The sequence below is a fragment of the Asparagus officinalis genome, chromosome 10 (assembly GCF_001876935.1).
Source record: "Asparagus officinalis chromosome 10, Aspof.V1, whole genome shotgun sequence".
Lineage (NCBI taxonomy): Eukaryota > Viridiplantae > Streptophyta > Magnoliopsida > Asparagales > Asparagaceae > Asparagus > Asparagus officinalis.
In genome coordinates, this window is record NC_033803.1 from 46,192,699 (window position 1) to 46,264,787 (window position 72,089).

Below are 72,089 nucleotides of genomic sequence, written 5' to 3' on the forward strand. Positions count from 1 at the left end.
TCTAATCTATAAGCATGAAATAAATCTAAGGCAAGAGGGTTCTAGCCTCTTGGCTATTTAACAAGAAAATAAAATCTAACTACAAGCATAGAAATAAATCTAAACTAATAAGCAATAAAAAAGAAATAAAAGAGAAATAAAAGAGAAAATAAGAAAAACAAACATTCAAATTAATCTTTATCTTCGTCTTCATCATTCAGCAAAGAGAAGAAAAATTTAAAATGGTGAAAAATTTATTTTATTAATTGTAACAAAAGTTACAAGTTTGGAAGGCCTTCTCAATTAAGAGTAGCTCCCCTTTCCAAATTAAGTTACAAAAATTTTTACCCCTCTAACGCCTCACTCTCAACCCCTATTTATAGTAAACATCAGTGAATGAGAGCCCTTGGATCAAACTTGAGCCCCAAGAATGCAATTTCGGCCTTTGATGAATTCTGGATGACTTCGCATCGATACAAGCGTCGATGCTCCAATAAAAATTCTGACTTCACGGTTGGCTTCGTCTCGTCAAGATAGGCGATTTTTATATATTATATGTTAAATTTCGCCTTCCGGATTGGGAGATATCGTCGTTTCTTTACGGCCAACTATATTGAATATTTTTTTTTCATATTAAATTTTTTTTATTTTCTCCGACTTCTACAGGCTACTCGGCTTGATTCTGGGCTTGGGATTTTTGGCTCTTGCTTATGTTCTTCATTTAATTCATGAGTTTTTGTTGAGATAAGAGATCTTGGGCTTTATTCTTCATTAACCTGTAATTAAAGATAAAAATAATTATTAATGGCATATTTATTCATATAAAATAGATAATGTGGGTATAAAATTATAATAAAATATGATTATCAAATACCCCCACACCTAAACTTTTGCTAGTCCTCTAGCAAAGAAAGAAAAAAAGAAAACCTAACTCACTTTCGCAGGAATCGTGGTTGTATTTAGCGCATACAACAAGCCTTTAAACCCCTATGTTACCCTAGTGGACGAGTTGTAGTCTCGTGAGGTTTGCAGTGAATATACCCACAAAATTCGATATACTTGTCAAATTAAAGAAGTCAGTAAATAACTAAATTTACTTGATAACTTTAGACAATCTAATTGAAGCTAGTTATCACTCAAGAAAATGTTTTTATAAATAACTTTAAGGTAAATTTCCTAGAAAATCTTCTCATTATAGCAATACAAAACCAAGCCAAACTTAGAAATTTAATTTAAAAGTTTTAAAAAGAACATGCTAACTCTTTGTTTAAAATAATATTCAAGTTGCTTAATCAAAAATATTTTCCAAGACCATATATACAAATATAACTGTATATAAAATATTTATTAGTATTTTATTTTTATTTTTTTAACTCTATCTTCCTTGGTGATTTTTTTTTACTTTAACGGGCTTTCTAAGCAACCATTTAATGAGTTTTGGGCCAATGGATCCCAACCTAATTGGGCTTAGGTTATTAAGTATGAAAATACTCCTTAGGCTTAATTACTCGGTCAGCTTAGGCTTTATAAGATAGAATCACCTTGAATTTAAGAGTTTTCTTTTCTTTTCTTTTGGTGCCCATTTTTCGCACTCTTCTTTTGTAATTTTTTTTTATATGTATATGTATATATATTCTGAAAAATATGTAAGTCAAGACACTTGAAAATTTATTTTTAACTCTAAGCTAAGCATGCATACATTCCATTATTTTAAATAAAAATCTAAGTTAAGACTTAAGTGAAGTATACTACTTTGAAAATCATTTCTTAAGAACTTTATTTAGAGTTATCATAAAAGGTGAACTTGAGTAAATAACAGATTAAAAAATTTAAAATTCATCAAATAAATCAATTATTACATAACTCTATCAATTTGGCAAGTGATGATATTTTTATAAATTTTTTTTAAGGAGAAGGAAAAAAAGACAAAAATGCAACTAAAAATGTAAAATAAAGAGAAAAAAAACTAATTCTCACCCCACATCTAAATTTTGCATTGTCCTCAATGAAACTCTATGATGCACAAAGTAAAGCAGATAAGAAGTGAAGTACTTACATTTGATCAGCTGATAAAAATCTGCAATTACCTTTGGTCTGAGGAGGGTAGAATTAAAAATTTATTATTCTCTTCTTTTTTTCTGTTTTTTTCTCTCTTTTTTTTTACAACTGAACAAGTAACTCACAAATGAGAGAAGAATAAATTCTTTTTATTATTCTGAAATAAACAAAACAAATAATGCAGAATGAAGTATTCAACACGAAGAGCTCGTATTCTACATTGAATCCTACCTTATTGTTGAAAATTCTTCCCCGGATTTTAAATAAATTCAGAATGATATAATTAATAATGTGAAATTCCAAGAATTTCGGGGTGTTCAATAATTCTTGCAACAAAGTAAGGTAGGTATTATTGGTGTCATGCATTTTACATTTCTTAATGAACTTAGACTCTTGTACTGTGAAGTTTTGTTTTCTAACAACCAATTCTTCTGTAGAGTTCGAAAAATTTGGTTGTTGATTATTCTCCAAGAATTTAAGTTCATCAAGAAAGAGTTCTTCAAAATTTAATTCAAAGAAGCAAATGTTTAACATAGTTTTATTATTCTCAAGGACCTGATCTGCTTCTTCTAAAAACTCAAACTCTTCATCAAAAATTTTTCAAAACTCAAATCAGACTCTTCTTCTTCTTCTTCTTCTGATCTTTCCTGAATGTAATTTATTTCTAGAGGCTAATTATTTGGCTGGTCCCCTGGATTAAAAATGTTGAGATCAGCAGTCAAATTTTCAAAGGACAACTTCATTTGACCAGTTCTACAGTTGATGAGAGTATTAGAAGTGGCTATGAAAGGTCATCCTAAGATGACAGGTGTCTGTCCTTTGGGATTGGAAACAGACTGTGTTTCCAAGACTACAAAATCTACTGAAAAAATAAAATCTCCAACCTTAATCAGAACATCCTCTAACTCACCCATAGGGACCTTAACAGATCTATCAGCCAACTGTAAGGTGCATCTGGTTGGGTTCAGTACACCAAGACCCAATTGCTGGTAGACTGAATATGGAAGTAAATTGACACTGGCCCATAAATCTAAAAGCGTCTTATCAATGTGAGTATTACCAATGATACATGAAATGATGGGGGAACCTGGATCTTTACGTTTCAAAGGTATGCAATTTGATAGCATTTCACTGATATTGGCGGCTAAAAAGACTTTCTTCGGAATATTTATTCTCCTCTTCTTAGTACATAATTCTTTTAAAATTTTAGCATAAGATGGAATTTGTTTAATTACATCTAAGAGAGGAATGTTGACCTTAACCTGCTTGAATATTTCTAGGATCTTCTCCTCCTGAGGAGACTGTTTCCTAGGTCTGAGTCTATCTGGAAAGGGAGCAACTGGTCTAAATCTATCAAAAGCAGGCTCAGGTTCGGGTTCAGGTTCTTGGTCATCTGAGGGAGGTGATTGTTGAATAGATTCATCAGAAGGAGAAGGAGAAGGAATTTGTATTGGATCAAAAGTTTGACTTGGAGGAGTTCTCACTTGATTATCGACCTGTCTACCTGACCGAAGTGAATGGATTGCATTCACTTGAACTTCATAGGATGAACTGCATCCTGTGTCTTTAGGGTTGACCACGGGTTGACTCAAAAATTTTTCTTTCTCTCTTTCACTCACGGCACTAGCTAGTTGACCAAGTTGGGATTCTAATCTAGCTATAGCTAGAGTGTTGGAGTTGAGCATTTGTCCAGTTGATTGCATGAAGGAACTCAGAGTGCTAGACGTTTGAGTCAACATATTCGTGGTTTGAGTGGATACCTTAATTATGGTTTCCAAACCTCTTTACAAGACATTGAGACGTTTATCCTGATCTGAATTGTAAGGAGTCTGAATTACAGCTTGATGAAGAGGAGACTGATTTTGATACGGCAGATTGGGTTGTTGAAATTATGGATGAGAATTGAAAGGAACTGTATTTCCCCTAGGAAAATGTTGGGTCGAAGCGGGAGTAAAGTTTTGAGTTCCGGGAGAATTTTCTTGATTCCATGCAAAGTTGGGATGATTTCTCCAACCTGGATTGTAGATTAGAGAAAATGGATCATTTCTAGGATGCTGAAATGCAGCGTTCATCTGTTCTAATGCATTGTTGTTTCCTAGGAGAGGGCATTCCTCTGAAACATGGGTAGGAGACTGATAATTATGACATCCTGGGGTAGAAACATGATTGATTTGAGCTGGAGCTCGTTCCTTAATTTCTAAGGCTTCTAACCTCCGCAGAATTGTCGCCATCTTCGCTTCAGAAGCAATGTTTGACTCCAATGAAAGACTACTAGACTTAGAATGGGGAACTGATGAAACCCTATCATCATAGTGTTCCCATTGCATTGTTTTCTCGAATAGACTCTCTAGAAATTCCCAAGCTTCGTCGGCATTTTTCCTCATGAAATCCCCGTGGCACATTGATTCTAAGGAAGTTTTTGCAGAATAATCTAATCCCTCATAAATTATTTGACACAATCGCTATTTTTCTAAACCGTGATGAGGACATTGGATGAGAAGATCTTTAAATCTGTCAAAATACTTCCAAAAAGGTTCTTCCGAGACAATTTTAAAATTCATGATGTTGTTTCTTAGCTTCACCGTTTTATGGATAGGAAAAAATTTCTTAAGAATAACAGTGATAAATTCCTCCTAAGTAGTGATGGAATTTACGGGTAAGCTATACAGCCATTTTTTTGCTTTGTCTTTGAGAGCAAATGGAATAAATCTGAGTTTGATCGCATCTTCTATTAATTCTCTCATTTTAATCATAATACACACTTCCTCAAATTCCGAGATAAAAATGTATGCATCTTCTGTTTTATTTCTAAGGAATTTGGGAAGCATGTTTATGTAATACGGTCTAAGCTCAAAATTTACTCCATTTGTTTCGGGGAGCCTAATGCAAGAGGGGATTGCATTCCTAATGGGATAGCACATATCTTGAAGAACGGGTGGGTTAGGATACGCCATTTCTATGATTGGTTCAAACCAAATTAAACGATGAGAATTAACCAAGTTTGCATGCACCAAGACAATTTTTTTTAAGGAAAGAAAGAAAATTAGTTTTTTTTATGATAAAGAAAAATTCTAACTAAAACAAATCAAATCAATCACTTTTCAATCACTCTAACTCTAGGGTTAAGCCTAACTCAACTAGACTAGCTCCTAACCAAAAACTCCTAAAGTGAAAAGATTAAAATTTTACCCGGGTAGTTAGCCAGGTAATGATAGTACTAGAGGGTGATCAGAGATTAATTAAGTACATCGTTCCTTGCGGAGTGCTTTACACAATCCCTAAACATTGCCTTAGACACCAACTAATCCAAGAAAACTTAAACCGGTTCCCTTAGGGCTTGTTTGGATTGAGGGGAATGAGGGTGAAGGGAAGTTAGGGGAACCATTCACCTTGTTTGGGAACACTTAGGAGGTGAAGTTAATTCACCCTAGTTCCCCTTGATTCACCCCCTAATAGTATAAAATTTGTTACCCCCCAAATTGGGGTGTAACCAAGGGGAAGGGAACTCCCACCCCCCAAATTGGGGTGTAACCAAGGGGAAGGGAACTCCCTTCCCTTCCCTTCCCTTCCCTTCCCTTCTCTCAGTTTTCCTTAACTTCCCTTCACCCCTACAAATCCAAACATGCCCTTAAGGATTTTTTTGTCCCTTATTGAGCTCGAATCCTTAGGGAAAACGTCTAATGAGTTTTATTAGGCTTGGGTGGTGTAGTGAGGAATTAGTGATTTTTGGGCTAAGCGAAGGGTGATGAAATCCCTAACCTTATCTTGAATATGGGGTTTTGCCCTTAAAAATATTTTTAAGTGTGTGTCAAATCAAGATGCTCAAATCACTTGGTGAATTCCTACTAACAATATGAAATGCAACCCTATGAATTAAAAGCAACTAAAAAGGATGAAAAAGAAAAAATCTTTTTTTTATTAGGGAGAAATTATTTGAATTTATTATCTTGTTAGTAAATATCAAAGTAGAAGGTGAATTTTATTATGGTCAACAAAAATAAAATCTTTTTTTTAAGTCCTAATTGTCTGTAATTGTGAAGAAGTAGCTAAAGGGTGGAATTAAAAATTCTAGAAAGAAGAATTACCTATAAGCAAATCTTCAAATCCTAGTTCTCCAATCCGTGATCTTCAAGCTCTAAGCGTTTCCTTCACAATAAACACACAAGTTAAAGAACCAAAATAATTAAAACCTACTTAAGCACCTTCCCCGGCAACGGCGCTAAAAACTTGATGCGGCATAAACATGTACCAAAAATGTTGCAAGTGCACAACCGTATCAAGTTATAGTATAAATATATTGATCCCACGAGGAAGGTGTTTTGTAGGAGAAAATATAAAATCGGTTCTTATGTTGTGTGCGTGACAAATAGGAGTGATGAGTGAATGTGATTGTGGAGAGATGGAGAGAAAGAAAATGATTGCGTAAATGAATATAGAAAATGATTGTGTAAATGAATATATTTGAGAGTGGAAGTGATAATATAAATGTGATCAACAAGGCAAGAAGGAAAAATCAAGAACAAATAAAAATCAAGAATGAAAAATAAAATTCAAGAAAGTAAAGATGGTGGATTCAATTAAAGATATGAGTAATCTAAAATTGAACCCACTTCTTAGAAAAGAGTGATTCCCTAGAGGGTTCTAACCTAAAGGCGAATCAAAAAAAATAAAAATAAATAAAAAGAAAAACTAAACCCAAGAGGGTTCTAGCCTCAAGGTGAATAGTGTAAGAAATTAAAATCTAACTACAAAATAAATTTCAAAATCTAAACTACAAAATAAATTGTAAGAATTAAATGCAAGAAAATAAATCTACTCTATAAGCATAAATATAAGCATAAAATAAATCTAATCTATAAGCATGAAATAAATCTAAGGCAAGAGGGTTCTAGCCTCTTGTCTATTTAACAAGAAAATAAAATCTAACTACAAGCATAGAAATAAATCTAAACTAATAAGCAATAAAAGAGAAATAAATGAGAAAATAAGAAAAACAAACCTTCAAATTAATCTTCATCTTCATCATCCAACAAAGAGAAAAAAAATTTAAAGTGGTGAAAAAATTATTTTATTAATTGTAACAAAAGTTACAAATTTGGAAGGCCTTCTCAATTAAGAGTAGCCATCCTCTCCAAATAAAGTTACAAAAATTTCCACCCCTCTAACCCCTCACTCTCAACCCCTATTTATAGTAAAAATTAGTGAATGAGAGCCCTTGGATCAAACTTGAGCCCCAAGAATGCAATTTCGACCGTTGATGAATTCTGGATGACTTCGCATCGATACAGGCATCGATGCCCGCATCGATGCCAGCATCGATGCTCCAATAAAAATTCTGACTTCACGGTTAGCTTCGTCTCATCGAGATAGGCGATTTTCATATATTATATGTTAAATTCCGCCTTCCGGATTATGAGATATCGTCGTTTCTTTGCAGCCAACTATCTTGAATACATTTTTCATATTTAATTTTTTTTTATTTTCTCCGGCTTCTACAGGCTACTCGGTTTGATTCTGGGCTTGGGATTTTTGGCTCTTGCTTGTGTTCTTCATTTAATTCATGAGTTTTTGTTGAGATAAGAGATCTTGGGCTTTATTCTTTATTAACCTGCAATTAAAGATAAAAACAATTATTAATGGCATATTTATTCATATAAAATAGATAATGAGGGTATAAAATTGTAATAAAATGTGATTATCACTATAACTTGATATGGTTATGCACTTGTAATATTTTTGGTACATGTTTATGCCGCATCAAGTTTTTGGCGCCGTTGCCGGGGTGGGTGCTTAAGTAGGTTTTAATTATTTTGGTTCTTTAACGCATCAAGTTTTTGGCGCCGTTGCCGGGGTGGGTGCTTAAGTAGGTTTTAATTATTTTGGTTCTTTAAATTGTGTGTTTTTTTGTGAGGAACCGCTTGGAACTTGAAGATTAAGGATTAAGGATCGATGATTTGAAGATTTTCTTGAGGTCTAATTCACATTTTGGATTTGCTTAAAGTAACTCTTCTTTCTAGTATTTTCAATTCCACAACTTTAGTTAGTTTTTCACAATTAGAGACAATTAGGACTTTAAAAAAAATTATTTTGTTGACCATAATAAAATTCTCCCTCCACTTTGACATTTACTAACAAGATAATAAATCCAAACAATTTTCTCCCTTCTCATTTGTTTGATTGTTAACCCTAATTAAAAAAAGATTTTTTTTTACCATCTTTTTTAGTCGCTTTTAATTCCTAGTGTTGCATTTCATATAATTAGTAGGAATTCACCAAAGTGATTTGAGCATCTTGGTTTGGCACACACTTAAAACTATTTTTAAGGGCAAAACCACATAATCAAGATAAGGTGAGGTATTTCATCACCCTTACCTTAGCCCAAAAATCATAAATTCCTCACTACACAACCCAAGCCTAATAAAACTCATTAGATGTTGGCCCTAATGACTCGAGCTCAATAAGGAACAAAGAATCCTTAAGTGAACTGGTTTAAGTTTTCTTGGATTAGTTGGTGTCTAAGGTAAGGTTTAGAGGTTGCGTAAGCGCTCCGCAAGGAACGAGGTACTTAATCGATCTCTGATCAACCTCTGTTCTTATCCTTACCTGGCTAACTAACCGAGTAAAACTTTTATCTTTTCACTTAAGGAGTTTTTGGTTAGGAGCTGGTCTAGCTGAGTTAGGCTTAACCCTAGAGTTAGAGTGATTGAAAAGTGATTGATTTTTTTTTTTTGATTTGTTTTAGTTAGGTTTTCCCCTCTTCCTTTTTCTTCTAAAAAACAAAAAAAAAACTAATTTTTTTCTCTTTATAAAAAAAAGTATAAAAAGAAATTGTGTTAGGTGCATGCAAACGTGGATTAAGGATTATACACATCGACAAATTCGTTTTGAACAAATGACTAACCCATATGTTTTTCAAAATTTATGTTATCCTAATAGGAATGAAATCCCCAATGAAGCTTGGGAGTTTTTAGAGAGCCAATCTGAGAAAACCATGCATTGTGATGATAAGGTTAACGCTGCATTTCAGTACTCTGTGAATGATCCATTTTTTTCAACCTATAACCCAAGTTGGGAAAATTACCCAAACTTTGCATGGAATCAAAACTACACTCTCTCTTAAACCCAACATTTTTCTAGAGAAAACACAGTTCCTTTCAGTTCTCAACCTAATTTTCAACAACCAAATCTGTCTTATCAATCTCTTTATCAACAAGCTATAAATCACACTCCTCTTGATACAGATCATGATGAACGTCACAATATTTTGGAAAAATGTCTTGAAATCATAATTAAGGCCTCCACACTAGCCACGGATATGTTAACTCAAACATCCTACACGATGAACTGAAATCATAATTAAGGCCTCCACACTAGCCACGGATATGTTAACTCAAACATCCTACACGATGAACTCCATTATGCAATCAATCGAACTCATACTTAACTCTAACACTCAAGCCATAGCTAGATTAGAAACCCATATTGATCAACTAGCTAGTTCCATAAGTGAAGGAGAGGAATGAGAAATTCCGAGTCAACCCGTGGTCAATCCTAAGGACACTCAAATAAATGCACTACAGTTAGGAAAACAGGTCGATAATCAAGAAAGAACACCTTTAAGTCAAATTCTTGTTCCAATTCATTCTCCTTCTAATAACTCAATTCAGGAAAGACCAGAGGAAGAAGAAGAAGAGTCAGATCCAAGTTTTGAGGAAATTTTCGGTGAGGAGCTGAAAATATTAGGAGAAGCAGATCAGGTTTGTCAAAATAAAGAAACTGTGTTAAACAATTGCTACTTTGATAGGCGAAACTTGAGCAGTCAGCGAGTTTGTCCAACAGTCGGAGATCCAACTGCGGGCGAAACTCACGCAACGTGTCGGTCGACGGGCCCAAGTGCTTGCCAGCCAAGACTCTGCAGGCGCATTAATGCTTATTTATGGTGAAGCGACCGGTATTGGTTGTTAGAAAACAAACATTCATAAATCAAGAATCTAAGTTCAAAACGCATGACACCAATAATACATACCTTCCATTGCCACAAGAATTATTAAACACCCTGATATGCTTGGAATTTCAGCACAGTGTTGATTATATCATTTTAAATTTATTTAAAATCCGGGGAAGAATTTTTAGTAATAAGGTAGGATTCAATGTAGAACACGAGCTCTTCATGTTGAATATTTCATTCTACATTGTTTATTTTGTTTATTTCAGCATAATAAAATCTTCTCTCATTTTAGAGTTTCTTGTTTAGTTTTGTAAAAAAAAGGAAAAAAAATCAAAAAAAAGAAAGAAAAAAATTGAAAAAAAAAGAAAAAAAAACAAAAAGAAAAGAAAAAATATATAAATAAATAAATTGATGATTTCATCCTCCACAAGACCAAAGGTAATTGCAGATTTTCATCAGCCGACCAATAGTAAGTACTTCACTTCTTATCTGCTTTATTTTGTGCATCATAGAGTTTGCATTGAGGACAATGCAAAATTTAGTTGGGGGTGGGAATTAGTTATTTTTTTCCTCTTTATTTTACCTTTTTAGTTGCATTTTTTATTTCTTTTTCTTTCTTAAAAAATTATAAAAATATTATCACTTGTCAAATTGATAGAGTTAAGTAATAATTGATTTATTTGATAAATTTGAAATTTCCTAATCCCTAGTTGGTTATTTACTTAAATTCACCTTTTATGATAACTCTAAATAAATTTCTTAAGAAATGATTTTCAAAGTAGTATACTTTACTTAAGTGATAACTCTAAATAAATTTCTTAAGAAATGATTTTCAAAGTAGTATACTTTACTTAAGCCTTAACTTGAACTTTTATTTAAAATAATGATTTTCAAAGTAGTATACTTTACTTAAGCCTTAACTTGAACTTTTATTTAAAATAATAAAATTTTTACATGCTTAGCTTAGAGTTAAAAATAATTTTTCAAAGTGTCTTGATTTACATATTTTTCAGAATATATATACAGATACATAAAAAAAAATTGCAAAAGAAGAGTGCGAAAAATGGGCACCAAAAAAAACAAAAAAAAAGAAAAAGAAAACTCTTGAATTCAATGTGATTCTATCTTATAAAGCCCAAGCTGACCGAGTAATTAAGCCCAATGAGTATTTTCATACTTAATAACCTAAGCCCAATTGGGTTGGGATCCATTGGCCCAAAACTCGTTAAATGGTCACTTAGAAAGCCCGTAAAGTAGAAAAAAATCACCAAGGAAGAAAGATTTCTAAGTTTGGCTTAGTTTTGTATTGCTACAATGAGAAGATTTTCTAGAAAATTTACCTTAGAGTTATTTATAAAATCATTTTCCTGAGTAATAACTAGCTTTAATTAGATTGTCTAAAATTATCAAGTAAATTGAGTTATTCACTGACTTCTATAATTTGGCAAGTTGACCGAATTTTGTGGGTTTATTCACTGCAAACCCTCACGAGACTACAACTCGTCCACTAGGGTAACCAAGGGGTTTAAAGGCTTGTTGTATGCGCTAAATACAACCGCGATTCTTGCGAAAGTGAGTTAGGTTTTCTTTCTTTTTTCTTTCTTTGCTAGAGGACTAGCAAAAGTTTAGGTGTGGGGGTATTTAATAATCATATTTTATTACAATTTTATACCATCATTATATATTTTATATGAATAAATATACCATTAATAATTATTTTTATCTTTAATTGCAGGTTAATGAAGAATAAATCCCAAGATCTCTTCTCTCAACAAAAACCCATGAATTAAATGAAGATCACAAGCAAGACCCAAAAAGCCCAAGCCCAGAATCAAGCTGAGTAGTCTGTAGAAGCTGGAGAAAATAAAAAAATAAAATATGAAAAAATATGTATTCAAGATAGTTGGCCGCAAAGAAACGACGATATCTCTCAATCCGGAAGGCGGAATTTAACATATAATATATGAAAATTGCCTATCTCGACGAGACGAAGCCATCCGTGAAGGCAGAAATTTAATAGGACATCAATGCTAGCATCGATGCGGGCATCGATACTGACAATTCTGTTACGAATTAAGGGCTGATTTTTGATGGTTTTGGATAAGATTTCAATCTAATGGCTCATATTCATTGATGTTTACTATAAATAGGGGTAGAAAGTGAGGGGTTAAGGGTGTGAAAATTTTTGTAACTCCATTTGGAGAGGAGGGCCACTCTTAATTGAGAAGGCCTTCCAAAATTATAACTTTTGTTATAATTAATAAAATAATTTTTTCATCACTTTAAATATTTTTTCTCTTTGTTGGATGATGATGGAGATAAAGAATTATTTGGAGGTTTGCATTTCTTTTATTTTTCTCTTTTATTTCTTTTTTATTACTTATTAGTTTAGATTTATTTCTATGCTTGTAGTTAGATTTTATTTTCTTGTTAAATAGCCAAGAGGCTAGAACCCTCTTGCCTTACATTAATTTCATGCTTATAGATTAGATTTATTTTCTTGTATTTAATTCTTGCAATTTATTTTGTAATTTAGATTTTATAATTTATTTTGTAGTTAGATTTTAATTTCTTACACTATTCACATTGAGGCTAGAACCCTCTTGGGTTTAGTTTTTCTTTTTGTTTATTTTTATTTTCTTTGATTCGCCTTTAGGCTAGAACCCTCTAGGGAATCATCATTTTATTTTCTTGTACTATTCACCTTGAGGCTAGAACCCTCTCTTGGGTTTAGTTTTCCTTTTTATTCATTTTTATTTTCTTTGATTCGCCTTTAGGCTAGAACCCTCTAGGGATTCACCCTTTTCTAAGTAGTGGATTCAATTCTAGATTATCCATATCTTTAATTGAATCCGCCATCTTTACTTTCTTGGATTTTCTTTTTATTCTTGATTTTTCTTTTTGATTCTTGATTTTATTCATCTTTCTTTTTCTCCTTGTGAAAATCATTCATTCATTGTCACATCCACTCTCACTTATATTTTGTGCCTACTTACACACTATCACCTTCATTATCTCTCCACAATCACATTCACTCATCACTCCTATTTGTCACGCACACAACATAAGAACCGAATTCACAATCACATTCACTCATCACTCCTATTTGTCACGCACACAACATAAGAACCGAATTTATATTTTCTCCTACAAAACACCTTCCTCCATAAGAACCGAATTTATATTTTCTCCTACAAAACACCTTCCTCGTGGGATCGATAACTTTTTATACTACAACTTGACACGGTTGTGCACTTGTAATATTTTTAGTACATGTTTATGCCGCATCAATAGTGTTGGAATAACACATAAAATGCATATTATATCAGTTGTGGATGCTTAGTGGTTTAGTCGGTATACTGCAATGAGATCGCAGATGGACTACACTTAGAGTTGGTTAGTTTACCGCAAATGAGATCGCGGATGGACCACACTCTAGAACGATCATGGTATTTTCGGACCGGGCTGATATGTCTATACTTTGCTTGGCGATCATCTGTTATGCATCGTACGGAATATGGTGATTTACCTATCTCCGAAGAACGATTGAGTAAGGTGGTAGACACAGGATATTAAGATGGCCTTACAATAACATCGTTATTGCTCCCATGCTACATTACCTGAGAGTAGGGTATAATTTGGATATTTGGCATACATGGCATGTTCTATGGAGAGGATTATGTTGGATGATATTTTCGTTATGATTACGCCAACTACCCGAGGGTAGTCCGAGATTTTGACATTGGCTCATCATGGTTTAGGTTAGGAGTTGTAGTATACGTGTTGTTTTTTATTCATAGGATTGGAATTGGTATTTAGCGATTCACAATTTGAGACATGGTATATACTTGAGGGTTTCCTTGTTTGGATTATTTCGCTCGGCGTACTAATTCTCGTGTTGTGGGTTTCTAAATACCAATTTCCACTTAGTGTAGTATGGATGATTTTATATCTATATGTACTAACATGTATTTTTTATATACTCCTACCCCTTCCCCCTGGGCAATGAAGATGATCTCGCTAGCGCATTGACCCTCATTGTTTCCCCCTTTTTCAGACAGCGAGTCAGGCGCACGGTGAGTCGTAGGTTGATGAAGATGCATAGTAGCTTCCATCTATTATATTATATTTATAATTATTTTCAGAGCTCCATAGTAGATGTTTATCTTCAGACATTAGAGTTTGTATTTTTATTTTTTAAAGGTTGAGTGCCTTAGTAGAATTTCACTTGACTCTTTGTATTGAGACATATTACATTTGTTCCAGTTTCAGATATATTTTATTCTATTTCAGTTGAACCCTGATGATGATCATTGTACATCTCTTCTGTACTCATCTTGCTCATTGTACTACTTTAATATTCTTTTGCTTGTTTTGTACCTACACATGTTGTTTGTTTCCACTAGAGAGATAACTGTGATGGTGAAACGTGTTGTTGCACGATGTTGATGCATGGCAGGTTTGAAATTCTTGGATTCACCTTGGACTGCAGACTTATGTGAACCCAGGGCATCACACGTAGCATTTTTTCTACGTCTATTTTTTAGTCGAAAGTAATCGACAGATTCCTTGCATCAGTCGACCGATCAACAGTCAAATGTCCAGTAGCGGAGAGTTTTTGGCCTAATGCTTTGTTTTGTTTTGAGAGGCTATAAATAGCCCTTATGATTCATTTGCTCAACCATGGATGTTTAAAACAAAGTTTTGCAAGTTTGTTTAAGGGTTTTTAAAAGAAAAATCAAATGTGTTTGTTTATGCAAAAAGATTTTCACAAGAGTAGGATTGCAACATCATTCTTGAGGATTTCAATCTCAAATATCTACCTCTCTTATTTTTAGAGAAGTTTTCTAAACTCCTTTCTTCTAGAAAATTATTATTTTATTCTCATATATTTATGCTAGATTGATTTGAGTTTAAATTTTATTATACTCATTGTTTACACACACAACCATTTGAGCTTAAGTATTTCACATATAGTATAGTTGGGTTGTGAGAGTGTTGCATTGAGAGTTGGCTTACATTTCGTTCTCATTTGTATTAGAGAAAAAATCTTTTATTTTCCCTAGTTTGTTGAAACATGTTGTAATACACAAGGACACTTAGAGGAGTGGTTAGGAGAGACCGGGGTCAATTCTAAGAGGAGTGGCTTAGTTGTAAAAGCCTAGAGAGATGTAGTAATTCCAAGCACTTGAGAAAGGTGACACGGGTAGGCCAACACTTAGAGGAGTGTATTGTGGGATTGACAACGTGTGATTTATAAAAGTTTTCAGTTAGCTTTGAAAACCGATTGTGTAGTGATTTTGAGATAGTGGAGAATCTCCTCGAGGTGAGGAGCGGAGACGTAGGTCGAGTGTTAGACCAAACTCTGTGATCATATTGCTTGTTTTTGTTTGGCATTGGTATACTTATTCTTGTATATATTTTTATATCGCTTATTGTCTCATAATTTATTGTCCATTATTTCATTGCTTATCCTTGCATATTTATCTTGTATATCATATTGTTAGGATATTGCATTAGAAGTTTTTAATTTGGCATCAAAATCGAATTAGATTAGCAATTACCCTATTCACTCCTCCCCAGGGTACTTTCAATAGTACTTTCAATATCAACCTATTCCGAAAAACGATGATGCATAACAGTGTAGTCCACTGCGGTCTCATTGTAGTATACCAACTAACACTCTTAGTGTAATCAATCCGCATTCTCATTGAAGTGCACCAACAAACCCCACTCAAGCATCCAAAACCAACGTAAAATGAAACAAACGGCATTCCCTATCGTGACAAACTCAAAATGTTAGGTTACGCACCTCCAATAGCTCGTGCATGCTCAAACCAATGTGTGTACACTCTCATGGTCACGCACGTGTGTCGATGAACGGCTCGTACTTCGTATGTGCGACCAAACGCAAGTGAGAAAAAAACAACGTATATAGTACGGCCTAAATCAATCGACCGATTATCTCATTCGGTCGACCGGTCGGCAACATGCACAAACATACACACAAGATAACCTCAATCGGTCGACTGATAGCTTGTCTGTTGACCGACCAGTGGAAACTTCTAGATCCCTACAGACTAACCGGTCGACCGATTTCTTTGATCGGTCGACAGACCCAAGCAAAAATCTAGCTGCTGAGGACTAGTTTAGTCGACTAATTCTTTTGATCAGTCGACTTATGCTGGAGAACACTCTAAGTTACATGTTTTATTTGCAAATCATCAAAGCCAAAATCTTTTTGAAAGTAATCTCACGTGTTAAAACTTTGTTTAAGGTATTTAGGGTTTACTCTACTTACAAATATTTAAGGGAAAACTACTAACCCTAACATGAAATATTTGTAAATTCATCATGAAAAACAATTCAATTTAGTAAAATCTTGTGTTTAAATATAAAATCCAACTCAAGGACCCGTTTCCTAACTCTTTAAATTAAGAAGATCAATCCTTTATATCATATAGTTTAAGGTGTGATCTCTACACATGAAAATAGGTTTTAAAATTCAATAAAAACCAAATAAAACCAAGGAAAATGGGGATGGGATTGGAGGAGATGAAACTTACCTCAAAAATTATGCTCAACTCTCAAATACCAGATAGTCTCGATCCTCCTTCGTCAAAAGCCCACGATCTCGCCCTCCTTTAGGGTTTTTGCTTCTCAAACCTCTCCAAAATCACAAGAGAAATCTCTAGGGTTTTTGAGGGGGTGTGGCTACTGATCAACGTGGGAAATACAGAAAAAAAGATGAGAAAAGTCAGTTTTATATCATATATATATGTGTATGATCAAACAGGCCCAAAATCCGACTCGACCTGAAACCCATAATCCGTGCACCCATCGGTTGACTGATACTCATTGATCAGTCGACCGACCAACACCTATTGGTCGACTGATTTCAAGGGTCAGTCGACTGATTTCAAGGGTCAGTCGACCGGCCGGGGGTGTTTTTAGTCGACTGATACCCATAATCTGTTCAGATAAGTTTTGATGTATGTTATGTTTATCTTGCTTCATTCGAAAGCATAACCTAATATTGGATGGCCGAAATCACCTCCCATGATTTACACACAACACATTTAAGAATCAATAAATAGAGACTTTGAAAGTATAAGAATGCTGACCAATTCTATTTGCAAAGGGGAGGCCATACAAGCAGTATTGCACAAAAGTTGGGTAACACCGAAGGAATAACCTGCTACTACATGCAAAGTTCTGATAGGTCTCGTGACGAAAGTTCCAAATCCATAGGACAAATACTTTCCTAACCAGTGTTTTCTCATATTTGGCCACATAGAAGGCTGTCTTCTAACCTGGAGAAAAAGAATCTTACTATCATTAATAAAACAAAAATCGAAGTAAATAAGGCAGAAGTCTAAGAGATATAGCAGAAACTCTATTTTTTTCCTTTAAATAAAAGGCCAAACTTTTAATCCTTAAATGTGTAGGAAGATTCTAAAATAAAACATTCTTGATTTGACGTGTCGTACAACTTGTGCACGGCCTATGTTTGAGAACTCAGTTTTGGTTTGAACACTAAAGAAGACTTAAGTAAGGTTCAGGTTTTGGTAGTCAATATATACATATACATCTACTAAGCGCATTGGCCATAAATTATTCAGGAAAATTACTACTACTTGAAGCCACACTGCATTATAAATATAAAAAAACAAGCCATTTACAATGCCAAGAAAACATGCAGAATATGCAGAAAGATTGATTTGTTCAAAGTGAATCATAAACTACATAAACCTATTTATGCTGGTTATTAGAAGCAAACAGATAATTTTGATAATTACTGCTAGAACTAAGTTCTTTGTAGCCATCCATTGAACTGAGAACAAAAATGTATCCATCTTTCCCAACGTTTTCCATAGAATATTTCCAAATCTTTTTTTTAGGAGGTGATAACTTTTACAATGCTTATTATGAATGTAAGTAAAGAATGTTCACAGTCCAGCAAGCAACTAACCCCAAAATGGCTTTTAGATTTAATAATTAATCCTAGCAGTCAACGCCATTTACAAACAGGTGGCATTAGCTCAATAAAAGAAAAACTTCTTAATTAACTTCTATTTTTACTTTTTAAATTCCTAGCACCAATCCTCTTATCAGCACTTGTAAGCTGTCAGAACATGATAAACTATTTACCACCCAAATGGGGTCTTCACATATTTAAATTGTTCCCGGAGTTGTCAAAAAAGTACAACAGCTGTCAGACTAACATCACAATTTTCCGAAATGCCTTTACTACAAAACCATAGATGGGAGTGGGAATAAACATGTAGCATCCATTTTTGACAACAAACAAGCCCTAACAGATGGCATATTCAGCAACACCATGTCAGTCGCTAATAACACCTAAAAATAGGAAGCCTGCTTACTTGAGTATTTGCAATAAATTTAAATGTAAATGCATGAGATTGTTCGATTGTGTCTCCCTTACATATTGACATATTGATATCAACATAAAGTTGCAGCAAATTTGTTCCTTTTTCCAGAAAGCTAAACCAACAGATTGTTGGGAATATAAGCTGTTTAGAGTGTAATTAGCACAAAATGCAGTTTTAACAGAATTAGATAATGATTCAAAAATAGATATAAAATTAAGCTGAGTTTAGAATATAGCCTGATGGTCGAGGCGTGCAAGCACTGTCCCAAGAAACTAATTGCCCCCTCTCGTACAGGGCTACGCGGCAAAAGTCCCCGGAGATACAACGACCCTCGGTCAGACGACCTCCTTCTCGTCGGCACGAGCTTCAAGAAGGTTTTGCGAATTCTTCTAGACTTTCAGGGAACCAGCGTAAATAGAAAACTATTTTGAAAAGAGAAGGAGAGAAGAGATCTGTTAATTTTTCACTGTGTAAAACTCTTCGGAATTTAGATCCTTTTATAGGGAAAAACAGCCGTTACTCATAATCTCGTAATTAATACGTTTTAATCACGTTAATAAAACTTAGCCGTTATAAAATTAAAAAACGCTTCCGTTACATAATAAATTCACAAAATATTTATCACGTTTTTAATCACACTAATAAATTTTTACCGTTACAAAATATTTCTGTTACAAAATATTTATCACATGTTAATTGTTCAAAAATAAAAATTATATTTTAATTATTCAAAAATAAAAATGTAGCAGATTAAGGGCCCCTTTCTCTCAGCTACTCCATTAGATTGAGGTGTATATGGAGCTGTTATTTCATGAATAATTCCATTCTCTTCACAGAATTGTTTTAATTCATTAGAAGTGTACTCACCACCTCTATCTGATCTTAGTATTTTAATTTTCCTATCCAACTGATTCTCAACTTCTGCTTTGTATATTTTGAATTTGTTTATGACTTCATCTTTAGTCTTAATTAAGTAGAGGTAACAATATTTAGAGCAATCGTCTATAAAAGTTACAAAATATTTGTTACCCCCTCTAGTTGTTCTTCCTGAATCACAAACATCACTATGGATGAGTTCTAATATCTCAGAATCTCTATCAATAGTTTTAAATGGTTTCTTAGGAAGTTTGGCTTCTACACATATTTCACATTTTTCATCATCTTTTATATTAAGCTTTGGAATTATATTGAGATGCATCAATCTTTTAATTGAATTATAATTCACATGTCCTAATCTTTGATGCCAAGTGATGGAAGGTTCAATATTCAAAGCTATTGGAGATGCAAGAGTAGAATTCTTAACATTCAATTTAAAAAGACCATCACATAAGAAACCTTTTCCAATGAAGTTCAAACCCTTAGTTATTACAACTTTATTTGATTCAAAAACAAGCTTATAGCCTTGTTGCACTAACAAAGATCCACTAATTAAGTTTCTCCTAATGTCTGGTACATGATGGACATCCTGCAGGATCAAAGTCTTATCAGAAGTCAGCTTTAGGTTGATCCGACCTATTCCGGATACAGGAGCCACATTATTATTTCCCATTGTCACAGTTCCTCTACTTGAGACCTGATAGGTGGAAAACAAAGATTGATTAGAGCAAACGTGAATATTAGCTCCAGTGTCAATCCACCAATCATTTGCTTGAAAGGTCATGTTTACTTCAGGAGTGAAGAGAACAGACCTGAAAGCAGCCTCAGCTGGACTTGAAGTCACCATGTTTACTTGTGACTTATTAGGTGGAGGTCCTCCCTTCCTAGGCTTGGGTGGTTCAGTTTTCTTGAAAAAGCAGTCCTTAGCAAGATGGTTGGTTCTTCCACAAACAAAGCAGGCTCGACGTTCAGCTCCTTCCTTCTTTTGAAAGTGAACATGGTTCTTATTTTGATGATAGGGTTTCTTCTTAAATGTTTTATTTTGATTTTGGTGGAAGGGACGTTTCTTGTGTTGAGGAAAGGGTTTGGATTCAACATTGTTTACTTTGGGTTCTTTGGGTTCAGATTTTGTCACATTTTTCTCCCTGAGTCTATGTTGCTCTTCAATTCTAATAGAATTCAATACTTGCTCTAGGGTAAGATCTCCTTGGGTATGGTTAAGGTTTTTGGCAAAATCTGACCAGGACTCGGGAAGTTTGTCTATAAGACAGGCTATCTGAAACGTTTCATCTAAGATGGATCCATTCACTTTTAATTGGTGAACTATATGTTCAAATTCATGAATTTGCTCATTCATTGGTTTAGAATCTACCATTTTAAATTTGTTAAAATCAGAAGCTTTAAATCTTTTAATTCCCATATCATCTAAACCATACTTTTTCTCTAGGGTTTCCCACAGAACTTTAGCATTAGTGATAGTATAGTATATATCATATAATCTATCAGATAAAGCTCCTAAGATTCTATGTAGACAATGATACTCTATTTCTTGAGGTGTTCTTGGGATAGGAATGGAATCTGTGGAGGAAGATGAGGAAGATTGCCTAGTAACTGGTCTAGATGAAGATGGGTTATCTGGTTCTATGGCTGTTATTAGATGTAGGGTTGTTAACCAAAATCTCATTTGGTTTTGCCAACGACGAAAATTATTCCCATCAAACTTCTCTGGTTTAGCAGACATAACTTCACTTGTAGCCATAATCTGATGATGAATGAATATTTTTGTTATTATAATGCAGCAGAAATATATAAAGCATTCATTCAACAGAATAATCATGCATTGTAACATTTCGTTTTTAAGAATTGCAGACAACATTAACATAAAAACCAGAATGTTAATCATGTTACTATTCTAAACAGCACACAATTAGTTTCTTGGATTGTTGGGAATATTAGCTGTTTAGACAATAACGAAAATCAGTTTAAACAATTTGATAATTAACAGATAATTACTATTATAACGCAGATATAAGAAATATATCAAATGAAAAGTAAATAGAGGTTAGAAATACGGCCTGATGGTCGAGGCGTGCAAGCACTGTCCCAAGAAACTAATTGCCCCCTCTCGTACAGGGCTACGCGGCAAAAGCTCCCGGAGATACAACGACCCTCGGTCAGGCGACCTCCTTCTCGTCGGCACGAGCTTCAAGAAGGCTTTGCGAATTCTTCGTAAACTTTCAGGGAACCAGCAAATTGTAACAGTAAGTATTTTGAAAGAGAAGAACAGAGAAGGTGAAGAAGAGGTTGTTGCTTTTCGCTGTGTTAAACTCTGCGGATTTTAGATCCTTTTATAGGGAAAAACAGCCGTTACTTATAAACCCCGTAATTAACACGGTTTTAATCACGTTAATAAAACTTAGCCGTTATCAAAACATTTCCGTTACATAATTAATTCGCAAAATGTTTATCACGTTTTTAATCACACTAATAAATATTTTCCGTTACAAAATATTTCGGTTACAAAATATTTATCACATGTTAATTGTTCAAAAATAAAAATTATATTTTAATTATTTAAAAATAAAAATGTAGCAGATTAAGGGCCCATTAATCCGGAGCTGCATTCGTGTCCGCAGGTCGTGTGCGCGCGCCACCCGACCCGACCCGAACCCGAGCCCGAGCCCGGCCCGGCCGGCGCGCGCGTGTGTGGTGTGGAGCATAACCTTTGTTTTCTTCTAGGCATAGGAGAGAAAGGGAAGGCTTATAAGGACCCCTTTTTTCTATCCCATTTCCTATGTGGGACTAAACTTTCCCTCTTTTCCTCTACAAAGTCAAGTTTTAAGTTATCTTTTATTATATAATTCCAACAATCCCCCACATAACTTAAAACTTAAAATAGTTCAGAAATAACAATAAAAGAAATAAATACGATTGCTGGTTCCCTTATACTATGTAATAGGTGGAGGTACCTTTCGGTTTGAACCTTCACTTAGTGACAGTTGTATAGATCCGTGAGAGCTTGGTGGACTTCGCCTTGAACCAGTCTCATTTATCGGATTTCTACAGAAAGCACACATAGTACAGTTTTGAAGAATTCTAAACGGGTTGCGCTATTATCGGCCTTGCGCAGGTATCTTTCATGTGTGTTACTAGGGAGCAGCCCTGATCCCATAGTCGCGGCCTCACAACTACACACATATAGGTGAATCCTAATAAGGATGCGAGCAAGTAAGCATCCTGCCTCATGGGTCTTGGATTCATTAAGAGTTAGACTCAACCTTTCACTTGCTTTTTATGAGCACTGATCATCCTAGGGATGGGAGCAAATAAATTCAGTGCTCCTCACAATTAATCACTCATTCAGTTTGTTTCTACCCATTGAACCTCTGCGAGGTTGGGTTGCCACTGCAGTGATTTTTCTTATGGGCTTAACCCCATCCCCCTCGATGATTCTAGGACCACTGCCCTAGATAAGCCTTTAGTTAAGTGATCTGCAAGATTTTTCTCTGATCTTACAAAATCTAAGGCTATTATATGGTTTTTCATCTTATATCTCAAGGATTTATGTCGCACTTTCAAGTGTCGATTCATCTTCACATTTGCATTCTCTTGATGGCATTTGTCAATCGCTGACCTGCAATCACAATGAATAGAAATGGCTGGTAATGGTTTTTGCATTAGTGGAATTTCAGTTAGTAAATCTTTCAACCATTCAGCTTCTATACTAGTAGTATCAAGAGCTATCATTTCTGATTCCATTGTACTTCTAGCCATTACAGTTTGTTTAGTAGATTTCCAGGACACAGCTCCTCCTCCTAAAAGGAACACAAATCCTGTGGTGGATTTTACATCTACTGAGTCACTAATCCAATTTGCATCTGAATAACCTTCTAGTACAGATGGATAACCTTTATAGTGTAAACCATAATTCATAGTTCCTTTTAGGTATCTCAAAACTCTTTCTAGAGCATCCCAGTGACTCTTATCAGGATTTGATGTATATCTACTAAGTCTATTTACTGCATAAGCAATGTCAGGTCTGGTGTAGTTTGTTAGGAATCCTAGTGATCCAATTATTTGTGCATATTCTCTTTGTAATTGAGGATGACCTGTATTTTTCTTTAGATGTACATTAGGATCATATGGAGTGGAAACAGGTTGACAGTTTGGATCATAAAAATTCTTAAGGATTTTCTCTATGTAGTGTGATTGTGATAGCACATATCCATTCTCATTTTTCATGATTTTAGTATTAAGAATTAGGTCAGCTTGACCTAAATCTTTCATGTCAAAATTTTGTGATAAAAAGTGTTTGATATCATTTATGATTTGTATGTCAGAACCAAAAATAAGAATGTCATCAACATATAGGCATAATATCACAATTTTGTTGTTTTTATCTATTTTATGATATACACACTCATCTGTTTGATTAATTACAAATCCATAAGATAGTATAATTTCATCAAATTTCATATGCCATTGTTTTGGGGCTTGTTTGAGACCATATAGTGATCTAATAAGCTTGCATACTTTCTTTTCTTGTCCAGAAGCTATAAATCCCTCAGGTTGATCCATATAAATTTCTTCATCTAAGTCTCCATTTAAAAATGCAGTTTTAACATCCATTTGATGTATTATTAATTTGTGAATGGATGCTAGAGCTATGAGGACTCTAATGGTAGTAATCCTAGCTACTGGAGAATAGACATCAAAATAATCAATACCAGACTTTTGGGTATATCCTTTAGCTACTAATCTGGCTTTATATTTATCTATTGTTCCATCAGGTCTAAGTTTCTTCTTAAACACCCATTTACATCCTATGGTTTTACATCCTGAAGGAAGATCAGTTAGTTCCCAAGTATGATTTTGAACTATAGATTGTATCTCATTATTTATAGCTTCCTTCCAAAATGGAGCATCTACTGATTTCATTGCATCTTCAAATGTAACTGGAGAATCTTCTACAAGTAATGCATAGAAATCTTCATGGACCTTTTCTATTCTAGTTCTTTTACTTCTCCTAGGCTCCTCTGGACTTTCTAGTGGTCTAATTTGTTTAGAACTAGTTTCACCTTGATTAGAACTAGGATCTGAATTATTAGAGCTAGGGCCTGTGTTGTTTATTCTGGTCTTGTAAGGAAAAATATTTTCAAAGTAATGTGCATCCCTAGCTTCAATTATGGTGTTGTTGGCTATCTCATTAATGTCAGAGTTGATTATTAAAAATCTATTTGCATTACTATCAGAAGCATAGCCAATAAAAATTCCATCTACAGTTTTAGGGCCAATCTTCTTTCTTTTATTCTCAGGTATTTTGACTTTTGCTAAGCACCCCCACACTTTTAGGTGATCTAAATTAGGGTTTCTATTCTTCCAAATTGTGTAAGGGGTTTTATCAGATTTCTTGAATGGAATTCTATTTAGTATATGACATGCAGTCATGAGAGCTTCTCCCCATAAATTTTCTGGCACACCAGAATTAATTAACATTGAGTTTACCATGTCCATTAGTGTTCTATTCTTTCTCTCAGCTACTCCATTAGATTGAGGTGTATATGGAGCTGTTATTTCATGAATAATTCCATTCTCTTCACAGAATTGTTTTAATTCATTAGAAGTGTACTCACCACCTCTATCTGATCTTAGTATTTTAATTTTCCTATCCAACTGATTCTCAACTTCTGCTTTGTATATTTTGAATTTGTTTATGACTTCATCTTTAGTCTTAATTAAGTAGAGGTAACAATATTTAGAGCAATCGTCTATAAAAGTTACAAAATATTTGTTACCCCCTCTAGTTGTTCTTCCTGAATCACAAACATCACTATGGATGAGTTCTAATATCTCAGAATCTCTATCAATAGTTTTAAATGGTTTCTTAGGAAGTTTGGCTTCTACACATATTTCACATTTTTCATCATCTTTTATATTAAGCTTTGGAATTATATTGAGATGCATCAATCTTTTAATTGAATTATAATTCACATGTCCTAATCTTTGATGCCAAGTGATGGAAGGTTCAATATTCAAAGCTATTGGAGATGCAAGAGTAGAATTCTTAACATTCAATTTAAAAAGACCATCACATAAGAAACCTTTTCCAATGAAGTTCAAACCCTTAGTTATTACAACTTTATTTGATTCAAAAACAAGCTTATAGCCTTGTTGCACTAACAAAGATCCACTAATTAAGTTTCTCCTAATGTCTGGTACATGATGGACATCCTGCAGGATCAAAGTCTTATCAGAAGTCAGCTTTAGGTTGATCCGACCTATTCCGGATACAGGAGCCACATTATTATTTCCCATTGTCACAGTTCCTCTACTTGAGACCTGATAGGTGGAAAACAAAGATTGATTAGAGCAAACGTGAATATTAGCTCCAGTGTCAATCCACCAATCATTTGCTTGAAAGGTCATGTTTACTTCAGGAGTGAAGAGAACAGACCTGAAAGCAGCCTCAGCTGGACTGGAAGTCACCATGTTTACTTGTGACTTATTAGGTGGAGGTCCTCCCTTCCTAGGCTTGGGTGGTTCAGTTTTCTTGAAAAAGCAGTCCTTAGCAAGATGGTTGGTTCTTCCACAAACAAAGCAGGCTCGACGTTCAGCTCCTTCCTTCTTTTGAAAGTGAACATGGTTCTTATTTTGATGATAGGGTTTCTTCTTAAATGTTTTATTTTGATTTTGGTGGAAGGGACGTTTCTTGTGTTGGGGAAAGGGTTTGGATTCAACATTGTTTACTTTGGGTTCTTTGGGTTCAGATTTTGTCACATTTTTCTCCCTGAGTCTATGTTGCTCTTCAATTCTAATGGAATTCAACACTTGTTCTAGTGTAAGATCTCCTTGGGTATGGTTAAGGTTTTTGGCAAAATCTGACCAGGACTCGGGAAGTTTGTCTATAAGACATGCTATCTGAAATGTTTCATCTAGGATAGATCCATTCACTTTTAGTTGGTGAACTATATGTTCAAATTCATGAATTTGCTCATTCATTGGTTTAGAATCTACCATTTTAAATTTGTTAAAATCAGAAGCTTTAAATCTTTTAATTCCCATATCATCTAAACCATACTTTTTCTCTAGGGTTTCCCACAGAACTTTAGCATTAGTGATAGTATAGTATATATCATATAATCTATCAGATAAAGCTCCTAAGATTCTATGTAGACAATGATACTCTATTTCTTGAGGTGTTCTTGGGATAGGAATGGAATCTGTGGAGGAAGATGAGGAAGATTGCCTAGTAACTGGTCTAGATGAAGATGGGTTATCTGGTTCTATGGCTGTTATTAGATGTAGGGTTGTTAACCAAAATCTCATTTGGTTTTGCCAACGACGAAAATTATTCCCATCAAACTTCTCTGGTTTAGCAGACATAATTTCACTTGTAGCCATAATCTGATTATGAATGAATAGTTTTGTTATTATAATGCAACAGAAATATATAAAGCATTCATTCAACAGAATAATCATGCAGTGTAACATTTCGTTTTTAAGTATTGCAGACATCATTAACATGAAAATCAGAATGCTAATCATGATACTATTCTAAACAGCACCAATTAGTTTCTTGGATTGTTGGGAATATAAGCTGTTTAGAGTGTAATTAGCACAAAATGCAGTTTTAACAGAATTAGATAATGATTCAAAAATAGATATAAAATTAAGCTGAGTTTAGAATATAGCCTGATGGTCGAGGCGTGCAAGCACTGTCCCAAGAAACTAATTGCCCCCTCTCGTACAGGGCTACGCGGCAAAAGTCCCCGGAGATACAACGACCCTCGGTCAGACGACCTCCTTCTCGTCGGCACGAGCTTCAAGAAGGTTTTGCGAATTCTTCTAGACTTTCAGGGAACCAGCGTAAATAGAAAACTATTTTGAAAAGAGAAGGAGAGAAGAGATCTGTTAATTTTTCACTGTGTAAAACTCTTCGGAATTTAGATCCTTTTATAGGGAAAAACAGCCGTTACTCATAATCTCGTAATTAATACGTTTTAATCACGTTAATAAAACTTAGCCGTTATAAAATTAAAAAACGCTTCCGTTACATAATAAATTCACAAAATATTTATCACGTTTTTAATCACACTAATAAATTTTTACCGTTACAAAATATTTCTGTTACAAAATATTTATCACATGTTAATTGTTCAAAAATAAAAATATAGCAGATTAAGGGCCCCTCAGACCGGAGCTGCATTCGTGTCCGCAGGTCGTGTGCGCGCGCCACCCGACCCGACCCCGAGCCCGGCCGGCGCGCGCGTGTGTGGTGTGGAGCATAACCTTTGTTTTCTTCTAGGCATAGGAGAGAAAAGGAAGGCTTATAAAGAGCCTATCTTCCCATCTCTTTTTCAATGTGGGACTAAACTTTTTCCTCTTTTCCTCTACAAACTCAAGTTTTAAGTTATCTTTATTATATAACTCCAACACAGATTTTTATTAGACCTCCTTAAACCTCATGCTTTCCACAATAAAATCTAATTGAATATCTTAGAAAGGATGAAGGAGCTATATGCTTAGTTTATATTGAAAGAACAAAACATTAAACTCACCTTCCTCAACAGCCAAAACTTGTAACTAAAAATATGTGACAACCAGCTCCAAAAACATTATATAATGATTTAGTCCATAGGCATCCCATATCAAAATTCCTGAAGAGCCTTATTAATTGTCTTTCCACAAAATAAGATTCTATTATAATGCAATTAACATTTTTTCATGCATTTCAAAAGTAGACTCATTTCTATTCATTCAATAAATGATGAACCTTGTTCGCTCTATGTTCATTATGATATACTCCAAAGTAATAACCAATCATGAATACATGTTTTAGGGGCAGCTGATAACTTTTAGACCCTATGCTGTTAAACAATGGCCGCAAGCAGAAGGGTAGAACCTTGTTGAAGTCGAACTTTTGACTATTTTCATACAATTACATTGTATGTAAGTTATAATTTTCGGCCATTTAATAATCACTCTACGCTTTTACAGGTTTTTTTTTTTTTTTTTTGCATGATAACTCTCTGATTTGACTTTTGAAAATTGGTTGTGAAGTGTGTCGTAGATATACCTTTTTTATTTCATTAACATTTTTCCTGATCATTGACCCTGTTAGAGAAATGCATATGAAGTGTGTCGTAGATAGAGCTTTCTTCTTTATCTTCGAAGTAGGAAATCAGTTGCCTATATAAGTGTTGAATAAATTTGTTTAGTAGGCTGATGTCCAAATTCCACTGATTTCAGTGTAAGGTATTGGGTGTTGTTTCTATTATTTTTCGACAATACAAGCTCCGATTTTTAATTTTCCTTAACCATATTTATGCTTTTCTTAAAATATTACAAATATAGCTATCTAAATAGGGAAAATACGTACCTTTTCTGGATAGAAATTTTGAATATTAAAAGTACGTATAAGTCTCCGTTGTATGCTACTACATACCTTCTTAGCTGTCATGAATTCCTATAATGTTTTGATAAATAGACTATGTGTAAAGGCATTAAAAAGTTCGTTGGGTTGCATGACTTCAGAAATTTCTTAAAAACGGGTGCACCGAATGTGAAAAAAATATAAAAGGAAGATAACAACCCTTGACATTTCTATTTCCAACCCAAACACAAGAATAACCTCCTCTTATTCTCAAAAGAAAGCAAATCTCATATCGTCATCAACTCCAATTACAAAAACATCCGTTGGTGTCAGATCAACAATACCGACTCCAATCGTGTCCATCGACATGTATTTAATTCTGCTCTTGTTGATTAATATTTCCATTATTTTCCCCATTTGATCTGTAGTTGGTTATTATTGATGGAAATACTACTATTGCTGATGACCAGACAAACGTAAATGAGAGGAGAAGCTGCAGAGGATTACGAGTGTTGAGGGATTCGAAACAATCAAATCGAACTCATGCCCTTCCGGACCTTGTTAGAAAGTTGAGCAAGAAAGAAATTCACCATAAATTAAATATAAAACTTGCAAAAATAAGAACAAGAGAGAACACACTAATTTAACGAGGTTCGACAACGTGCCTACGTCCTCGGGAGCCACACCACATAATCTCTTTGAATAATTGAAGAAGGAATACAAGCACTCAAACAAAGGATTAATCTCTCTGAGATTTTCTCTCTTTTCTTTTCTCTTCTAATGGTTTTTCACGTCCTTAATTAGCCCTAGAAAACATATAGATATATATATGAATCTCAGCCCAAACAGAATTCAAAACAGATTAGGAAACTGCCAGCTCGACTCGTGGTCGACCGCCGAACCAGTCACGGTCGACCGTAAAAAGTCTAGAGACCAACTTAACTCCAGGGTCCAGGCGCGGTCGACCGCACCAACTGTCGCGGTCAACCGGAAAAGGTCCAAAGACTTTTTCTGTTTTGTGCACGTTCGCGGTCGGTCGATCGCGAAAAGTCCTTAGACTTTTTTCAGTCACGTGCACGTTCGCGGTCGACCGCCGAGAGCACCACGGTCGACCGTACTGTAGTTTTCATGTTTCCTTCGTTTTGTTTCATCTTCTTGATTCCAACTTCGGCTTCAACTTTGGGTCTACACTTAGACTAACAACAAGTAGATTGGATTCATGGAGGCTAAAATATCTCATAAAGATGTATTTAATTGAATGATAAGACATTTTTCTTGATGTTTGTGTGAACCCTCATGATTTTCTATTATTTCCTTTTCTCACAATTTTTTCCCCCTTTTAGCTCTTACAATGCCACATTGTTAATATTGTTGCTATTAGTCGCCACAGTTGTTATTTCGTTTGCATAATAATTCTGCTGTTTTGCATGTCTCTAATTCAATTGTCACCGAATGATTAATGGTTATTAGTTAACGTAAACTTATAATTAACTATGAAAATGGGTATTTGAATTGTGCGAATTAGCCTTATTGGATACTTCAATTCTTTGTTGCTACAACGGGATATTGTTTTTCATATCTTAATATTACATTACATATTCAAATGTATAATATATCGATACATGACAGGTTGATTCGAATTTATCAAGGAGAGATTTCCTTTACCAATCTGTTATATATTGAATACTAAATTAAAGAAAAACAATGACAAGATGGAAATGTTTAGGCTTTTTATCTTAATTTTATCACAATACCTTAGACTTTTCATGAATTTGAGTCAAGCCTCCATCTAATCTTGTTTCTGCCATTGCGAACTTCAATTAATAGGGTTTTTAGGATTATGAGCTAACCTCCTCTTATTCTCAAAAGAAAGCAGATCTTGTATCGTCATCAACTCCAATTACAAAAACCAAGGCCCCAAAGATGTTGCTGTTTGAAAGAGGAAATTGGAAGTGTAGAGATGAGGACAATTGTGAGATGCTGATTCTATCATGGATCTCCACCAGAAAGGATGGTTATTTTTTGGGTGTAGCTTGTCAGATGTTGGACTATCTTCTTCATCATCAACATCATCATCAGATTCAGACGGGATATTGAGGTGCTCGCTCAGGCCTGAGGCTGACAGGATAGATAAGCTCACCAAATTGATATTTGCTCCGGGGATCTGGGAGTCATGAGAGAGATCTGCTGGTCTTTGGAGCTGCCTTTGGTTTGACATCGCCACTTAGATTTGTGCTTGATGATGAATTTCTTTTAGAGTGGAAGGACTCGAGATTGCTGGCTTCGAAGAATTGGATGTCCATAAAAACTTGATCAGTTGGGAAGAAATTTGAAGAACAAAAACTCAGATAAGAGGAAAGGATAGGTCAGTTCTTAAAGTCTACATCCTACAAACATAAGCAGCATAGCGAACAAAAAAACTACTTGGTGCTGTAAGTGCTATGTTCAGGCTTTTTATCTTAATTTCATCAAAATACCTTAGACTTTTCATGAATTTGAGTAAAGCCTCCATCTTATACTTATCTTGTTTCTGCCATTGCGAACTTTGATTAATAGGGTTTTTAGGACCATGAGCTAACCTCCTCTTATTTTCAAAAGAAAGCAGATATCGTATCGTCATCAACTCCAATTACAAAAACCTCCGTTGGTGTCAGACCAACAACAATACATCCAATCATGTCCATCGACAGGTATTTAATTCTGCTCTTGTTGATTATTATTTCCATTATTTTCCCTATTTGATCTGTACTTGGTTATTATTGATGGAAATACTACTACTGCTGATGACCCGACTAACGTAAATGAGAGGAGAATTTGCAGAGAATTACGAGTAGATTAGATTCATGGAGGTTAAAATATCTCATAAAGACGTATTTAATTGAATGATAAGACATTTTTAAGCTTGAGGGAATAAGCTATGTAAAAAGTTATGACGTAACCATTTTTCCTCTCAGAAATGGACACTAATATCTGATTTCTCCATGGCCAGGATCTGTTCTTGGCTGTATGCTCGGTCTGATAAGCATATGAAATCCTCTACCTATGCCAATAAAGTGCAACAAATTGACATATGCAGAAAATTATCAGGTATAATTTTAATGGGGAAAAGTTGAGATAACTACAATAATCTAAGATCCATATTACAATAGAATCAGCCAACCAGAAGAAATACACATTACAATTTACTGGCAGTCATGGACTTGTTTATGCTGTAAAATAGTGATAGCAGTAACTTGTGAATTTTTTGGAACTTATCTAGCAAAAAGAAAGATGTAACTCAAGAAAATAATCAAAAAACCAATAGCAAACATACCTGTGGAGCCCAAATTTCCTCGTACTTGGAGGCAATGAGCATGGAACTCACACCAACAAGCTGCAATTCTCTCCTCAGAACTTTTTTCATTGACAAATATCGATCAATTATATAGAAAGTAAGGTAGATAGTCTCCGGCATCAGCTCAAATTTGTGATGCACTTCAATCAGCCAATCTCCAACAATGGCCCTCATTTTCTCTTTAATCTCTGTCTGAGAGTCTATATAGTCATGAGGCATGCTAGATTGCTGCATAGATATTACAAACAATCACAGTCAATACTTAAACAGGCAAAATTGTGGTACAATATCAACAAAAATGAATGAATAATCTAACCTTAGAAATCTTATAAAACTTGTAGAGATCCTCAACATAGTCAACAACAACGAGTTGATCACCGATATCTGATGCATCAATGTCTGGGATAGAATCTTTGAGTTTTTCAGTAACACCGCAAGCAACCTACATGAACCCAAGATAGATGCAAAGATTAACTCAAAACATTAAATAGGGTATTGATCCAACTATCTATTTTACTTAGTTACTCTCTAATTTCTTTCAGATTTGGTTCTTTTCGTGGGCTAGGCTATTTTAGGAGTATAACCTTTTTAATATTTGATTTAAATCCGCGTCCGGTAAGATTTGAATCCAAAAATTCACTGACACTTTGCATCGCGTTATAATTTTATACTCTACCAATTACCCAAAAAAGTCAATGGGTAATTCGTAGAGTATAAAATTATAACTCTATACAAAGTGTCAGTGAATTTTTGGATTCAAATCTTACCTGACACGGATTTAAATCAAATATTAAAAAGGTAATACTCCTAAAATAGCCTAGCCCACGAAAAGAACCAAATTTGAAAGAAATTAGAGAGTAACTAAGTAAAATCGATAGTTGGATCAATACCCTATTTAAGGTTTTGAGTTAATCTTTTGCATCTATCTTGGGTTCATGTAGGCAGCTTGCGGTGTTACTGAAAAACTCAAAGATTCTATCCCAGACATTGATGCATCAAATATCGGTGATCAACTCGTTGTTGTTGACTATGTTGAGGATCTCTTCAAGTTTTATAAGCTTTCTAAGGTTAGATTATTCATTCATTTTTGTTGATATTGTACCACAATTTTGCCTGTTCAAGTATTGACTGTGATTGTTTGTAATATCTATGTAGCAATCTAACAGGCCTCATGACTATATAGACTCTCAGACAGAGATTAAAGAGAAATTGTGGGCCATTGTTGGAGATTGGCTGATTGAAGTGCATCACAAATTTGTGATGCACTTCAATCAGCCAATCTCCAACAATGACCCTCATTTTCTCATTAATTTCTGTCTGAGAGTCTAGATACTGAATTAAATAAGAAAATAATCAAAATATCTCTTAGGAAACTTAATATTAAAGGCATATGTACTATATGCCTAGCAAAAAAGAGAGGAAAATCTCACAAAACAGCCAGTCAGTGAATGTAGCGGCCTCCTGCCACTGACCTGCAAAACACACAAATGAAATGTTCAGCAAAACTAAACTTCATCGAACCTGAAACTCCAAATTGATGAACCTAAATTTTACCTTTCCTATAGTGATTAAATCACATAAAAACTCCTCGAATTTCGATCCATCCCCCTGAACCTTCCAGTAAAACTTTTTTTACCTAATATGATTATAACTACTGAAGGGCACTGAGTTCCCCTTAGCAACTTCAGGAGTTTCAAAAACATTCCAAAGCCTGGAAGTATGTCCAGTCAACTCTGCCATATTAACCATTGAAGGATACTTCCAAAGCGTCAACTGATTCTTAAACCCATGAGACCTCAACAACTCCCTCTCATTTTTATTCCAAAGCAGCGAGCAAACCTGAGACCCAGTATTTATCAAATTCAAACAAGCCCCAGTGTGAGTGTTCCAAATTTTATGCATCGATCACTTCCACCTCCACCTGAAGCTATTAAGTTGCTTTGAAATGGGCACCAAGCTAGGGCTTTGACAGCTGCCATGTGATCTTCGAAGCGATGAACATATTGGTTTGGGTTTGGAGGTGTTGAGGATGACGTTGAGAGGTCCCAGATGTGGAGCAGGTTGTCATTGCCTCCGCTAGCGAGTTGCTGGCCTGAGCCTGACCATTTAAGGCCGCAGACTTCCTGGGTGTGTCCTCGGTAAGTTTGGATGGCGTGTGATCGGATTCTGACATCGTTGTTTACGATTTTTCCATCCATTCCTCCGGTTGTTAGGATGTTGTTGTTCCAGGCGAGAGAGCCGACCTGAGATCTGTCGACTCGTTTCAATGTTCTTAGCTGTAGAAATTGCAGTAAAAAAAATACTCCGATGTCAGTAGTCTATTCCAGAAGCAATAAATCAAAATAAGTTTAATTGAATAAGTTGGAGGGAATCCAAATCCACATATAAATTGCAAGTTTTGTTTTTCAGTAACATTTTTCTTCGAATCATTACTACCAAATAAAATATTGATGAATGTGATTCATTTCTGAAATTGCAGGATAATCAGGATTAGCTATGGCCTAAGTGGACTCCGCAGTACCCAAATCCATATGTTTGCAAATTTGAGTCACCTCCTAATACCACATTGACAAAATCATAATTATCTAAAATGTAGATGACTGATTCTATGTCCACTTCGAGTAAAAGTTATAATCAGATATAAGTAATAAACAGTTATGATCGAAGAACTGATCTCTTAATTACCTAATTGCAGTACAAAGTATCCAAATCCTAGACGACGCAAGCGATTACTCGTTAATTGGAAAACTAGATAGGCTCACGAAATGAACTTTTCAAATAACCCGTTTTTGCAAACTTGAGGTGCAAAGCAACAACAACTTAAATCTACCAATTCTCAAAGAATTTACCGAGACTAATCGAAATCAAAATACAAAGAGAAAAGAGTACTAACCAGTCGACTGTTGGTCGAATCCCACAACTGAATATGAGAATTATTAAGCCCCACAGCAATATGCTGGCCATCAGGAGCCCAGCTAACACTAGTCACAGGACCAACATCCTCATCAATTGTCACAAGCTCAGATGACGATCCATTCGAAGCATTCAACAAATACACAGTATTTCCAAGTGCAATCGAGAGCACATTGCTACTTCCCCAATCAAGAAGATTAAGGTAATAATCATCAACAAGACGAGGAGCATCCAATGTCAGCTCTGCAGTCTGAGAAATGTATCTTCTTTGTTTCGGTTTGGTTAGGTGAGAGGAGAAGGTTAACGGGTCAGATGTTGTACCCGATAAGAAGCCATCAGTAGGGGTTGGGGGTTTGCTCTTGAAGGCTAGGATTTCGGGTTCGGTTGTTGAGGGTCTCGACTAGGAGTTTTCTGTAGGCTTCTTTGGATGGGGATGCAGTTGCTGATGAGTTGTTTTCCTTTTCTTTTCTTGATTCTGTTAGGGCATAGTGGGCGTAGTCGAAGTCCATAGCAGATCGATCTGGTATGAATCTGTCAGCCTGTAATTTTTATCAAGAAATGAACAGATTAGATTCCTGAAGTACGGAATATTTTAAGCGTTCAAGAATTTAATTACCTAAGAATAGTAGAAGGGGAAATTTCAAGAATATCTGAAACTAATGAATAACCCAACAAAACCCTATTGATAAAAATTCTAAAATTTCAGGGGGAAAACCCCCAAAAAACATTAAAAAGAACAAAACTCATAAACCCAATTATAGAAAAGTAAGTTCTTGGAGAATAACAATGAAAGAATAGATCTCAAGATCCCTACTTTCATTAAATTTCTCTCGCTACTAAAGATGCCAGATAAAACTGAACAAAGTCCTACTGTTAATCCTAAAACCCACGAGTTCCCTCCAAAACACGAAACAAACAAAACCCATAATCCCAAATACAAAGAAAATGAGAATTCACTGAAAAGAAAGATGAAACTTACACTGCTCTGTCTCGACAGCGGATTCGGAAGGAGAAAATGAGAATTCACTGAAAAGAAAGATGAAACTTACACTGCTCTGTCTCGACAGCGGATTCGGAAGAGAAGAGGATCGAAGAGGAGGGATGAAAAATGAAACTTACACTGCTCTGTCTCGACAGCGGATTCGGAAGAGAAGAGGATCGAAGAGGAGGGATGAAAATTGTGGATCCGACTTCTCGAAGCGGGGCCCGAGATCTCATTCTCGACCTCATCTTCTCAGAGGAGACAGATGTGTAAGATCCTGCAAAGAAATTGGTTAATAAATAATCAAAGACCCTGCAAAGAAATTGGTTAGATGAGCAGTAATCAGTAATCTCAAAGAGAGATGAAGATGTTGAGAGCTTTGCTAAGGGCAAGTCCAGCAAGCTCCAAGTTGGGAGCCCTGACCGTTTGGTTGTATGTTTTTATCATATAAAAAGATAAAAAGTGTAAAAAATGGATCTCAATATCAGTTTTCATCACTTTCAATTGTTTATTTGTAGTTATGAAAATAGTGTAAAGTAATTTCATATGCTGATGTGGCTTGTAAAGTGATTTCATAAAAAAAACATGATTTTAGGAAAAAGCTGACATTGAAGTCAGAAAAAAATAATAAAAAATAATTTCAACCAATATGATCATTTGAGTAGGGACCATTTTTTTTACTTTCCAAACAAACAATTAAAGTTACATTTGCAGACCAAACAAGCAATTTATAATTCCAATGAAATAAAAAACAAACAAAGAAAAGTATAAAAGTAAAATTGATGAGGTGGACAACAACTTTTCAAGTTGTGTCATAAATACACAACTTTACCAACAACAACCAAACATCTCCTAAGCTCTCAAGAGTTATCAAGCATTTTGAAATAAAAAATTATAAAAATAAGTCTTGAGGGGTCCTCCTTATTTTATGGAGCTCCAACAATCTCCTAGTTAGGAGCTCCAACAATATCAAAAAAAACCCACTTCTATTTTAATTTTTTTACCCATTACTTTCAATTATATTTAAACCTCTTTTATTTCATTTCTAACTGTTGGATACGGTCTTCGAGGGAGTGCACACGGTCTTCGAGGTAATCCACGGTCTTCGAGGGAACGCACACGGTCTTCGAGGTAGCCCGCAGTCTTCGAGGTTGGGCACGAAGTTCGAGGTATCGCAAACTTTGACTGTCAACCGACTGATTCCTATAAAATTCGATGCCTTCTCACCTCAACCCAGTCTCCCAGAAAAAATGTCTAGCTCATCTAGCTCTAGCGATGATGAAATGATGAAGACATTCTTTCTTATAGGAGCTGTTGTCGTCGAGGAAGAAGAACAAGAGAAAGGTTCAACTTCAGTTCAACACAAAAGACGTATCGTGTTCCATCGAAACCAACTGGAAGGCCACAATCGGTTGATCCAAGATTATTTTGCTGACGCACCAACCTATCCTCTTTATTATTTTCGTCGAAGATTCAGAATACCGCGTTTGTTATTCCTTCGAATCCACGACGCAGTCGTCGAACATGACAAGTACTTCGTCCAAAAGAGGAATCGTGCTGGATAGTTGGGACTATCTAGCCTTCAAAAGATTACTGCAGCTATGCGGATGCTCGCATATAGAGCATCCGCTGACGCCGTTGACGACTACGTTCCGATCGGTAAAAGTACGTCGCTTGAGAGCATGAAGAGGTTCGTTCGATCGATTATCAACATATTTGGGGAGGAATACCTTCATTCACCGACTAATGAAGACGTTGCACGCCTGCTCGAGGAAGGTTCACAACGAAGTTTTCCTGGTATGCTTGAGAGCATCGACTGCATGCACTGGACATGGAAGAACTGTCCAACCGCCTGACAAGGTATGTATACTGGGTATTTTCATGAACCTATAATTATTTTGAAGGCCGTAGCTAGCAAAGATCTTTGGATATGGCATGCCTTCTTTGGACTGTCGGGGTCTCACAATGACCTCAATATTCTATATCGTTCACCGATTTTCGCACAACTTGCGGAGGGAAGAGCTTTACCATGCAACTATACTGTTAATGGCCACGAGTACAATATGGGATACTATCTTGCCGACGGGAGTTACCCAGAGTGGTCTACATTAGTGAAGACTATTCCAGTACCGCGAGGAAACAAGCATAAGTACTTTGCTCAACAATAAGAGAGCACAAAAAAAGATGTTGAGCGAGCTTTTGGCGTGTTGCAAGCTCGATTTGTGATTGTTCGTGGACCAGGACGTTTTTGGCAACCTAGTGTGCTGAAAGACATCATGACAGCTTGCGTCATAATGCATAACATGATTATTGAAGATGAACGAGATTGTCAATTGGACAACAACTTTGACTTTAATGATTCAATACCAGTCGTTGAACCTTCTCATGTGCGGACGGTGCCTCTAACTGAGTTCATCCAAAATCATCATCGGATCATGAACACGCAAACACACAAATCACTAAAGAATGATTTGATCGAGCATCTGTGGCAGCTCAAGGGATCCATCGCCGAGGATTAAGTTTCTTTATGTCTAATGTAATTTCAGCAAAGAAGTTCGAGTTGTTGTACTACGCCAATTTTCTTTTCAATAAAGTAGTTGTTTTCATTAAATGTCGAGTTGTTGTACTACGCCAATTTTCTTTTCAATAAAGTAGTTGTTTTCATTAAATGCCAAAATTTTCAGCTTCAAGTAGAATCATAAATCCAATACAAGATAATTAGGAAGAACTAATTAGGATGCGATGCGAGTACAATCATAAATCTAATACAAGATAATATATGATAATTAGGAAGAACCCTTAGACATCCACCTCTCCAATATCTCTGTCTGACACATTTCACAGTATTATCGTTGAACTGAATTGAGTGTTGAGAGATCCATCTTTATGATATCGTCATCTTGTTTCTTCTATTTTAGCTCTATTTTTTGATTGGTGGTTTGCTTCATCCACGTGAAAGCCTCTCCCATGATGGACTTAGCGGACTCAGAGTTTTCCACATTTTGTTTCCTCTTGAGCTTTGCCACTTTCCTCCCTTCAGGCCTTGCTATAACATCATCCGAGTCAGTGTTCAACTCGATGGGAGTCGCTGTCATGGAATTGTTTGGTGAGGAATCAGAGTTTATGGTTCTTCTCGCCTGTGATCGAATCTTATTGTAAGTTTCTATTTGTTGGATCCACTTTTGATGATGACGCAACTCAATCCAGCAATGGTCAAACACGAATGGTTTACCATAAAGAGATTAGTATAATTCTTTTACTTCTGCAGTCTACGCAAAAGTTAAATTTAGAATAATCAAACATAATTAAACATATATATTTCTCTCTTTAATGCTATGTTGTTTACATAAAAACATATAAGTTAAATATTTACCTGGTCAATAATTCCCGTACCAGATCTTTGTCTTCCTTCAATCTGAGCAACGCACCCGCAGAACTTGTTGATGGACAGTTGAATCATTGACCAACGATGCATCATTTGGTTTGGTGTGCGGCTCGTTGGATCGGTGGAGTATTGGATAAAGTAGTTTGGTGTGCGGCTCGTTGGATCGGTGGAGTATTGGATAAAGTAGTCGTTAGCTCTGTGTCAAAACTTATATTTGTGTTGCCCCATACCTTATATGGCGTCTTGGCTCGTGTTTAGCCAAGCAGACACAAGAAGCTTATCCTCATGGACAGTCTAATTTTCGGACCGCATGTAAGCATTCTTCTTCTTCGTGGTCGGTGTTTCTTGGGATGACACTTGTTGTGTTGTCGATTGCGAGAACTCGATGAGGTGACCTTCTTCTATGACGTTTGTATAGAACGGCGGGTATAAGGTCGATCCTTCACCATTAAGGAGTTGCGAATAAAAGTTTTGGGAGGGATCTATGAGATTTGTAATTTGATAGGAAAATATTGAGTTTTTATGAGAGAATTGTGTGGAATGATTTGTGTAGTGAATTGAGAATTTATAAAAAAAAAGTATTGTACAACGACTAATTTTTTTACTGTTCAACGACTAATTTTTTACTGTTCAACGGCTAAATTTTTTTATTGTCCAACTGCTAATTTTTAAACTCAACGACTAATTTTTAAACACCTAATTCGAAACTGGGTTCTGGGTTTTGATATATGGGTTTTTTTGTAAAAAAACAATTTTTTTAATACTTGGGAGCTCCCAAGCTCCGTGCTACGCCAACCCAAAGCAGCTCCTTCGAAGCTTGCTGGAGAGAGTTCAGGAGTTCCCACCGCCACGTAGGACTTGAGAGCGAGCGGTGGGAGCTTGATGGACTTGCTCTGAGAAAAATATCCTTTTTCTCTTTCTTTGCTGCTAGCGGCCGACAGCAGGGGCGGGGGGCGGGAGGGCCAGGCAATTGATTTGTGCGCTGATGATGGAATTCTTACGTTTTATACAAAGCCAGTTTTGATTTTGTTGGCTTCCACCCCTAACTTTGAGTTCGGCTTCTGTGATGGATTTTTTCCTTTTATTCTTTTTCTTTTTTCTTTCCTTTTCTTTTTTTTGGTCCCCAAATCTGTCGTAGTTTTTAAGTATACTTGTAGGCGTATAAAACTGTCTATAGGTCCCTTAACACAGCTCAACGACGCCGATTCGACCATCGGACGACGTATCCAAACACGACTGTTAGTCCACAACACCGAAGCCAAGCGATACGCGACGAAGCGGATTAACGAGGCTACGAAGCTAATGAACCGTACGCAAACAACGGAATAAATCCACTCACGTGCGGAATCAAGCTAACGGGTTGAAGAGTCAACGAGTCATCCAACCAAGGGCGGACTCGGACGAATCACGATCGAATCAAGATCAGTTTCGGACTCGAACTCAGAAGTGGATTTACTGCCAAATCAGGAATCGGATTTACTGCCAAATCAGGTCAACGAATCGAGTCCAGACAAATCGACCACAGAACCGAAAAACGGATACAACAACGGAAAACAACGGAAACCCAACACCTAGAGGGGCTCGGCCGAAACCGAGCCACCTCAAGGTGGCTCGGCCAAAGCCGAGCCACCTTGAGGTGGCTTGGTGTGTCGCTACGTAGTCATCCTCCGGATCAAAGCTTGGCCTTTGATCCCGAGAACTAGGGCGATTATTTCCTTGGTGAATTAATCCCCCCCCGGCTATTATTTCCTTTGCGAAATAATACCCGTCATACTACGTAGATCCAACCGGATCTAGATCCCGCGGTGGTCAACGGATATACCCCGGCGCAGGCGAAGAACCCACGCAAGCGAGCGACCGCAAAACATGAGCTCGCGATTTGTTCGACAAAAGAGAAAAAGTTGTAATTTTTAATTTTCTTTTATTTGATTTTCATTGTAACCGGATCTTATAAAAAGACCGGATCTTTGTAACCAAAAAACTGTTATTCAAGATTGCAATGGAATCAGTGAAGAAAGCAACGATTTTTCCCGCGAACAGTAGAAACTCGTGAAAGGACGAGGTTTGGTTTCCCCGCTATACCTCCGATGATCAAGTTAGCTGGTAAACTTGAGTGGGGTAAATAAGAACTGTCAGAGTTCTTGTGTGCAGAATGATTGCTTAAAGATCAGATTTGTGAATCAAGATCTAGATCCCGATTAAAGATGGAATAGTACTTGTATATATAGCAAAGGTATAAAGGTAGATCTATCACTTCGGCCGAGCACAGGATAGCGATGGTGAAGTGTGAGCTGGTAGATGAGTCAACACCTACTTTACAGGTGTCAGCTGGCGACTGGATGAGCGATTAGCTCAGCATTAAATAGGAAGCGATTGGTGGCATGGCAGTGCCTCCGTGGTCTGATGAGTCATGAAGGCTATTGGGGCTAGAGGCATGATGCGCGTGTTATGCATTAATGCGATGTAGTTACGTTGACAGAGGGAGAGGCTCGAGGCAAAAATAGTCCTTTAACTTCGCCGATAAGTAACGCTTTTCAAGTCGTCCTCAGGAGGCATCCAGTAAATGGTCGACTGGGCTCGTGACTAGTCGTCTTTGACAATGGGGGAGACAAGTACCGCCTTTCAAGTCGACATAAGAGAATGTCAACTTGACAAGTCGGTTGAGTTGTCATCTCTGTTGGTCTCTGGCTGCCAACTTGATTGGGGCATAGCATGTAGTACGCCTGTTTGTTACTTGGCAATGAGTTGAATTTTGGCAAATGGAAACACCATAACAGTTGGTCTCTTTCGCTTGGAGTCAGCTTGAGTCGGGCTATTCGAGGTGAGTGGGTTGTGCCTCAAACTTAGCCAAAGAAATAGCCGGGCATAGATTGAGCCGGGTTGTTCTAGGTGAGTGGGATATGCCTCACGTGTCAAACGGAATCGTTCGACGCTGGAAGAACGCATCCGCAAACGCCGTGCACTATCAGCGCAGGCGCGGGCTCAAGCCGAAGAAGCCCGTAGAAAGTTGCAGAAAGAGGTGGCCAAGAAGCCGCCATCAACCCGCAAAGCTTGGAGACCAAAGTCTGAAACGGCGATTCAGACGAAGGAGCAACAACTACAGCCTCCGAAAGTTCAATCTCCGGCGAATCAATCCAGACCGTCGATGATTTCCACAACTGCTCCGGGAGATCCCGCAGGACCATCCCAGAAAAGGAAGTCAGTCTTGGAGCGCCTCGGTCCACTTCCCGAGGAGCGAAGCAAAGCTCCAATCCAAGGATGTTTGGGCCCAATAAGAACGCCCCAAACGAATCAACATGCTGGGGGTCGCCGCAACCCTCAACATGATAAAGAAATCATGGCACCCAAGCGCACTACTTTGCGCATTGAAGTTCAGGAGCCCGATGTCTCGAGGCGCGTGACTCTTGAGAGCCCAAAGAAGGCAGTTCACTCTCAGAAGGAAACGTTATCGTCTGATGATGATTGCGTTATACCTGAGAAATCGTGCCAACACACGATAGGTTGCTCCGATTTTCAAATGGAAGAGCTGTACTATCGTGCTGGGGGTACGAGCAAAGCCAGAAAGAGAAGTCCTCGAAGGCTAGAAACTCAGTGCCCTTGTTCAAAGCTCATTCGGGAGGTATTGTCTGAGTGCAGTTGCATCGAAACGATCCCCGAAAGGGTTTCGGTTTTCGAAAGACTCAGTACCGAAACGCCAAAACCAAGGCCTAGGCGTTTCCGACGAAGAAAAACGGTGGTTGAAGACGGAGAATTTCCGAGGGTCACCACCAATATGACCAGCAAGGGGACATCGGCACGGGATAATCTCGAGTCGATTCTGAAAGCACCCCGGCGTCTAACCCATCTGCAGTCTGGAGCCATCCAGCGAGCAACCTATGGTAGGGTTCGGACAAGGGTACCTTCAGAAGATAAAGAATCGGATGCAGGCTCTGCAGTTGCATCAGATAATACGGTATCCATGAAGACGGAGAATTTCCGAGGGTCACCACCAATATGACCAGCAAGGGGACATCGGCACGGGATGATTTCGAGTCGATTCTGAAAGCCTCCCGGCCTAGAACCCGTCTGCAGTCCGGAACCATCGAGCGAGCAACCTATGGTAGGGTTCGGACAAGACGCCCTTCAGAAGATGAAGAATCTGATGCCGGCTCCGCGGTTGCATCAGATAATACGGTATCCAGCGAGGGACAACCCCGCGAGGCACTTATGATAAGTGCGGAGCAGATGGCCAAGATGCTTGAAGACGCTTTGGCTAAGCAGAAAGAAAGTTTCAAGTTTGAGATGGAGATGGCCATGCAGCAGATGAGAGAAATGCATGACCAACAAATCCAAGCATTGGCGAACCAACAAGGCGAGCAGAATCGTCGTAACCCGGTTAATCTGGAAGATGAGGATACAAATGCTCAGAATACCAATGATCATCCTGTCAATGCAGGGGGTGGTAACGAGAATGCCAATGAAGACACAGGCGAAAATCTGAAGATCAAGAACCTCGAGAGCAAAATCAACACACTAATTTCCGCTCAAGAGACGAAGAAAACAGGCATTCCTTGCCCATACCCAAGAGAATGGGAATCGATCCCATATCCGGCGAAGTTTAATCTAATTAACTTCACGCCGTTTAATGGGATGGGTTCACCTACCCAGCATTTGATTTATTTCAAATCACACCTGGGGGTAATCTCCGACAATGAGCCTCTGATGGTGCGGTCATTCGTCGGCACTCTTCGCGGAGCCGCCTTCGATTGGTATCGCCGCCTCAAGCCAGGCAGCGTGAACAGCTGGGATGACATGGAGACCAAGTTCCTGGCCAACTTCTTCGACGACGACACCGAGATATCTATCGGATCGTTGCTCGATGAGAAGCAGAAGGACGGGGAGTTAGTCGACACCTTCGTCAAAAGGTTCCGGAACAAGGCGATGAATTGCCGGGACCCGATCACCGAGGAGTTCATTCTCCAAACTTGCCACAATAACCTCGCGTTGGACGTTTTGGAAGCAATGGGGACAGCGCCATCCATAACATGGAAGGATCTGAAGGTCCGAGGGGAGCAAGCTGAGCGATTCCTCAGAAGGAAGAAGGCGGAGAGAGGCCAACAGGCGACAAATGCTCCAGCACAGAATTTCAACCCATGAGGGAAAGGTAAGGCACATGCTAATGCAATTGATGCTAATCAAACTTTCCAATTGTAACCTCAGCAACAGCCGCAGCAACAAGCGCCACAACAATCTCGGGGGCAATGGCAACAACGGCCTCAGAAGCAGAAATCTTCGGAGTCGAGGTTTCCTAAAGTATACTCCTTCAAGGATGATGAAGTTCCCGGCAACTTCAAGTACCTATTGGAGAATAACAAAATCCAGCTACCAGCGATCGTGGATCAAGAAGGGGCTAGCAAAGTGACGGATCCGAAGTATTACGCATACCATAGAGCGGTCCATCACCCTACCAAGTCGTGCTACCACCTCAAAGACAAGATCCAGGCGCTAATTGATGTAGGCGTCATAACCCCGAAGCCGTCCAAGAATGTCGGAGCGAACGCAGTGTCAATCAGCTTTGGATCAGTGCCCACAACATGGTTCAAACCAGAGCGCATCACCAAAGTAGGAATGAAGACAGTGAACGATGACCCACATGGACAGCGCCAAAAAGGACTTGTGCCACACACAGCCCCAAACGGCGAAATCCTCTGGGTTCATCCCGATCTCATTGAAGACGAACAATGGGCGACTTCCTCGAGAAAAAAGGGCAAAGGCAAGTCCTGCAATGCCACTTCCGCAATCTTCGAGGAGGATGGCAATGAAGCTCCTACTTTCCCGCTCTCCGAAGAAGAACAGGAAGTCTTTGCCACTAGAAGCGGAAATCACGAGTCCTACACCGGGCGAAGAGGCTCGAAGACAGCCGGTGAATAAACCGAAAGAGAAGAAGCCCCAGGAGGTTCAGAATCCGAAGCAATCTCGTTTCAGTCGCCCGATTGGAAGAGACAAACCGGAAAGCTCGAAGACTCCGCAAATCTTCGATATAATGGCTCAACTAGCCAACATTCCAGCATGGATAACGCTGTATGAGTTGTTGCGGTTGTCCAAAGAAACTAGGGAGGCCTTGCAAGAAGCTTTGGCCAATTCAGAGGTGTTTCTGACTCAAATCAAGCCGGTGCCTGAAGAGCCAGAACCGCTGAGTCAACAATGCAATATAGCGACTAAGAACCTTCCCTGCATTACTTTCACCAAAGAGGATATGCAGACGAAGAATTCGAACCACGATCGACCGCTATATTTCATCGGGTACATTGGCTCCAGCAAAGTCAACCGAATCCAAGTGGATCCGGCTTGATGCATTGCCTCGGTATTCCAATTAGCAAGTTGGCGGCCACAGGCACTGTTATCTACGGATTCAATACTAGTGGGTCAAGACCCTTGGGTAAGATCCGGATAAAATGCCAAATGGGTGATTTGAAGACGGAAGTCACATGTTATCTGATTGACGTCGAGACTTCATATAACTTACTATTGGGTCGACCTTGGATCCACAGTAACGTTATAATTCCATCCACTCTCCATCAGTGTTTAAAATATGTCGACACTGATGGGGAGGTCAGGACGGTGGTCGCGGATAAGCAACCATTCAAAGGGTTTGAGAATTATTTTACTGATTCTCTCCTTTATGGTAACGAATCCGATACTGAACCATCAGCCCAGGGCACGGACAGCAGAGAAGAAGCTGATTCCGAAGCCGGATTTGATTACAATGGAGGTTTTGTTTTAAATGATATTGTACCCTTTGTAATCAACCTTGATGATGAACAATCATCAGAGGGCAGTTGTAACTGGCAACTTGCCAATAATGAAATAAATGATGATTTAGAGTACTCCCTGTCTCTTGATGATGTGATAAAAGAATTGTATGATAATCCTGATTTGTATATGCCGCTTCGATCGTCCTATGTAGCAAAGGAACGCCTCCAGCATTCTTTCGGAACGACCATGGTCATCCCGAACAAAATAAGAGGCGCAAAAGAAGTGATTTACGGTAAAGGAAAAAACTCCAGAAGACGAGTGTTGCTGGTTAATCAATAACCAATCATCGAAGCAATACAAAGATGGGTACTCGTCAGATGCCTCGGAATGGGATTCCGATACAAGTCTAGGGGAGGCATTCAAAGCCCTAATGGTAAACATGGCTACAGCTGATCCGTCCACAATGAAGGACGACGATCAAATGCCAACATAGGAAGACCCGTGGGCTCATCACCTGAATATGCAGTATGGTGATAGGTTTGAACAGAGAGAGCCCCCCACTGAAGATAAAATAGTTCAAATCAACATGGGTGACGAGGCTAACCCAAAGCCGATATTCATCAGCGATAGTCTCCCCTCAAATGAGAAGGAGGAATTAATCGCTCTCATCAGAGAATATATTGACGTCTTCGCATGGAACTATGAGGATATGCCAGGACTCGACCCCAATGTGGCAATGCACCGCCTCGATATCAAGTCGGATGCCAAACCTGTCAAACAACAGCAGAGATGGTTTCGTCCGCAGATTATGGAAGCCATTGAGGCAGAGGTTAAGAAACTGATCGACTCAGGATTTATCCGAGAGGAACAACATCCAGACTGGCTAGCCAATATTGTCCCCGTCATGAAGAAAAATGGTAAGATCAGGATATGCATCGACTTCAGGGACCTGAATGCGGCATGTCCGAAAGACGACTTTCCCCTCCCAATCACGGACGTCATCATCGACAATACACGCGGATTTGAGAGGATGTCCTTCATGGATGGCTTTTCAGGATATAACCAAATCAAGATGCACCCAGATGACGAGAAGCATACAACGTTCAGAACGCCCCTCGGTGTTTTTTGCTACACCGTAATGCCTTTCGGCAGTCGAATGCTACGTTGATGATTTGGTTGTAAAAAGCCGCGACAAAGAAGATCACATCAAGGACTTGAAGACGATGTTCGATCTCATGCGGAGTCATCAATTGAAGATGAACCCCACCAAATCCTTCCTTGGAATGTCCAGCGGAAAATTCCTTGGATTCGTCGTCACCACCAAAGGTATACATATCGATCCTGATAAGGTGAAGGCGATACACGAACTGCAACCTCCTAGAAATCTAAGGGAGCTCAGAGGATTGCAAGGGCATTTAGCTTACATCCGGCGGTTCATCTCAAACCTTTCCGGGAAATGCCAACCATTCTCTAAACTGAACAAGAAAGGGGTGTCATTTATTTGGGACGACGCCTGCCAAAAAGCATTCGAAGATATCAAAACATATCTGACGAATCCTCCTGTTCTCGTCACACCAAAATCAGGTAGACCGTTCTTGATTTATCTTAAGGCAATGAACCACTCGATAAGTGCTTTACTAGCACAAGATGACAATAATGGTCACGAACATGCAGTCTATTACCTAAGTCGGACCTTGGTAGGAGCCGAGTCTCGATATCCGATGATTGAGAAAGAATGCCTCGCATTAGTTTTCGCAATGCAAAAGATGCGGCATTACTTGGTTGGACAGACGATTTACGTCATTTCCAACGTTAATCCAGTACGGGTATTTATGACGCAACCGGCTTCCATGAATTGGTGGTTAGCGAAGTGGGCCCTTCTCTTGTCTTAATATGATTTGTACTTCAAGCAGCAGAAGTCGATCAAAGGACAGGCGGTTTGTGATCTTTTGGCCGCAAACCTGACAACGGATACAGCAGAAGTATATGATGACTTGCCGGATGAAACCCACGAGGTTAACACTACATCGCACCAACAAGTATGGCAATTATACTTCGATGGTGCTTCGAGAGCAGTTAATAGGGCAATCACCCCCGGATGTCCCAAAGTCTCCTCTGGAGTTGGAGTAGTCTTGATTTCCCCGGGGAAGCATGTGATGCCTCGGGCTTATTCACTAACTAGTCCGTGTTCCAATAACGTGGCCGAGTACAACGCGCTTCTCATTGGACTCAGTTTTGCCAAAGAGCTGGGGGTTGAATATCTCGAAGCTTTTGGGGATTCTCAACTAATAGTTAACCAAGTCCGTGGAGAGTATGAAGTCAGGAACCAAGACCTGATCCCGTACCACCAGGAGGCCATCAAAATGGCAGATTCTTTTAAAGAATTCTTTATCGAATACATCCCTCATCTTCAGAACGCTTATGCGGATGCACTGGCAGCACTAGCGGTATCACTTGCGCATCCTCCCGAAACTGAACTATTAGTCACAGTAAGGACGCATCAACTCTGCATACACATATACGATATGGATATTGAAGAGGAAGATGATAGAAACATGAACGCCAAGGAGGTGAATTCAACCCTAATTGGATCTGAGTCCCGAGATTGGCGTTTTCCTATCATTGACTACGTCCAATATGGTATTTTGCCAGAGGATATAAAAGAAAGAGAATCAATCCGCCGAAGAGCGCCAAGATTCTTCTACAATACTGAGACCCATATGTTATACCGTCGAGGGTACGATGGTTTGTTACTCCGATGCCTTTCGAACAAGGAAGCAGAATAAGTTCTTAAGGAAGCACACGAAGGAGAATGTGGTGCGCATCAGCCCGGTCCCAAACTGTATGATCGCATCAGGATAATGGGATATTATTGGCCAACAATGGTTCGTGATGCAATCGAATACGCCCGAGAATGTCATGCTTGTCAAATACATGCGAATTATATGCACCAACCACCAGAGCAGTTGCACACGTCAACCATGTCGTGGCCGTTCGAGACATGGGGCATGGACATTGTTGGTCCTATTTTTCCCCCCTCAGTCAAAGGTGATCGATTCATTCTCGCAATCACGGATTACTTTTCAAAGTGGGCTAAAGCGATTCCACTTAGAGAAGTGAAGACGAACAACGTCATTAATTTCATCAAGCATCACGTCATTTATCGACACGGCGTGCCAAGAAGGATCATTCATGACAACGGTCCACAGTTCATAAGCAACGCCTTCGTCAGATTTTGTGACAAGTTCAAAATTGAGGATGTTTCATCAACAACTTATTATCCCGCTGCGAATGGATTAGCTGAAGCGTTCAACAAGACGATCATTAAAATATTGTCAAAACTCGTGAAGACCAATAAACGAGATTGGAACGATAAACTCGGTGAAGCACTCTGGGCTTATCGTACCACCATACACACACCTACGGGAGCTACCCCATACTCGTTGGTATACGGATGTGAAGCTGTACTACCATTGGAGATCCAAATCCCCTCCCTTCGGATCGCTCTCGCCACGGAGATGACGATAGAAGAGCAACACCAGAAACGCCTCAAAGAACTCGAGAGGTTGGATGAAAAACGTTTGGAAGCTCAACAACACATTGAGTTTTACCAAGCCAGAATGTCAAGGGCTTTTAACAAAAGAGTCCGACAGAGAAGCTTCAAGGAAGGAGATCTGGTCCTCGCTGCTCGCCGATCGATAATCCTCAATTCCAAGAAGAAAGGTAAATTCGAACCTAAATGGGACGGGCCGTTTGTGATAGACACGGTCTACTCAAACGGCGCATATCGCCTCATTTCTATAGAGGGCGTCAGGCAATTAATGCCAATAAATGGGAAGTTCCTGAAAAAGTACTATCCCTAGCACATTCGGGATAACCCATTTATCGGGAAGTTCCTCGAAGAATATTACGCTTAATATTCTAGAGGATAACCCAAAATCTTTTTTACCACCAAAATCCCTCACTGATCAATTTCAATTGACAATGAGTCCACCAAAAATGTCTTTTTGGCCCAAACTGCCAGCAATTTCCCCTCTTGATTCTTTTCACGAACAAGAGGTCCACTTTCAGTCCAGAGTCTCCTTTCGATAAACGAAAGAACTCCCTTCTTTTTCTCTTTGGTTAAGCCTTCTCATGGCTATAACCAAAGTTGAAATTTCATTTCGATAAACGAAAAACTCATCTAGATAACCAATCCTATAAAAGGTAAGCTTATTTAGATCTTCCGGATTCTCGGAGTGAAGATCCCACTTCTAGTTTTTTTCTCGCACTGGAAATAGAATATAAAATTCTTCCTTTCCAGAATCAAGGAATAGAATATAAATTTCTTCCTTCCTTGTTTGGGGAACAGAATATAAAATTCTTCCTTCCCACACCAACTCTTTTCCAAGTATTTAGGATTTATCCTAGGAAGTTTATCCCGAATCCTAAGCAGGGATAAGTCTGCGCCTAACCCGCGCTGCCGGTTTAGTCTTTCTCCGAAGAAGAAGACACCAGAGTTTGATTCTGGGGTATTCTATCCTGAAACCTAAGCAAGGATAAGTCTGCGCTTAACCCGCGCTGCCGGTTAGTTCTTAACCGTTAAAAAGAACACCCGTCCGCATATTCAACATTGTGGTAGGTTGTTATTAATAACACCAAAATCCATGCCTCACACGCATGGGGAATTTCATCCTGAATCCTAAGAAAGGATATGCCGGCACCTAACACGCGTCGCCGGTTTAGTCTTTCTCCGAAGAAAAAGACACCAGGGTTCGATTCTAGGGTATTTTATCCCGAAGCCTAAGTAGGGATAAGTCAGTGTCTAAAACACGTTGCTGGGTAGCCTATTCCCGTAATAATGGCGAAGTCTACGTATTCAAAGTCGTAGCAGCAAAGTCTAAGAGAATTCACTCTCTTAGTACAACGTTACATGCAGAACGGATTTAGACAATTCGCATGCTAGCCCGACTCAAACGGTAGTCGGTAAAGGCTAATCAAATTCGTTGAAGGCTGGGGGTTAGCCAAAAATCCTAAAGTCAACACCTAACACGTGTCGTCGGGTAGCCTATTCCCGTAACAATGGCGAAGTCTATGTATTCGACATCATAGCACAAAGTCTCAGAGAATTCACTCTCTTAGCACAACGTGACATGCGGAACGGATTTAGACAATCCGCATGCTAGCCCGACTCAAAGTATCTGTAGGAATCAAGAAATACTTGAGTAACAGCCTCCAAAGTATTTCAGCCTCGTTCTTTTATAGAAGAGTCTGGAATACTTTGGATATGATTGTCCCATCCTTCGATTGGTTACGACTGGATATTTGGAGTGGTTTCCATTCTTGATTCCTTCAGTCCTCCAGGCTGTTCGGTGCTTTGTCGAATGTCTGTAAAGGTTCCGGTGCTGCATTTATTGTCTGACCATCTGTCGGAATTTTGAATTTGAAGTCGATTCTCGATTTTCTGACTTTTTAGCTCGAGGTTTGTTGGTTCAACATAGAACTGACCATCGATTGTTGGCGTTGAGTCTTTATTTTGCAACGCGTTGTCCGGCGTTTGAGCTTTATTACGACGTGTTGTCCGACGTTTGACTTTCATTGTGACGCGTTGTCCGGTGTAGTGTTGTTGAGTTATCCTTAAGAATATTTTTAGAAAAATATTCTCCAGAAACTTCTCAACGAAGAGGAGGGAATAGTTTATACTCGTATACCTTATTGGAGTATTAAGAAGCAGTTTAACCTCATGCACTGTTGGAGGATTGAGGAGCAGTTTATACTCATATACTCTTCGGAGTGTTAGTTCTTTCATTGCAACGCATTGATAGGCGTTGACCTAGAGTTACGTGTTGACCCTAGGGTTTTTATCCTGAATCCTAAGCAGGGATAAGTCTGCGCCTAACACGCGCTGCCGGTTTAGTCTTTTTCCGTAGAAAAAGACACCAGAGTTCGATTCTGGGGTATTTTATCCTGAAACCTAAGCAAGGATAAGTTTGCGCTTAACCTGCGCTGCCGGTTAGTTCTTAACCGTTAAAAAGAACACCCGTCCACATATTTAACATTGTGGCAGGTTGTTATTAATAACACCGAAATCCATGCCTTACACGCATGGGGAATTTCATCCTGAATCCTAAGAAAGGATATGTCGACACCTAACACGTGTCGCCGGTTTAGTCTTTTACCGATTGAAAAAGACACCAGAATACCAGTCTGGGGTATTTTTATCCCGAAGCCTAAGTAGGGATAAGTCAGCGTCTAATACACGTTGCTGGGTAGCCTATTCCCATAACAATGGCGAAGTCTACGTATTCGAAGTCGTAGCAGCGAGTCTCAGAGAATTCACTCTCTTAGCACAACGTTACATGCGGAACGGATTTAGACAATCCGCATGCTAGCCCGACTCAAAGTATCTGTAGGAATCAAGAAATACTTGAGTAACAGCCTCCAAAGTATTTCAGCCTCGTTCTTTTATAGAAGAGTCTGGAATACTTTGGATATGATTGTCCCATCCTTCGATTGGTTACGACGGGATATTTGGAGTGGCTTCCATTCTTGATTCCTTCAGTCCTCCAGGCTGTTCGGTGCTTTGTCGAATGTTTGTAAGGGTTCCGGTGCTGCATTTATTGTCTGACCGTCTGTCGGAATTTTGAATTTGAAGTCGAGTTGTCGGAATTTTGAACTTGAAGTCGATTCCTGATTTTCTGATCTTTAGCTCGAGTTTGTTGGTTCAACATAGAACTGACCATCGATTGTTGGCGTTGAGTCTTTATTTTGCAACGCGTTGTCCGGCGTTTGAGCTTTATTACGACGTGTTGTCCGACGTTTGACTTTCATTGTGACGCGTTGTCCGGTGTAGTGTTGTTGAGTTATCCTTAAGAATATTTTTAGAAAAATATTCTCCAGAAACTTCTCAACTAAGAATAGGAAATAGTTTATACTCGTATACCTGTTGGAGTATGAAGAAGCAGTTTATACTCGTATACTTTTCGGAGTATTAAGAAGCAGTTTATACTCGTATACTTTTCGGAGTATTGATTCTTTCATTGCAACGCACTGATTGGCGTTGACCTAGGGTTACGCGTTGACCGGCGTTGACCTTAGGGTTTTGAACATCGTACGTTGACTTTTTGATCGCAACGCGTTGACTGGCGTTGATCTAGGGTTACGCGTTGACCGACGTCGACCTTAGGGTTTTGAACGTCGTACGCTGACTTTTTGATCGCAACGCGTTGACTGGCGTTGACCAAGGGTTACGCATTGACCGGCGTTGACCTAGGGTATTGGATCGTAGTAGGATGTTCAAGTCACGAGACCAACTAATGAAGCTGATGCGTCAGTGACTTTCGCATTTATAGGATTTTTGGCAAACCCCCAGCCATCAACGGGTTTGATGAGCCTTTACCGACTACCGTTTGAGTCGGGCTAGCATGCAGATTGTCTAAATCCGTTTCGCATGTTACGTTGTGCTAAGAGAGTTAACGCTCTTAGTGCTACGATATTGAATACGTAGACTTCGTCTTTCTCACGGGAATAGACTACCCGGCGACACGTGTTAGGCGTTGACTGTAGGGTTTTTAGCTAACCCCCAGCCTTCAACGGATTTGATTAGCCTTTACCGACTACCGTTTGAGTCGGGCTAGCATGCGGATTGTCTAAATCCGTTCCGCTTGTGACGTTGTGCTAAGAGAGTTAACGCTCTTAGTGCTACGATATTGAATACGTAGACTTCGTCTTTCTCACGGGAATAGACTACCCGGCGACGCGTGTTAGGCGTTGACTGTAGGGTTTTTGGCTAACCCCCAGCCTTCAACGGACTTGACGTGCTCTCACCGATTACCGTTTGACTCGGGCTTACATGCGGATTATTTTAAGTCCGTTCGCATGTAACGTTGCACTCAGAGATTGAATCCTCTGAGACTTCGAATACTTGAGTAACAACCTCCAAAGTATTTCAGCCTCGTTCTTTTATAGAAGAGTCTGGAATACTTTGGATATGATTGTCCCATCCTTCGATTGGTTACGACGGGATATTTGGAGTGGCTTCCATTCTTGATTCCTTCAGTCCTCCAGGCTGTTCGGTGCTTTGTCGAATGTCTGTAAGGGTTCCGGTGCTGCATTTATTGTCTGACCGTCTGTCGGAATTTTGAATTTGAAGTCGATTCTCGATTTTCTGACTTTTTAGCTGGAGTTTGTTGGTTCAACATAGAACTGACCATCGATTGTTGGTGTTGAGTCTTTATTTTGCAACGCGTTGTCCGGCGTTTGAGCTTTATTGCGACGTGTTGTCCGACGTTTGATTTCATTGTGACGCGTTGTCCGGTGTAGTGTTGTTGAGTTATCCTTAAGAATATTTTTAGAAAAATATTCTCCAGAAACTTCTCAACCAAGAATAGGAAATAGTTTATACTCGTATACCTGTTGGAGTATTAAGAAGCAGTTTATACTCGTATACTTTTCGGAGTATTAAGAAGCAGTTTATACTCGTATACTTTTCGGAGTATTGATTCCTTCATTGCAACGCACTGATTGGCGTTGACCTAGGGTTACGCGTTGACCGGCGTTGACCTTAGGGTTTTGAACGTCGTACGTTGACTTTTTGATCGCAACGCGTTGACTAGCGTTGACTGGCGTTGACCTAGGGTTACGCGTTGACCGGCGTCGACCTTAGGGTTTTGAACGTCGTACGCTGACTTTTTGATCGCAACGCGTTGACTGGCGTTGACCAAGGGTTACGCGTTGACCGGTGTTGACCTAGGGTATTGGATCGTCGTAGGATGTTCAAGTCACGAGACCAACTAATGAAGCTGATGCGTCAGTGATTTTCGCATTTATAGGATTTTTGGCAAACCCCCAGCCATCAACGGGTTTGATGAGCCTTTACCGACTACCGTTTGAGTCGGGCTAGCATGCGGATTGTCTAAATCCGTTCCGCATGTTACGTTGTGCTAAGAGAGTTAACGCTCTTAGTGCTACGATATTGAATACGTAGACTTCGTCTTTCTCATGGGAATAGACTACGACACGGGTTAGGCGTTGATTTTAGGGTTTTTGGCTAACCCCCAGCCTTCAACGGATTTGATTAGCCTTTACCGACTACCGTTTGAGTCGGGCTAGCATGCGGATTGTCTAAATCCGTTCCGCATGTGACGTTGTGCTAAGAGAGTTAACGCTCTTAGTGCTACGATATTGAATACGTAGACTTCGTCTTTCTCACGGGAATAGACTACCCGGCGACGCGTGTTAGGCGTTGACTGTAGGGTTTTTGGCTAACCCCCAGCCTTCAACGGACTTGACGTGCTCTCACCGATTACCGTTTGACTCGGGCTTACATGCGAATTGTTTTAAGTCCGTTCGCATGTAACGTTGCGCTCAGAGATTGAATCCTCTGAGACTTCGAATACTTGAGTAACAGCCTCCAAAGTATTTCAGCCTCGTTCTTTTATAGAAGAGTCTGGAATACTTTGGATATGATTGTCCCATCCTTCGATTGGTTACGACGGGATTTTTGGAGTGGCTTCCATTCTTGATTCCTTCAGTCCTCCAGGCTGTTCGGTGCTTTGTCGAATGTCTGTAAGGGTTCCGGTGCTGCATTTATTGTCTGACCGTCTGTCGGAATTTTGAATTTGAAGTCGATTCTCGATTTTCTGACTTTTTAGCTCGAGTTTGTTGGTTCAACATAGAACTGACCATCGATTGTTGGCGTTGAGTCTTTATTTTGCAACACGTTGTCCAGCGTTTGAGCTTTATTGCGACGTGTTGTCCGACGTTTGACTTTCATTGTGACGCGTTATCCGGTGTAGTGTTGTTGAGTTATCCTTAAGAATATTTTTAGAAAAATATTCTCCAGAAACTTCTCAACTAAGAATAGGAAATAGTTTATACTCGTATACCTGTTGGAGTATGAAGAAGCAGTTTATACTCGTATACTTTTCGGAGTATTAAGAAGCAGTTTATACTCGTATACTTTTCGGAGTATTGATTCTTTCATTGCAACGCACTGATTGGCGTTGACCTAGGGTTACGCGTTGACCGGCGTTGACCTTAGGGTTTTGAACGTCGTACGTTGACTTTTTGATCGCAACGCGTTGACTGGCGTTGACCTAGGGTTACGCGTTGACCGACGTCGACCTTAGGATTTTGAACGTCGTACGCTGACTTTTTGATCGCAACGCGTTAACTGGCGTTGACCTAGGGTTACGCGTTGACCGACGTTGACCTAGGGTATTGGATCGTCGTAGGATGTTCAAGTCACGAGACCAACTAATGAAGCTGATGCGTCAGTGACTTTCGCATTTATAGGATTTTTGGCAAACCCCCAGCCATCAACGGGTTTGATGAGCCTTTACCGACTACCGTTTGAGTCGGGCTAGCATGCAGATTGTCTAAATCCGTTCCGCATGTTACGTTGTGCTAAGAGAGTTAACGCTCTTAGTGCTACGATATTGAATACGTAGACTTCGTCTTTCTCACGGGAATAGACTACCCGGCGACGCGTATTAGGCGTTGACTGTAGGGTTTTTGGCTAACCCCCAGCCTTCAACGGATTTGATTAGCCTTTACCGACTACCGTTTGAGTCGGGCTAGCATGCGGATTGTCTAAATCCGTTCTGCATGTGACGTTGTGCTAAGAGAGTTAACGCTCTTAGTGCTACGATATTGAATACGTAGACTTCGTCTTTCTCACGGGAATAGACTACCCGGCGACGCATGTTAGGCGTTGACTGTAGGGTTTTTGGCTAACCCCCAGCCTTCAACGGACTTGACGTGCTCTCACCGATTACCGTTTGACTCGGGCTTACATGCGGATTGTTGTAAGTCCGTTCGCATGTAACGTTGCGCTCAGAGATTGAATCCTCTGAGACTTGTTGCTATGACTTCGAATACATAGACTTCGCCATTGTTTTGGGAATAGGCTACCCAGCAACGTGTATTAGACGCTGACTTATCCCTACTTAGGCTTCGAGATAGAATACCCCAGAATCGAACTCTGGTGTCTTTTTGTACGGAAAAAGACTAAACCGGCAGCGCGTGTTAGGCGCAGACTTATCCCTGCTTAGGATTCGGGATAAACTTCCTATGATGAATCCTAAATTCTTGGAAAAGGGTTGGTGTGGGAAAGGAAGAATTTTATATTCTATTTCCCGGTCTTCTTTTAGGGTGAAGGCGAACCCAACAGACAAGGAAGGAAGAATTTTATATTCTATTCCCTGATTCTGGAAAGGAAGAATTTTATATTCTATTTCCAGCGAAGGCGTGTTAGGCGCAGGCTTATCCCTGCTTAGGATTCGGGATAAACTTCCTAGGATGAATCCTAAATTCTTGGAAAAGAGTTGGTGTGGGAAGGAAGAATTTTATATCCTGTTCCCCAAACAAGGAAGGAAGAATTTTATATTCTATTCCTTGATTCTGGAAAGGAAGAATTTTATATTCTATTTCCAGTGCGAGGAAGAAACTAGAAGTGGGATCTCCACTCCGAGAATCCGGAAGATCTAAATAAGCTTACCTTTTATAGGATTGGTTATCTAGATGAGTTTTTCGTTTATCGAAATGAAATTTCAACTTCGGTTATAACCATGAGAAGGCTTAACCAAAGAGAAAAAAGAAGGGAGTTCTTTCGTTTATCGAAAGGAGACTCTGGACTGAAAGTGGACCTCTTGTTCGTGAAAGAATCCGGAAGATCTAAATAAGCTTACCTTTTATAGGATTGGTTATCTAGATGAGTTTTTCGTTTATCGAAATGAAATTTCAACTTTGGTTATAACCATGAGAAGGCTTAACCAAAGAGAAAAAGAAGGGAGTTCTTTCGTTTATCGAAAGGAGACTCTGGACTGAAAGTGGACCCCTTGTTTATGGAAAGAATCAAGAGGGCCAGAAAGACACTTTTGGTGGACTCACAGTCAATTGAAATTGATCAGTGAGGGATTTTGATGGTGAAAATGATTTTGGGTTATCCTCTAGAATATTAAACGTAATATTCTTCAAGGAACTTCCCGGTAAATGAGTTATCCTGAATGTACTAGGGATAGTACTTTTTCAGGAACTTCCCATTTATTGGCATTAATTGCCTAGCGCCCTCTTAAGTAATCAGGCGATATGTGCCGTTTGAGTAGACTGTGTCTATCACAAATGGTCCTTCCCATTTGGGTTCAAATTTACCTTTCTTCTTGGAGTTGAGGATTATCGGTCGGCGAGCAGCGAGGACCAGATCTCCCTCCTTGAAGCTTCTCTGTCGGACTCTTTTGTTAAAAGCCCTAGATATTCTGGCTTGATAAAACTCAATGTGTTGTTGAGCCTCCAAGCGCTTTTCATCCAACCTCTCGAGTTCTTCGAGACGTTTTTGATGCTGTTCTTCCGTCGTCATCTCGGTTGCGAGGGCGATCCGAAGGGATGGGATTTGAATCTCCAATGGTAGCACAGCTTCACATCCGTATACCAACGAATACGGGGTGGCCCCTGTAGGTGTGCGTATGGTGGTGCGATAAGCCCAGAGTGCTTCACCGAGTTTATCGTCCCAGTCTCGTTTATTGGTCTTCACGAGCTTGGAAAGAAGCAGTTTATACTCGTATACTTTTCGGAGTATTAAGAAGCAGTTTATACTCGTATACTTTTCGGAGTATTAAGAAGCAGTTTATACTCGTATACTTTTCGGAGTATTAAGAAGCAGTTTATACTCGTATACTTTTCGGAGTATTAAGAAGCAGTTTATACTCGTATACTTTTCGGAGTATTAAGAAGCAGTTTATACTCGTATACTTTTCGGAGTATTAAGAAGCAGTTTATACTCGTATACTTTTCGGAGTATTAAGAAGCAGTTTATACTCGTATACTTTTCGGAGTATTAAGAAGCAGTTTATACTCGTATACTTTTCGGAGTATTAAGAAGCAGTTTATACTCGTATACTTTTCGGAGTATTAAGAAGCAGTTTATACTCGTATACTTTTCGGAGTATTAAGAAGCAGTTTATACTCGTATACTTTTCGGAGTATTAAGAAGCAGTTTATACTCGTATACTTTTCGGAGTATTAAGAAGCAGTTTATACTCGTATACTTTTCGGAGTATTAAGAAGCAGTTTATACTCGTATACTTTTCGGAGTATTAAGAAGCAGTTTATACTCGTATACTTTTCGGAGTATTAAGAAGCAGTTTATACTCGTATACTTTTCGGAGTATTAAGAAGCAGTTTATACTCGTATACTTTTCGGAGTATTAAGAAGCAGTTTATACTCGTATACTTTTCGGAGTATTAAGAAGCAGTTTATACTCGTATACTTTTCGGAGTATTAAGAAGCAGTTTATACTCGTATACTTTTCGGAGTATTAAGAAGCAGTTTATACTCGTATACTTTTCGGAGTATTAAGAAGCAGTTTATACTCGTATACTTTTCGGAGTATTAAGAAGCAGTTTATACTCGTATACTTTTCGGAGTATTAAGAAGCAGTTTATACTCGTATACTTTTCGGAGTATTAAGAAGCAGTTTATACTCGTATACTTTTCGGAGTATTAAGAAGCAGTTTATACTCGTATACTTTTCGGAGTATTAAGAAGCAGTTTATACTCGTATACTTTTCGGAGTATTAAGAAGCAGTTTATACTCGTATACTTTTCGGAGTATTAAGAAGCAGTTTATACTCGTATACTTTTCGGAGTATTAAGAAGCAGTTTATACTCGTATACTTTTCGGAGTATTAAGAAGCAGTTTATACTCGTATACTTTTCGGAGTATTTAAGAAGCAGTTTATACTCGTATACTTTTCGGAGTATTTAAGAAGCAGTTTATACTCGTATACTTTTCGGAGTATTAAGAAGCAGTTTATACTCGTATACTTTTCGGAGTATTGATTCTTTCATTGCAACGCATTGATCGGCGTTGACCTAGGGTTACGCGTTGACCGGCGTTGACCCTAGGGTTTTGAATCGTCGAACGTTGAATGGTGTGGATCTTGAATCCTCGAACGTTGACTTGCGTTGCAACGCATTGACTGGCGTTGACCTAGGTTTACGCGTTGACCGGCGTTGACCCTTAGGGTTTTGGATCGTCGATCGTTGACTTTGATTGCAACGCGTTGACTGGCGTTGACCTAGGGTTACGCGTTGTCCGGCGTTAACCTTAGGGTTTTGAACGTCGTACGTTGACTTTTTGATCGCAACGCGTTGACTGGCGTTGACCTAGGGTTACGTGTTGACCGGCGTTGACCCTAGGGTTTCGAATGTTGTTGGATGCTCAAGTCACGAGACCAACTAATGAAGCTGATGCGTCAGTGACTCTCGTATTTATAGGATTTTTGGCAAACCCTCAGCCATCAACGGGTTTGATGAGCCTTTACCGACTACCGTTTGAGTCGGGCTAGCATGCGGATTGTCTAAATCCGTTCCGCATGTGACGTTGTGCTAAGAGAGTTAACGCTCTTAGTGCTACGATATTGAATACGTAGACTTCGTCTTTCTCACGGGAATAGACTACCCGGCGACGCGTATTAGGCGTTGACTGTAGGGTTTTTGGCTAACCCCCAGCCTTCAACGGATTTGATTAGCCTTTACCGACTACCGTTTGAGTCGGGCTAGCATGCGGATTGTCTAAATCCGTTCTGCATGTGACGTTGTGCTAAGAGAGTTAACGCTCTTAGTGCTACGATATTGAATACGTAGACTTCGTCTTTCTCACGGGAATAGACTACCCGTTTGCCATTGTTACGGGAATAGGCTACCCGGCAACGTGTATTAGACGCTGACTTATCCCTACTTAGGCTTCGGGATAAAATACCCCAGAATCGAACTCTGGTGTCTTTTTCTTCGGAGAAAGACTAAACCGGCGACGCGTGTTAGGCGTCGGCATATCCTTTCTTAGGATTCAGGATGAAATTCCCCACGCGTGTAAGGCATGGATTTTGGTGTTATTAATAACAACCTGCCACAATGTTGAATATACGGACGGGTGTTCTTTTTAACGGTTAAGAACTAACCGGCAGCGCGGGTTAAGCGCAGACTTATCCTTGCTTAGGTTTCAGGATAGAATACCCCAGAATCGAACACTGGTGTCTTTTTCTACGGAAAAAGACTAAACCGGCAGCGCGTGTTAGGCGCCGTATTCTTTTTAACGGTTAAGAACTAACCGGCAGCGCGGGTTAAGCGCAGACTTATCCTTGCTTAGGTTTCAGGATAGAATACCCCAGAATCGAACACTGGTGTCTTTTTCTACGGAAAAAGACTAAACCGGCAGCGCGTGTTAGGCGCAGACTTATCCCTGCTTAGGATTCAGGATAAACTTCCTAGGATAAATCCTAAATACTTGGAAAAGAGTTGGTGTGGGAAGGAAGAATTTTATATCCTGTTCCCCAAACAAGGAAGGAAGAATTTTATATTCTATTCCTTGATTCTGGAAAGGAAGAATTTTATATTCTATTTCCAGTGCGAGAAAGAAACTAGAAGTGGGATCTCCACTCCGAGAATCCGGAAGATCTAAATAAGCTTACCTTTTATAGGATTGGTTATCTAGATGAGTTTTTCGTTTATCGAAATGAAATTTCAACTTTGGTTATAACCATGAGAAGGCTTAACCAAAGAGAAAAAGAAGGGAGTTCTTTCGTTTATCGAAAGGAGACTCTGGACTGAAAGTGGACATCTTGTTCGTGAAAAGAATCAAGAGGGGAAATTGCTGGCAGTTTGGGCCAAAAAGACATTTTTGGTGGACTCATTGTCAATTGAAATTGATCAGTGAGGGATTTTGGTGGTAAAAAAGATTTTGGGTTATCCTCTAGAATATTAAGCGTAATATTCTTCGAGGAACTTCCCGATAAATGGGTTATCCCGAATGTACTAGGGATAATACTTTTTCAGGAACTTCCCATTTATTGGCATTAATTGCCTGACGCCCTCTATAGAAATGAGGCGATATGCGCAGTTTGAGTAGACCGTGTCTATCACAAACGGCCCTTCCCATTTAGGTTCGAATTTACCTTTCTTCTTGGAATTAAGGATTATCGGTCGGCGAGCAGCGAGGACCAAATCTCCTTCCTTGAAGCTTCTTTGTCGGACTCTTTTGTTAAAAGCCCTTGACATTCTGGCTTGGTAAAACTCAATGTGTTGTTGAGCTTCCAAACGTTTTTCATCCAACCTCTCGAGTTCTTCGAGGCGTTTCTGGTGTTGCTCTTCTGTCATCATCTCCGTGGCGAGAGCGATCCGAAGGGAGGGGATTTGGATCTCCAATGGTAGTACAGCTTCACATCCGTATACCAACGAATATGGGGGAGCTCCCGTAGGTGTGCGTATGGTGGTACGATAAGCCCAGAGTGCTTCACCGAGTTTATCGTCCCAATCTCGTTTATTGGTCTTCTCGAGTTTTGACAAGATTTTAATGATCGTCTTGTTGAATGCTTCAGCTAATCCATTCGCAGCGGGATAATAAGCTGTTGACGAAACATCCTCAATTTTGAACTTTTCACAAAATCTGACGAAGGCGTTGCTTATGAACTATGGACCGTTGTCATGAATGATCCGTTTCGGCACGCCGTGTCGGTATATGACATGATGCTTGATGAAATTGATGATGTTGTTCGTCTTCACTTCTCTAAGTGGAATTGCTTCAGCCCATTTTGAAAAGTAATCCGTTATTGCAAGAATGAATCGATCACCTTTGACTGAGGGGGAAAAATAGGACCAACAATGTCCATGCCCCATGTCTCGAACGGCCACGACGTGGTTGACGTGAGCAACTGCTCTGGTAGTTGGTGCATATAATTCGCATGTATTTGACAAGCATGACATTCTCGGGCGTATTCGATTGCATCACGAACCATTGTTGGCCAATAATATCCCATTCTCCTGATGCGATCATACAGTTTGGGACCGGGCTGATGCACACCATATTCTCCTTTGTGTGCTTCCTTAAGAACTTCTTCTGCTTCCTTGTTCGAAAGGCATCAGAGTAACAAACCATCGTACCCTCGACGGTATAACGTATGGGTCTCAGTATTGTAGAAGAATCTTGGCGCTCTTCGGCGGATTGATTCTCTTTCTTTTATATCCTCTGGCAAAATACCATATTGGACGTAGTCAATGATAGAAAAACGCCAATCTCGGGACTCAGATCCAATTTGGGTTGAATTCACCTCCTTGGCGTTCATGTTTCTATCATCTTCCTCTTCAATATCCATATGGTATATGGGTATGCAGAGTTGATGCGTCCTTACTGTGACTAATAGTTCAGTTTCGGGAGGCTGCGCAAGTGATACCGCTAGTGCTGCCAGTGCATCCGCATAAGCGTTCTGGAGACGGGGGGTGTATTCAATATAGAATTCTTCAAAAGAATCTGTCATTTTGATGGCCTCCTGGTGGTACGGGATCAGGTCTTGGTTCCTGACTTTATACTCTCCACGGACTTGGTTAACTATTAGTTGAGAATCCCCAAAAGCTTTGAGATATTCGACCCCCAGCTCTTTGGCAAAACTGAGTCCAATGAGAAGCGCGTTGTACTCGGCCACGTTATTGGAACGACTAGTTAGCAAATAAGCCCGAGGCATCACATGCTTTCCCTGGGAAATCAAGACTACTCCAACTCCAGAGGAGACTTTGGGACATCCGGGGGTGATTGCCCTATTAACTGCCCTCGAAGCACCATCGAAGTATAATTGCCATACTTGTTGGTGCGATGTAGTGTTAACCTCGTGGGTTTCATCCGGCAAGTCATCATATACTTCTGCTGTATTCGTTGTCGGGTTTGCGGCCAAAAGATCACAAATCACCTGTCCTTTGATCGACTTCTGCTGTTTGAAGTGCAAATCATATTGAGACAAGAGAAGGGCCCACTTCGCTAACCGCCAATTCATGGAAGCCGGTTGCGTCATAAATACCCGTACTGGATTAATGTTGGAAATGACGTAAATCGTCTGTCCAACCAAGTAATGCCGTATTTTTTGCATTGCGAAAACTAATGCGAGGCATTCTTTCTCAATCATCAGATATCGAGACTCGGCGCCTACCAAGGTCCGACTTAGGTAATAGACTGCCTGTTCGTGACCATTATTGTCGTCTTGTGCTAGTAAAGCACTTATCGAGTGGTTCATTGCCTTGAGATAAATCAAGAACGGTCTACCTGATTTTGGTGTGACGAGAACAGGAGGATTCGTCAGATATGTTTTGATATCTTCGAATGCTTTTTGGCAGGCGTCGTCCCAAATAAATAACACCCCTTTCTTGTTCAGTTTAGAGAATGGTTGGCATTTCCCGGAAAGGTTTGAGATGAACCGCCGGATGTAAGCTAAACGCCCTTGCAATCCTCTGAGCTCCCTTAGATTTCTAGGAGGTTGCAGTTCGTGTATCGCCTTCACCTTATCAGGATCGATATGTATACCTTTGGTGGTGACGATGAATCCAAGGAATTTTCCGCTGGACATTCCAAGGAAGGATTTGGTGGGATTCATCTTCAATTGATGACTTCGCATGAGATCGAACATCGTCTTTAAGTCCTTGATGTGATCTTCTTTGTTACGGCTTTTTACAACCAAATCATCAACGTAGCATTCGACTGTTTTCCTGAGATGTTCTTGAAAAATCTTAGTCATTGCTCGCTGGTACGTGGCGCCTGTATTCTTTAGACAGAAAGGCATTACGGTGTAGCAAAAGACACCGAGGGGCGTTCTGAACGCTGTATGCTTCTCGTCATCTGGGTGCATCTTGATTTGGTTATATCCTGAAAAGCCATCCATGAAGGACATCCTCTCAAATCCGCACGTATTGTCGATGATGACGTCCGTGATTAGGAGGGGAAAGTCGTCTTTCGGACATGCCGCATTCAGGTCCCTGAAGTCGATGCATATCCTGATCTTACCATTTTTCTTCATGACTGGGACAATATTAGCTAGCCAGTCTGGATGTTGTTCCTCTCGGATAAATCCTGAGTCGATCAGTTTCTTACCCTCTGCCTCAATGCCTTCCATAATCTGCGGACGAAACCATCTCTGCTGTTGTTTGACAGGTTTGGCATCCGACTTGATATCGAGGCGGTGTATTGCCACATTAGGGTCGAGTCCTGGCATATCCTCATAGTTCCATGCGAAGACGTCAATATATTCTCTGATGAGAGTGATTAATTCCTCCTTCTCATTTGAGGGGAGACTATCGCTGATGAATATCGGCTTTGGGTTAGCCTCATCACCCATGTTGATTTGAACTATTTTATCTTCAATGGGGGGCTCCCTCTGTTCAAACCTATCACCATACTGCATGTTCAGATGATGAACCCACGGGTCTTTCCATGTTGGCATTTGCTCGTCGTCCTCCATTGTGGACGGATCAACTGTAGCCATGTTTGCCATTAGGGCTTTGAATGCTTCCCCCAGACTTGTATCGGAATCCCATTCCGAGGCATCTGACGAGTACCCATCTTTGTATTGCTTCGATGATTGGTTATTGATTAACCAGTAACACTCATCTTCTGAAGAAGATTCATACCCTAACCCTCGATGGTATTTATAATAGTCGTCTGGTTTCCCTTTTGGTACATACGCTGCTTTGGCTGGAATACGGGGACCTCGATCGAAGTATAGACCCTCTCCGAGTGTGAAATCGTATCCCTGCTTTTCCATAAGCTTGCGAGATTTTGGACTATACTTGGATAAATGCCGACCAGGTTTGTCATCATTCTCATCTTCCCTTAAGAAATGATCAGGTAATGGAGAGATTTTTCCTTTACCATAAATCACTTCTTTCGCACCTCCTATTTTGTTCGGGATGACCATGGTCGTTCCGAAAGAATGCTGGAGGCGTTCCTTTGCTACATAGGACGATCGAAGCGGCATATACAAATCAGGATTATCATACAATTCTTTTATCACATCATCAAGAGACAGGGAGTACTCTAAATCATCATTTATTTCATTATTGGCAAGTTGCCAGTTACAACTGTCCTCTGATGATTGTTCATCATCAAGGTTGATTACAAAGGGTACAATGTCATTTAAAACAAAACCTCCATTGTAATCAAATCCGGCTTCGGAATCAGCTTCTTCTCCGCTGTTCGTGCCCTGGGCCGATGGTTCAGTATCGGATTCGTTACCATAAAGGAGAGAATCAGTAAAATAATTCTCAAACCCTTTGAATGGTTGCTTATCCGTGACCACCGTCCTGACCTCCCCATCAGTGTCGACATATTTCAAACACTGATGGAGAGTGGATGGAATTATAACGTTACTGTGGATCCAAGGTCGACCCAATAGTAAGTTATATGAAGTCTCGGCGTCAATCACATAACATGTGACTTCCGTCTTCAAATCACCCATTTGGCATTTTATCCGGATCTTACCCAAGGGTCTTGACCCACTAGTATTGAATCCGTAGATAACAGTGCCTGTGGCCGCCAACTTGCTAATTGGAGCATATCCTCTTTGGTGAAAGTAATGCAGGGAAGGTTCTTAGTCGCTATATTGCAGTGTTGACTCAGCGGTTCTGGCTCTTCAGGCACCGGCTTGATTTGAGTCAGAAACACCTCTGAATTGGCCAAAGCTTCTTGCAAGGCCTCCCTGGTTTCCTTGGACAACCGCAGCAGCTCATACAGCGTTATCCGTGCTGGAATGTTGGCTAGTTGAGCCATTATATCGAAGACTTGTGGAGTCTTCGAGCTTTCCGGTTTGTCTCTTCCAACCGGGCGACTGAAACGAGACTGCTTCAGATTCTGAACCTCCTGGGGATTCTTCTCTTTCGGTTTATTCACCGGCTGTCTTCGAGCCTCTTCGCCCGTTGTAGGACTCGTAATCACCCCCATCTCCGCGAGAGTTTTGGCTGGTCCCCGTTTAGTCACCCCCTGCTCACTAGGGTGGATAATTGTAGTGATACTCATTTCCGCTTCTAGTGGCGAAGACTTCTTGTTCTTCTTCGGAGAGCGGGAAAGTAGGAGCTTCATCGCCATCCTCCTCGAAGATTGCGGATGTAGCATTGCAGGATTTTCCTTTGCCCTTTCTTCTTGGGGAAATCGCCCACTGCTCGTCTTCAATGAGATCGGGATGAACCCAGCGGATTTCGCCGTTTGGGGCTGTGTGTGGCACAAGTCCTTTTTGGCGCTGTCCATGTGGGTCATCGTTCACTGTCTTCATTCCTACTTTGGTGATGCGCTCTGGTTTGAACCATGTTGTGGGCACTGATCCAAAGCTGATTGACACCACATTAGCTCCGACATTCTTGGACGGCTTTGGGGTTATGACGCCTACATCAATTAGCGCCTGGATCTTGTCTTTGAGGTGGTAGCACGACTTGGTAGGGTGATGGACCGCTCTATGGTATGCGCAATACTTCGGATCCGTCACTTTGCTAGCCCCTTCTTGATCCACGATCGCTGGTAGCTGGATTTTGTTATTCTCCAATAGGTACTTGAAGATGCCGGGAACTTCATCATCCTTGAAGGAGTATACTTTAGGAAACCTCGGCTCCAAAGATTTCTGCTTCTGAGGCCGTTGTTGCCATTGCCCCCGAGATTGTTGTGGCGCTTGTTGCTGCGGCTGTTGCTGAGGTTGCAATTGGAAAGTTTGATTAGCATCAACTGCATTAGCATGTGCCTTACCTTTCCCTCTTGGGTTGAAATTCTGTGCTGGTCTGAGGAATCGCTCGGCTTGCTCCCCTCGGACCTTCAGATCCTTCCATGTTATGGATGGCGTTGTCCCCATTGCTTCCAAAACGTCCAACGCGAGGTTATTGTGGCAAGTTTGGAGAATGAACTCCTCGGTGATCGGGTCCCGGCAATTCATCGCCTTGTACCGGAACCTTTTGACGAATGTGTCGACTAACTCCCCGTCCTTCTGCTTCTCATCGAGCAACGATCCAATAGATATCTCGGTGTCGTCGTCGAAGAAATTGGTGAGGAACATGGTCTCCATATCGTCCCAGCTGTTCACGCTACCTGGCTTGAGGCGGCGATACCAATCGAAGGCGGCTCCGCGAAGAGTGCCGACGAATGACCGCACCATCAGAGGCTCATTGCCGGAGATTACCCCCAGGTGTGATTTGAAATAAATCACATGCTGAGTGGGTGAACCCATCCCGTTAAATGGCGTGAAGTTAATTAGACTGAACTTCGCTGGATATGGGATTGATTCCCACTCTCTTAGATATGGACAAGGGATGCCCGTCTTTTTCGTCTCTTGAGCGGAAATCAATGTATTGATTTTGCTCTCGAGGTTTTTAATTTTCAGGCTTTCACCTGTGTCTTCGCTAGCATTCTCGTTACCACCCCCTGCGTTGACGGGAGGATTATTGGCATTATGAGCCACGACGACTTGGCTCAGCTTGCTGGTTCGTCAATGCTTGGATTTGTTGGTCATGCATCTCTCTCATGTTCTGCATGGCCATCTGCATTTCGAACCTGAAGCTCTCCTGTTGCTTAGCCAAGGCGTCTTCAAGCATCTTGGTCACTTGCTCCGCACTTATCATAAGTGCCTCGCGGGGTTGTCCCTCGCTGGATACCGTATTATCTGATGCAACTACAGAGCCTGCATCCGATTCTTCATCTTCTGAAGGTACCCTTGTCCGAACCCTACCATAGGTTGCTCGCTGGATGGCTCCAGACTGCAGACGGGTTAGACGTCGGGGTGCTTTCAGAATCGACTCAAGATTATACCGTATCGATGTCCCCTTGCTGGTCATATTGGTGGTGACCCTCGGAAATTCTCCGTCTTCAACCACCGTTTTTCTTCGTCGGAAACGCCTAGGCCTTGGTTTTGGCATTTCGGTACTGAGTCTTTCGAAAACCGAAACCCTTTCGGGGACCGTTTCGATGCAACTGCACTCAGACAATACCGCTCGAATGAGCTTTGAACAAGGGCACTGAGTTTCTAGCCTTCGAGGACTTCTCTTTATGGCTTTGCTCGTACCCCCAGCACGATAGTGCAGCTCTTCCATTTGAAAATCGGAGAACCCTATCGTGTGTTGGCACGATTTCTCAGGTATAACGCAATCATCATCAGACGATAACGTTTCCTTCTGAGAGCGAATTATCTTCTTCGGACTTTCGAGAGTCACGCGCCTCGAAACGCGCCTTTGTGGGCGTGAATTCTCAACGGGCTCCTGAACTTCAATGCGCAAAGTAGTGCGCTTGGGTGCCATGATTTCTTTATCATGTTGAGGGTTGCGGCGACCCCCAGCATGTTGATTCGTTTGGGGCTTTCTTAGTGGGCCCAAACGTCCTTGGATTGGAGCTTTGCTTCGCTCCTCGGGAAGTGGACCGAGGCGCTCCAAGACTGACTTCCTTTTCTGGGATGGTCCTGTTGAATCTCCCGGAGCAGTTGTGGAAATCATCGGCGGTCTGGATTGATTCGCCGGAGGTTGAACTTTCGAAGGCTGCAGTTGTTGCTCCTTCGTCTGAATCGCCGCTTCAGACTTCGGTCTCCAAACTTTGCGGGTTGATGGCGGCTTCTTGGCCACCTCTTTCTGCAACTTTCTACGGGCTTCTTTGGCTTGAGCCCGCGCCTGCGCTGATAGTGCGCGGCGTTTGCGGATGCGTTCTTCCAGCGTCGAACGATTCCGTTTGACACGGACCCAGCCGTTCATCTGTTGTTGAGGCTGTTTGCCTCTCTTGTTCTTCAGATCCGCGTTGTAGCGGATCCCGTCAACTGACTCCATGGCCTTTGCGAATTGTTTCGCAAGGCGTTGACGTTGCCTTTGGCGGGCTCTCTTCGAGAGAGTCACCACGCCCTCTACGGCAGAAGGGTTGGCCAGAGCAGATCTGCCCTGGTTGGGAATTAGAGGAATCTCTCCCGATGGGACTTTGGCATCAAACGGGGCGAGATCTTCGTTGGTGTTTTCAACGTCTTCATACCAACGAGTTTTTCTCCTGGAAGAGAATTTTTTGTACTTGCGGGGGGAGGTTGATCCGGACGAGGACGACAAGTACTCCTCGAACTTCTGCTGGTCGAACTCGTATTCGACCTCCTCCACGACCGGGATTGAGATCCACGACTGCGACGCTCCGATCTCGGCAGCGAGATCGGCGGCTCCCACTGTGGTCACCAGATTGTTCGCGGGAAAAATCGTTGCTTTCTTCACTGATTCCATTGCACACTATTATAATAGTTTATCGATTACAAAGATCCGGTCTTTTTATAAGATCCGGTTACAATAAAATCAAAATTGAAAAGAAATGAAAATTACAACTTTGTTTCCTTGTTTGTCGAACGAATCGCGAGCTCCTGTTTTGCGGTCGCTCGCTTTTGTGGGTTCTTTGCCTGCGCCGGGGTTGTTTGCCGTGGACCACCGCGAGATCTAGATCCGGTCGGATCTACGCAGTACGACGGGTATTATTTCACCAAGGAAATAATAGCCGGGGAGGATTGTTTCACCAAGGAAACAATCGTCCAAGTCTCGGGATCTAAGACCAAGCCTAGATCCGGAGTTCGTACGCGTAGATCTGAGATCTGATCCTCTCGAACACCTGCCTTATTTGACGTTGATGATCGCCGAGCACCAGATCTGAAGGAGTGAGTCCCCGAAGTCCCAAAGTTTCAATCTTTTTTAAGTTCCGAGTCTCCAATCCAGCAGGGCTTCGCCTCTCTCCAAAATTTCCAACTCGTTGACCTGATTTGGCAGTAAATCCGATTCCTGATTTGGTAGTAAATCCACTTCTGAGTTCGAGTCCGAAACTGATCTTGATTCGATCGTGATTCGTCCGAGCCCGCCCTTGGTTGGATGACCCGTTGACTCTTCAACCCGTTAGCTTGATTCCGCACGCGAGTGGATTTATTCCGTTGTTTGCGTGCGGTTCATTAGCTTCGTAGCCTCGTTAATCCGCTTCGTCGCGTATCGCTTGGCTTCGGTGTTATGGACTAACAGTCGTGTTTGGATACGTCGTCCGATGGTCTAATCGGCGTCGTCGAGCTGTGTTAAGGGACATATAGGTAGTTTTATACGCCTACAGATACCCCCTCCAAAGTATTTCAGCCTCGTTCTTTTATAGAAGAGTCTGGAATACTTTGGATATGATTGTCCCATTCTTCGATTGGTTACGACGGGATATTTGGAGTGGCTTTTGTTCTTGATTCCTTCAGTCCCCCAGGCTGTTCGGTGCTTTGTCGAATGTCTGTAAGGGTTCCGGTGCTGCATTTGTTGTCTGACCGTCTGTCGGAATTTTGAATTTGAAGTCGATTCTCGATTTTCTGACTTTTAGCTCGAGTTGGTTATTTCAACTTCAGGCTATTCGGTGCTTTGTCGAATGTCTGTAAGGTTTTCGGTGCTGCATTTATTGTCTGACCGTTGTCGGAATTTTGAACTTGAAGTCGATTCCTGATTTTCTGATCTTTAGCTCGTGCTTGCTGGTTCAACATAGAACTGACCATCGATCGTTGACGTGTTGTCCGACGTAGTGTTGTTGAGTTATCCTTAAGAATATTTTTTAGAAAAATATTCTCCAGAAACTTCTCAACCAAAAATAGGAAAGAGTTTATACTCGTATACCTCATTGGAGTATTTTTCTTGTTCGAATGAGTTGAACCGGCCTAATAATGAGCTGAACCGGCATGATATTGACCCAAAAAAGGCAGTAATTAGGCTTAAAAAATCTTCCAACCCTTCCGAATGTGTGGGAGGGGCAAAATTAAACAAAGGATTGAACCCTCGGTTGATTTGAAGTTGTTTTGATGCTCGATTCAGCTTCAATTTGAATTCTGGTTCAAATGAAAAATATTCTCTAGGAACTTCTCAACCAAAAATAGGGAATAGTTTATACTCGTATACCTTATTGGAGTATTTTTCATGTCCGAATGAGCCGAACCGGCCTAATAATGACCCAAAAAAGGCAGTAATTAGGCTCAAAAAATCTTCCGACCCTTTCGAATGTGTGGGAGAGGAAAGAATAAACAAAGGACTGAACCCTCGGTCGATTTGAAGTTGTTTTGATGCTCGATTCAGCTTCAATTTGAATTCTGGTTCAAATCTGGTTCAAACTGGTTCACCCTGGTTCAAGGCTGGTTCACCCTGGTTCAAGACTAGTTCAGGACTGGTTCAAGACTGGTTCAGACTGGTTCATTCTGGTCTGGTCTGGTTCAGTCTGGTTTGGCCTGGTTCAGTCTGGTTTGGTCTGGTTCAGCCTCTTTTGAACTGATTTGGACTGGTCTGGTCTGGTTCAACCTGGTCTGGTCTGGTTCAAGGCTGGTTCACATT

At 39.8% G+C, this 72,089-nt stretch overlaps 1 protein-coding gene and 1 pseudogene across 1 annotated transcript; both read right to left on the reverse strand.

The window, feature by feature from the left end:
* LOC109824943 (G2/mitotic-specific cyclin S13-7-like) lies at positions 30,957-32,650 on the reverse strand. The gene is made up of 2 exons (XM_020391578.1): positions 31,941-32,650; positions 30,957-31,667 (listed from the first exon to the last, which is right to left on the reverse strand). The coding sequence occupies exons 1-2, from the start codon at positions 32,193-32,195 to the stop codon at positions 31,578-31,580; spliced, it is 345 nt and encodes a 114-aa protein (XP_020247167.1). The 5' UTR covers positions 32,196-32,650; the 3' UTR covers positions 30,957-31,577.
* On the reverse strand, positions 33,275-36,264 carry LOC109824942 (annotated as a pseudogene).

What these genes read in the sequence shown, in the direction of transcription:
- LOC109824943 (XM_020391578.1), bottom strand. Translation starts at nt 32,195, where the DNA reads ATGCAGCAATCTAGCATGCCTCATGACTATATAGACTCTCAGACAGAG. An exon ending in AGGAAATTTGGGCTCCACAG is followed by an intron (nt 31,668 to 31,940) that starts GTATGTTTGCTA and finishes TTATTGGCATAG; the next exon opens with GTAGAGGATTTCATATGCTT.